Source organism: Vigna unguiculata, chromosome 1, assembly GCF_037176805.1.
Source record: "Vigna unguiculata cultivar grain cowpea cultivar isolate G323 ecotype 2 chromosome 1, ASM3717680v1, whole genome shotgun sequence".
In the NCBI taxonomy this organism is placed as follows: Eukaryota; Viridiplantae; Streptophyta; class Magnoliopsida; order Fabales; family Fabaceae; genus Vigna; species Vigna unguiculata.
The window spans coordinates 12,162,808-12,219,799 of record NC_140792.1 but is presented as its reverse complement, the minus strand read 5'-3'; the positions used below and the strand labels follow the sequence as shown (position 1 = coordinate 12,219,799).

General features: G+C 34.7%; 1 protein-coding gene across 7 annotated transcripts; it reads right to left on the bottom strand.

The window, feature by feature from the left end:
* Positions 1-2,025: 2,025 nt before the first annotated feature.
* Positions 2,026-33,763, bottom strand: LOC114178499 (S-adenosyl-L-methionine-dependent methyltransferases superfamily protein). Of its 7 annotated transcripts, none has more exons than XM_028064439.2 (13): positions 33,547-33,763; positions 33,367-33,462; positions 30,609-30,692; positions 25,398-25,472; positions 25,139-25,219; positions 24,490-24,629; positions 23,936-24,175; positions 23,475-23,649; positions 17,003-17,086; positions 15,990-16,167; positions 15,585-15,790; positions 2,712-2,924; positions 2,026-2,633 (listed from the first exon to the last, which is right to left on the bottom strand). In XM_028064439.2, the coding sequence occupies exons 1-12, from the start codon at positions 33,667-33,669 to the stop codon at positions 2,721-2,723; spliced, it is 1,686 nt and encodes a 561-aa protein (XP_027920240.1). In that variant the 5' UTR covers positions 33,670-33,763; the 3' UTR covers positions 2,026-2,633; positions 2,712-2,720. The 7 variants fall into 7 exon arrangements, with proteins under 7 accessions (XP_027920240.1, XP_027920248.1, XP_085526265.1 ...); XM_028064447.2 differs by having other exon boundaries at positions 15,585-15,727; XM_085670139.1 differs by having other exon boundaries at positions 33,367-33,457; positions 33,547-33,740.
* Positions 33,764-56,992: the final 23,229 nt, after the last annotated feature.

The following is a 56,992-nucleotide window of genomic DNA, read 5'->3' as shown; positions in this document are numbered from 1 at the left end:
GCATTCAAAGGGACATATATGGTGTATTTTTGAAAATGAACATATATTTTTTGTGATTTTTCAAAGTTAAACTAAAATGTAGAAACACAAAAAAGGACTAAACATGACTGTAGACAACATGAAATGATTTAAAAATAAAAATGATCCAAACATATGATATGACCGAATGAAAAATATTAAGAAAAGACTCAACAAAGGCTAAGCATGTGTAAACATGTTATCCAACACATTTAAGAGCATTTAGAAGCAACAAAACAATAGCCAAAACTACCAAAACAAAACCTAGAAAACATTGATGACAACATTATGGCAACTTTGACATTTGTTGACTATTTTGCTCATAACCTTCTTCATAGAACTCCAAATGAGTTGATTTTTTTTTTGTTGGAAACTAGACTCAAAGGGCTTTCATTCTAATACAAGCACGTAACTTTTGGATATTTGAGAGAGAGCAATTTTATTTTGAATGTTATAGATGTTTACTATCAATATTGTTTATGTGTAAGAGAGGTTGATTTTTATAATCTCAAGATAGGTACAACAAGACAAGGTTAGGAAAACACAAAAGGCAAACAAAATAACATAAGCTATGATTACCAAATGGCAGGATAAGCAAGCTCCTCCAAGCTATACGACCCAAGCCAAGGAAAGACTCCTAAATGCGTGGTAGTTTGTGAAAGCCTGATGGTGGTGGAAATATGGCACGCATGTGGTGATTTTGATGTGATGAGATGATGACTCCTCCTCCAAGCCATATGACTCAAGTAAGGGGGAGAGATTATGGTGGTGTTTAGGTGCTCTCAAGAGATGTTGGACCAACTCTTAAGGAAAGGTGGCTAAAGGAAACCTAGAAACAACACTCTAGCCTTGGGGACTTAAGTTGAGTTGTATGGCACAAAATTGACAACATAACTTTACTCAAATTCAAAGGTGAATTTACATGGGGGAAGACACCTTTATTTACAACACTAACCCTAGAGGTTTCTCATAAAAAAGGAGAAGCAAAACCAAAATTCTTTGAAAAATAAGGCAAAATCATCTCTATTAAAAGGATGACACATGACCACTACTAAAGAGAAATTCTCTCCATTAAGACATTACACATGACCACTACTAAGGAGAAATCCTCTTCATTAGTAGCATGCCGTGTGGCCACTACTCTTCTTAGCCCTTTACCTTGGAAGACAAGGCTTCTCATGTTAACTTAAGGTGAATTCTTCCAAAAACCCTATACTACATGGTCCATGATATAATATCCAAAAGAAAACTCTATACTACTAAATTCATAATGATAATAAGATTTTAAGCACACATTTCGCAGATAATTCCAATTGTTCTTGAATGTACTTGATTATCGCTAGAAGGTATGCTATCATATTTATCACTATTCAACCCCACTAAACTAGATTCCCTTGGGAAAAATGGTGTTTGTAGGAATAATAATCGATTATGCGTGAACGATCATCAATTATAAAATGGATTTTTAGTTTATACATATTTTTTAATTATTTTATTATTATTTTTAAACTAAGCATCTCTATTTCTATTTTTGTTTTTCATATGTTTCCATGCACCCTATAATTCCATTTCCGTTTTGAATCTATTTTATTTTCCACCAATATTTTTTACCTATAATAACATAGAAAAGGAATATAGTGTAAATACGCGCAGTTCCATCACTATTCGTGTTGCAGATATCTTGAAATAACTTTTTTATAATTGTGATATTTGAGTATACAATTTATGTTTAAAGAATATATCCCTTATTTTATTTGCGACATTCTTACATAATCAATCAGTACACAAGTTTATAGTGTGAAAAACAATCAAATAACTCGCACCAAACCGTATTTAAAAAAAAAAATAATAACATAAAATTATTTTAAAATCAGTTATGTAAAGTCCATATTTTACACATAGATACATTGAGCTCATAAGAAAACAATGTCATTATTTAGGGAACCAGAGATTGAATGTCATTATTAAACAGCAAATAATCACCATAAGAGATTGAAACAGAGAAAATAAAAAATCAGATGCTATATCCCTATTTTACATAGAATGTATCAGCTTCCATTACACATATTCAGTTCATACTAAATTACATCTAGCAATGTACATTGAAAACAGTCACTACGCAAGAAATTAGGTCAAAATCCCCATGCTCACACAGGAAAGACACCAGAAAGAACGAAAGCAAAAATATTTTGAAATCTTAATAATTAATACAAATAAAAAGGGCTTAAAATTTCTCCAAGCTTACATCATTTAAATGAATTACCCAGATAGCTACTCAGACCAGTAGCTATGATTAATGACAATCAAGTAACTTCTCAAGATGTTAGACACACAATAACAACCATGCTGTCCCAAATGACCTTGACCTTAACCTGAGAGGATATTCAGAATCAACAAAAAGCTCAAGAATGTCCGGCATGGAATGATTGCAGCATCATTGCCTTCTCTCATGTGAATTTTGAGTTTCTTCATCTGAATCGAACAAGTCTAGAATTGGAGTTGGGAGAAGCCATATCGGTACTTTACATGGTTCAACAGATTTAATAATATCAACATGTGGCAAAATCAACCAACCAAGCCATATTGAGTCATTCCTGCTTACACTGGGATGTTTCCTGCCACAGAAAGACAGTAATAAAATGAAAGGATATAAAAAGAGCTGTAATTGGGTAAATGAGAACACTACTAATTACCTTTCAGCATCAGGAAGATCTTAAATCTTTGTCAATCTTTTTTGCAATTACGGCCACATTTCTTGGCGATATGTTTGGATCAAATATAGGCAACAAGCAGGCTTCTAAAGTACTGCCTTGCTCTTGAAGAAACAATAATCTATCAAGTAGAATAAGAGTTTCCAAAAGAGGTCCTAAAGCGGCTCTCAGAGACCAATAAGGTCCTACAAGGTCCTGTACATAATTGGTAAATAAGTACTAGATATTTTTTACTTTAATTATATGTAACCAAAAAAAGATGTAAAATTGCTTTCATTAATAGCAAACATCTCTGTAAGTACAGTTCAAACAAATTATTTTAATTTTAAAGAAAACTTTACTTTTTAACCAAGATTATATGGATGATGGTACCAAGAAAACACAATCAATGAACACATTATAACTTAAAACAACATATTCTACAGTCTGTCTATTTATAGATTGTGTTTGAATTTCTCGTTTTTGAATCTTAGAATATTATATTATATTAGAAGATCTTGTGAATACTTTTTCGTATTTAATGATTTGTTTTCTTATTTGATTGAGATTAGTATGAACAGAAGTTAAGGCTTTGCATCTTGTATCACATCAGTATGCACAAGACAATATTCTTAGGCTTGATTATCTCTTTTCCTCCTCTTCGAAAGTTGACATACTTTCAACATGAAAATTTCTCATGCACGTGCCGATCCCTGTTAGTATATGTTAATATTAATTACACATGGACACGTGTCACGTACAGCTGTCCTTTCTCTTGTATTTCTGTAAATACAATCTCTTACAGAATGTTAAGTGGATTTTACAACACTTTGTTCAGTTTCTCTGTTCTCTCTCTTTCGTTTCTCTGTTCTCTCTCTCATGAATCTAATATGGTATCATGAGCTTTTTTTTGACGATCCTGACTGATTCCACTGCTTCTTCATTGTCTCCTTTGTTCGGTTCTCTCTCTTGCGTGGTTGATTTCGTGGCGCTCGTTCTTGGATCTTGTCTTGGTTCGACGGCTTCAATGAACTCTTTCCAGGTCTGTACTCTTTCTTGTTCTCGGATGTACTCACTCGTATGAAGTTTGGGAGCGTAATCATGATTATTGTAATCTCCAGACCAAATCTCATGCACGTCAGTTGAGGACTGCTATATGTGTCGTTAAACTTGACTCTCAGACTATGGAAGAGTATCTACGTCGAATCAAGAATTATGTTGATGAGCTAGCTGGTGTTGGTTTCTCTGTTCGTCATGACAAGCATGTGGATGTGCTTTTGGAAGGTCTTCCATCTGATTATGCTCCTTTTGTCTCACTTATAGAAAGCAAGAAGAGACCTCCTTCAATTGCTGAGATTGAAGCTCTTATGCATGGTCATGCAACCAGACTTCGTCGCTATGAACAAGAAAATCAAAAACCTCGTAACACCTCTCAATTTTACTCATGGATCCTATGCTCGTGATGCACAAAAAGGAAATTCTCGTGGTTCTGGTCGCAGTGGTAGTAGTCCAGCCCGAGGTCGTGGCAAGTTTGCCAAGTTTCAGTGCCAAATTTGTCTCAAATTTGATCATACCGCCAATGTTTGCCACTTCAAATCTGACGAGTCCTATCATCCTCGTGAGTCGTTGTTCTTTATTGATCCTGCCACTCAACAGTCTATTCCATATTCAACTGGCACATACAAGACCTCCAATACTGATGGAGGCATGACTAGAACCGTCAAAGGAATTTCGGAGTAATTGATAGAAGCGTGCCCATGACCTTCAGAGTGTTCTCGAATTAGCTTCGATTGATAGAATAAGAACTTTTTAGTTTGTAATTTTGTAATTTTTGTGTTTGGGTTTTATCGGGCTTTTAGTCGTACTGGACTTTTTGTGTTAAGGCTCATAATACATAAGTCTTTGTAAGACACATTTGAGTATATGAAAATTTGAGTTTTTTTCTTAAATCTCGAGGTTCTCCTTCGAACCACCGATCCTTATCTTTGAATCTTCAATTCAAAGTGGTGGACTTCCACACTTATATTGGAATCTCCATCAAGTGGCCATGACATTTACATTGAAACTTGCATCCTATCATATAAACTCATCTATGCCTTTACAATGTGCCCTTCAAAGTAGAGGTATTTAGGAGTTGGTTCTTCTTCCAACTAACAAATCAAATATTGGGTGTCAATGGTTGTACACTTTTAAGACAGGATCTATTGATCACTATAAATCTCATTTGATTTCCAAAGGATACACCATCTATGATCAAGATTATACATGTTGCCGAAATAACATTTATTTGACTTCTCTTTTCCGCTACCATTCACCACTAGAATTTGTTTCAACTTGACATCAAGAATGCATTTCTACATTATGACATTGATAAGGATGTTGATAGAACTATGACCACAAAAACAAATCAAAACAGCACAGCAAATGATAGTGTATGGAAACTGTATTATTGAATGTGTGAAAATGAGCAAAACGGTGGTATGACAATATAGAATATCTCCAGAGTCTATGACTCCTCCAGAGAGATCACTCTCCTTACCCTATTTCATAACAAACTTCCCGTATCCCCCCTCTCTCTTTCCTCCCTTCTCAAATACTTGTCTTCTTTTGCCACGTCATTACCCTCCTAACTAATTAATATTCCCTGGGCCTGTTTTCTTCCTCCTAAAGTAAACCTTCCATATCTTGGGCCTTCCACTAACATGGCCTTCTTCACCATCTTTCTCATGTTGTATCAGCCCCTCCTCAAGTGTTCTATCATTATTCCCTCCTCCAAAAATCGCCTTGTCCTCAAGGCGAAGATGAGGAAATTGGCTCTGTAGCAACACTGTATCTGTCCAAGTGGTTTCTTCTGCAGATCTACCCTTCCAACGCACCAGCCACTGCTCAATTAACTCCCCTTTTTTCATAATTTTTCGTGTTGCTAAAATCGACTCTGGTTCCTCCAAATCTCCTGGCTCCAATTCCAATTCTGTAGGCAATTCAGGTGTTGCAGAATAATCTCCAATTGCCCGTTTCAACTGTGATACATGAAATATTGAATGCACTCTAGCTGTCTCGGGTAATTTCAACTTGTATGAAACAGCTCCCACCTTAGCCAACACAAGAAATGGTCCATAATAACGAGCTGCCAACTTCGGATTAATGCGTCGTGCCACTGTTTGTTGCCTATGTGGTCGTAATTTTACAAATACCCATTCTCCTACTTCAAACACCACTTGTTTACGTTTCTTATCTGCATACTTCTTCATCTGCTGTTGAGCACACTGCAAATGATATTTTAATTGTCGCAGAGCTTCATCACGATCCACTAATTCTGTTGCCACAGCCTCCACATTTGTTTCTCCTTGTGTAAAGCGAACCAAAGGAGGAGGTGCTCTCCCATATACCACTTCAAAGGGTGTTTTTCCCGTAGTCACATGAAAAGTGGTGTTGTACCATAATTCAGCCCATGGTATCCAATCCACCCAATATTTAGGTTGTTCCAAAACAAAACACCGCAAGTAAGTCTCTAAACACCTATTCACCACTTCTGTTTGACCATCCGTCTCAGGATGATAAGATGAACTCATCTTTAGCACAGTGCCTTGTATAAGAAACAACTCTTGCCAAAATAAGCTCATAAACAAGGGGTCTCGATCACTTACAATTGAATTGGGTATCCCATGGAGACGCACAATTTCCTTAGCAAATATTTCAGCCACTTTTCTTGCCGTATATGGATGCTTGAGAGGTATAAAGTGCCCATACTTTGACAATCGGTCTACTACCACAAACACAACATCAAATCCCTTTGATTTGGACAACCCCGTTATAAAGTCAAGAGAAATATCCTCCCAAACACAATCAGGAATGGGTAATGGTTGTAAGAGCCCAGCTGGAGATGTTGCTGCATACTTTTGCCTTTGACATATATCACATTGCTTAACAAATTCTTGCACCCTTCTTTTCATGCCAACCCAATATAGATTCCCAGCAACCCGCTTATATGTCCTCAGAAAACCCGAATGTCCCCCTGTAGGAGATGCATGAAATTCTTCTAAGATGAGTGGAATCAAAGGAGACGATGCTGACAAAACTAATCGTCCCTTATGCAACAATATGCCCTGCTGCCAACTGAACCCTGCTTAGGATTAACATCTTGTTGAATGTTGTCCACCACTCTTTTAAGGAACGGATCAGATTGTTGCTCCCCCTGTACCTGCTGTCCTTGCAATCATATAGGAAAAGAAATAATATTTCTTAATTCGCCATCTTCAAAGACCCGTGACAAAGCATCAGCAGCTTTATTATCGGGGCCCGGTTTATAAACCACTTCGAACTGATATCCCAACAATTTAGCTATCCAATGCTGCCGTTCCGCTGTAGTTATTCGTTGCTGCAACAAATACCCCAAACTACGTTGATCAGAATAAACTTTGAAACTTCTGCCCAAAAGATATGGCCTCCAATGTTGTACAGCTAGCACTAAAGCCATTAATTCTTTCTCATAAGCGGATTTACTCAAATTATTTGGTGATAAAGCCTTGCTGAAGTAAGCAATAGGTCTACGATTTTGCATCAATACTGCACCAATTCCCGCTCCTGAAGCGTCACATTCAATCTCGAATGGTTGTGTAAAGTTTGGGAGAACTAAACCAGGAGCTTGTGTCGTGACTTTCTTTAATTCTTCAAATGTTGTTAAAGCCGTTGAGTCCCATTTAAACCCATCCTTCTTAGTTAGTTCTGTCAAAGGCTTGGCAATCCTTCCATACCCCGCAATAAATTTTCGATAATATCCCGTCAACCCAAGAAAACCCCTCACTCCCTTCACATTGCGAGGAATAGGCCATTCTACTACACTTCGAATTTTTTCAGGGTCAACTGCCACTCCCTGTTCTGAGATAACATGGCCTAAATATACCACTTGTCTACTGCCAAACACACACTTCTTTTGATTCACCACAAAAGCTAGTTGCTGAACAGTTGCAACACTAGAGATAAATTCTCTAAGTGGTCTTGCCACCTTCGACTATACACTAAAATATCGTCAAAGAATACTAAGACAAACTTCCTTAGATAGGGCTTGAAAACTTGATTCATTATTGATTTAAAAGTGGCTGGGGCGTTAGTTAACCCGAGGGGCATTACCAAGTACTCGTAATGGCCTTCATGAGTGCGAAAAGCTGTCTTGTGCACATCTTCCTCTCTCATTCTAATTTGGTGATACCCGGACTTCAAGTCTAGTTTTGAAAAGTAAGCAGCTCCATGCAACTCATCCAATAGCTCTTCCACCACAGGAATCGGGTATTTATCCGGCACTGTTACCTTGTTCAGTTCTCTATAATCCACACACATCCTCCATGAAGCATCCTTGTTCTTAACCAGAATGATTGGGCTTGAGAAAGCACTTGCGCTATGCCTAATAGTTCCTTGATGTAACAATTCACTCACCTGTTTTTCTATCTCTTCTTTGTGATGATACGGATATCTGTAAGGTCGCACACTCACAGGTCCGACCTCCTTATACAGTTCAATACCATGAGAAATCTTTCTAGCTGGAGGTAGTCCTTTCGGTTCCTTGAAAATTTCTTGAAAAGTGGACAACACTTGCTGCACTTCATTCAATTGTGTAATAGACAAGCCCCTGTCAATACCTAGATAATTTTTCTGTGTTCTTTGGGCCATTAAACTTTGCAAAGAAGCCACCATTTCTATTTGACATCTCCTTTCTGTTTTCTGCCCCTGTAATTCCACTGGGTATCCCATCCAGTTAAAACTGATAACTCTGTTTTTCCAATCGAAAGTCACCTTACCAAATTCTTGTAACCAGGCTACTCCCAATATCATATCCAGCCCTCCTAATTCCAACACATGCGGTATTACACTTGAAGAGGTTTAGAGAAGATGAAACAGTGAAAAACTATCACTGTTACTGTTTTACCATTGTTTATATAAGAAAAAATAGGCAGAATACAAAGAGTCATCAGTCCTAACCCTAACCCTAAAGAAGGGATCCCATACATAATAATAAAAGAACATTACATTTCAACACTCCCCCTCAAGATGGAGCATATAGATCATATGCTCCAAGCTTGGAACATATAAATTGAATTCTAGGCCCTCTTAAAGATTTAGTTAGAATGTCAGCAAGTTGTTCATTAGAGCCGACAAACTTAGTAACAAAATGACAATCAATTTCTATATGCTTTGTTCTCTCATGAAACACCGGATTGGAGGCAATGTGAAGGGCTGCTTGATTGTCACAACATAACTTCATCTGCTCATTTTCACAAAATTTCAACTCTTGAAGGAGTTGTTTAATCCACACTAGTTCACATGTAGCTAGAGCCATAGATCGATATTCTGCCTCTGCACTAGATCGAGCAACAACACTTTGTTTCTTACTTTTCCAAGAAACAAGGTTCCCTCCAAGGAATACACAATACCCTGTGGTAGATCTTCTATCAATTGGACAACCAGCCCAATCTGCATCACAATATGTACAACTTGAGTACTTCCCTTGTTCTCATACAACAATCCTTGTCCTGGGTTCCCTTTCACATATCTGAGAATGCGAATCACAGCATTCCAATGATCAATGTGGGGATTTTGCATAAATTGACTTACAACTCCCACTGGATAAGAAAGATCAGGTCTTAGTAAGGTAGATGAGTTTTCCAACCAACCTTCTATATCTCTCTGGATCTGAGAAAAGTTCACCTTGATCTCTTGTTAACTTTTGATTTGAGTCCATAGGGCTATCAATGGGCTTGCAATTTGTCAGGCCTGTTTCCTCCAAAATATCAAGAGCATATTTTCTCTGTGCAATAATGACACCTTCTTTTGATTGTGCCACTTCAATGCCAAGGAAATATTTAAGACGACCCAGGTCTTTGGTCTGAAAGTGGTTAAACAAATGGTTCTTCAATTGAGCAATTCTAGTGATATCATTTCCTATGATAACAATATCATCAACATAAACCATAAGATAAACACATTTGTCAGGAGAAGTATGACCATAAAATACTGAATGATCCGCTTCACAACGTTTCAATCCAAAATTCTGCACAACACGACTAAATTTACCAAACCAAGCTCGAGGAGATTGCTTCAAGCCATAGAGAGAACGATGTAACTTACAAACTAACCCAGACTCCCCCTGAGCAACAAACCCAGGAGGTTGCTCCATGTATATCTCCTCTTCCAGATCACCATGAAGAAAGGCATTTTTAATGTCCAACTGATACAGAGGCCATTGGCGAATGGCAGCCATAGCAAGGAAAAGACGAACAGAACTGGTTTTAGCCACAGGAGAAAAAGTATCACAGTAGTCAAGGCCATAAACCTGAGTATACCCCTTAGCTACGAGACGGGCTTTGAGTCGATCTACAGCACGATTAGGACCAACCTTAATAGCATAGACCCATCTACAGCCCACAGGCTTCTTACCAGGAGGAAGAGAGACAAGTTCCCAAGTCCCACTGTGTTCAAGTGTCTGCATTTCATCAATCATGGCTTGTCGTCATCCAGGATGACCAAGTGCCTCATCAACATTCTTAGGAACCTTAATGGTAGACAAGGAGGAAACAAAAGAGAAATATGGAGGAGACAAACGATGATAACTCAAAAAATTATAAATAGGATGTGGATTACGAGTAGAGCGAATACCTTTTCGAAGGGCAATAGGCCAAGGATGATCGGAGTCAAGAGAAGACGAAGAGGATGAAGGATCCATGATTCGAGAATCTGGTGGAGAAGGATTTGAGTCCAAGGGGTCTTCAAGCAAGGAAGGAGTCCTTGGAGTGCGACGCTGATATGTGAGAAGAGGTGGTTGAACAATGTCATTGTCATTCTGAGTGGGAGGTTGAGTTTCAGGAATGACCAAGGGATCACAGGATGGTAAAGGAAGGACCTATTGAACAGATGAACTCTCCTCCATGGAGGACAAGAAAAAAGGTGTGTCCTCAAAGAATGTAACATCAGCAGACATATAATACCTTTTGGTTGAGGGAGAATAACATTTATACCCTTTCTGAAGGCGAGAATATCCCAAAAAGACACACTTAATAGCCTTTGCAGAAAGTTTATCAAGACCTGGAGAGACATTATGAACAAAACAAGTACATCCAAACACACGTGGAGAGACACGATACAAAGGATCATTTGGAAAAATTATCGAGTGAGGAACTTTATTTTCAATAGAAGAAGAAGGCATCCTATTGATTAGAAAACAAGCAGTGAGGACTGCATCTCCCCAATGATGAACAGGAACATTAGTATTCAACATGAGAGAGCGTGCAGTTTCGATAAGGTGTCTATTCTTTCTTTCGGCTATGCCATTTTGTTGTGGAGTGTGAGGACATGTGGACTGATGTAAAATTCCATGGGAAGATAAAAATGAGGAAAACGCAGCAGAAAAATATTCCTTAGCATTATCACTTCTGAGAATTTTAATTGTCTTCCCAAATTGGTTCTTAATTTCATTAAAGAAGGACACAAATATGGATAAAAGTTCAGATCTTTCTTTCATTAGATAAACCCAAGTACAACGAGAGAATTCATCAATGAACGTTACAAAATAGTTAAAACCAAAAGAATTGACACGACTTGGTCCCCAAACATCAGAATGAATAGTAGAAAAAGCAAAATTACATCGTGTCTCAGACTTTCTAGGGAAGGAAGATCTAATATGCTTTCCTAACTGACACGATTCACAATCTAAGGCTTGAATGTGTTTGAGACTTGGAACCATCAACTTCAACTTGGACAAACTTGGGTGACCCAAACGATCATGCAAAAGTTTTGGGGATGAAGTTGCAAAACAAGATACCGAGGAGCTTGGTTTTAGGAAATAAAGTCCCCGTGACTCATGTCCTTCTCCAATCAGACGACCCGTACCATGTTCCTGTATAGCAAAGGAATTAGCAGTAAAGGTTACAGAACAATTTAAGGAACGAGTCAATTGACTCAAGGAGATTAAATTGTAAGGACAATGAGGAATGTACAAAACAGAATTTAAATTTAGTGAAGGAGATAAAGAAACTTTGCCAATTCCTTGAGATGCCACTTTGGATCCACTTGCAACAGTAATAAAATGAGGAATTTTGGGAGAGGATATGGAGGAAAATGAGGAAATGTTACCAGAGACATGATCAGAGGCACCTGAATCAAGAATCCATGGACTAAGACCTTCCACAGATTGAGAAATGCATGCAGTTGACATTCTATTACAATATGAGCATTGAGGACGCCCACTTCGACCACCACGTCCTCCACGGTTGCTCCGACCTCCTCCTCTTCCTCGTGGTGCTACCATTGCTGATGTTTCAAAAACATCAATTGAACTTTCATCTTTGACCAAGGTAGGTACACGAAGAAGTCTAGTAACTAAGTTGTCCATTGAAGGAATTTGATCACCAGCTAAAACTTGATCACGCACATGATCAAAACTCGAGTGCAGGCTCCTCAAAATTAAGACCATGTAAAACTTATCAAGTTTTTTATTGATATCGTCTAATGAATCAGCCACAAAAAAACTCTTCAATTCTTCTACCGCAGCCCTAGCCTTTCCTATATGAGAAACCATATCATGATTGATTTGCTTGAGTGAGGCTACTCTTTGAGTTGCATCAAAGAGGCGCTGAATGTCGTTAGCAAAAATGTCTTGTGCCCTTTTCCAGGGACGTGACTTGCGGGGATGGGTTGCGCTTCTCGAGGCGCACCTAACCCTGACTTCGCCGGAGTAGACACGCCGGCGGCGACGGCGGCGACGGCGGACGGCACGGCGGACGGTGGCGGAAGATGGCGACAGTCACTGTGACAAACAGTGAAGAGGAACCAGAGAAGATGTTCTGGCTCTTGATACCAACTTGAAGAGGTTTAGAGAAGATGAAATAGTGAAAAACTATCACTGTTACTGTTTTACCATTGTTTATATAAGAAAAAATAGGCAGAATACAAAGAGTCATCAGTCCTAACCCTAACCCTAAAGAAGGGATCCCATACATGATAATAAAAGAACATTACATTTCAACAATTACAACAGTATGAAAATTTCCAAATTGGATTTTCACGGGCTTGCATCTACCCAAAGTGGGTATCTTATGGCCATCACCCAACTGCACTCCAATAGGCTTTTCATTCTCCATTTCCAATCCCAAAGCTGCCACTACATGAGGAGATATAAAGTTGTGGCTCGCCCCACTGTCAACCAACACCACCACAAAAACTCCATTAATAGAGGCTTCCAAGCGTAAGGTCGAAGGAATAATCCTTTCATTTCCACCTATCTCCACTCCTCCAAACATTCCCATAGCTCCGCAGTCCAATGTGGACTCTTCCTTTTGCTCCATCTCCTTACTAGCGATAATCTCTCCTTCCTCATTCACGGTTTCATCATCACCCAACACAAGCAACCTCAACTGTCGTTCTGCACAATTGTGTAATGGATGATATTTTTCACCACATCTGAAACAGAGCCCTTGTGCCTTACGATTCATTAATTCGGAATAAGGGAGATGTTTAGTACCCCTATTTCGTTCTGATGGAGAAGATCGATCGCTATTAGCACGTTGTATGGGTGATCCAGCAGCTCTAGCCCCTCCTTGGGCCACACTTTCGTTTGAGAACCCTTTGGATTGGGCTCTAACACTTGGACCCACTCCTATACCCATCTTATTTGGGTTGTAACCCGACCCGATACCAGTTCTATCTGGGTTATTCGAAACCCATCCTTGATTTCCTCTTCCCATGCGTCCTTCGACTCCTCTACCACTTTGTTCCCCATATAACTCAATTTCTACGTTCCTCGCGATTCGCATAGCCTCTAAGCGGTTGATAGGATTGAAAGTGCGAACACGTCTTCGAATCTCCGGTCGAAGACCACCGATGAAATATCCCAAATATTGTTCTTCCGACAATCGTGATACCTGGGACGAAATGAATTCAAACTCCGACAGGTATTCCTCTATGCTTCCTGTTTGATTCAAGTCCTTAAGTTCCTCATAGGGATTGTCACTTCGACCACCTCCGTATCTCCCAATCAGCTCTCGTTTTAACTTCGTCCAAGTCAACCCCTCACCAGAGTCGCGGAGAAGATTGAACCAATGGATAGTGGCCCCCTCCATGCTTAACTTAGCCAATCGCACCTCCATTTCCTCCTTCGACCCCTGAACCACGAAATAAGTCTCTGCGCGCGTAATCCATCCCACCGGGTCAGTTCCGTCGAATAAAGGCAATTCTACCTTTTTCGCTGTCATCCTTTCCTCCGGTGACGCTTCCATTTCTGGAGACGATGAAACCCGCTCTTCACTTCTTGCAGTATGCAATCTAGCAAATTCCTCCAACATAGATTGACGAAATTCCACCAACGATTGTCGCATTGAAGCCTCCATTGCCGTCAAACGCTCCTCCAATACTTCCACTCTATCTGACATCTTCGGTGGCATGGAAAAAGGTTAACTCCGCTAGCTCTCCTCGCAGGTATCCGGCAGGTCGGACCAGTGATAGAACTATGACCACAAAAACAAATCAAAACAGCACAGCAAATGATAGTGTATGGAAACTGTATTATTGAATGTGTGAAAATGAGCAAAACGGTGGTATGACAATATAGAATATCTCCAGAGTCTATGACTCCTCCAAAGAGATCACTCTCCTTACCCTATTTCATAACAAACTTCCCGTATCCCCCCTCTCTCTTTCCTCCCTTCTCAAATACTTGTCTTCTTTTGCCACGTCATTACCCTCCTAACTAATTAAGATTCCCTGGGCCTGTTTTCTTCCTCCTAAAGTAAACCTTCCATATCTTGGGCCTTCCACTAACATGGCCTTCTTCACCATCTTTCTCATGTTGTATCAGCCCCTCCTCAAGTGTTCTATCAGATGTCTACATGGAAAACCACCCAGATTTATTTCTTAGGAGTCATCTGATATGGTATGTCGTCCACCTAGATTTATTTCTTAGGAGTCATCTAACATGGATGGTATGTCGTCTATGTAGGTCTCTCGATCAAAGTGATGTTGATCATTTATCATCATTCCACCTCAAGGATACATCTATTTCATTGTATATATAGACAACAATTTTATCACAAACAATGATAAGGAGAGCATTGTCCAATTAGAACAATATTTTACTCAAAAGTTTCAGACAAACATCTTGAATACTTGTGCTATTTCCATGGTACAAAAGTTGTATAGTTCAAGGGATGATTTGAGAATTTCTCAAAGAAAATATTGTGATACCATCTCAGAAAGTAGATTTTAAATTTAGATCAACTTGACTTGTAAGATAAGGTTTGCATCCACTTATATGTTGTAATTTTATAATATCTCTAGTCAATGAGATCTCCAACATGATCAATCAGAATAAGGAAATGGACAGAGTCACTCAACATATGTCTATCTTCTAACAATTCTCCACAATTGTAGATGTCTTCCTGCACTGAGCTTTATTCCTCCATTGGGGCTCCTGCTGCGAGTTGGGATTTTTACCAAAGTCGTCCCTAGCCACCACTACATACCATTCACCACTTGAAATATGAATTAAGTTTCAAAAAGACCAAATATTTGAAAGCTAACTAATCTAAGTAATATTGAAGTTAAAACAATTAACATATAGAAGTTCTTAACTATAAAATGCACTCAACATTTTTGCCTATCGATAAAAGTTTGGCATTCTCAACCGAGCAATTATTCATTTCATCATACAGCACCAAATTCAAATCCTATTGATTATAACAATATTTTAAAGTAGCAAAACAGAAAATCATATACAAGCAACTTCAAGAAAACTGCTATAAAGAAAATACAGTACTAGGCAGAGTAAAGAAACATTTACTATCTCTAAGATGACAATAGTTTGAATAACATAATAAATTGAAAGTGACATACAGCAAATGGTTCTGCTTCCTTCCATATGCCTTCAAGGTTTATATCATGTGAATGTTTAATTCCAAGATGAGACAATCCAGACTGACAGAAATTCTCAAAATGTAAAAATTTGTCATCAGATTTAATCCCTTCACCTCCAGCCCCTTCACTACAAGGAATTTCACTAGGTAAGTTCTGTATCTCTGATATCGAACCCAAAGTCCAGTCTGTAACACATTGAAAAAGCACAATACAAAGAACAAACTAAAGATATCCTCCTATAGGCGTATAAAAAAAATAAGAGAACTAAACAGCCAAGACAAACCAATGAGCTAAGTAAAGATGCAACTGCGATGCTTCTAAAGGAGTTCCCAATAATAACAGTCATAAATTGTAAAAAAGAATACGATTCAAAATTTCAAATACCAGTCTTTGATACAAAAGGAGCTTCGGAAGGGAACTTTTGTCTCGTGTGGGAAGTACTTCCTTTAAGATGCAGCTGGGATTCTGCAGATCTCCTCTGATGTCGCCGACGAAGAGCCTTCCCTTTACGCCCAATTGAAGGAGTACTCATCACAATTTCCGGATAATATTTAGAAAGAACCTTCAGGAACAATATATATTTATAATTAACAGGAGACGATGTGAATTAGGTGTAGATCCACTGTTAATAAAGAATCATTCAAAAAACAGGGGTTATATCCACCGATTGTAGCAGAATGAATATTATTCTCAAATGGTAGACTCAATCTAACTCAACCTCACAAAACATATTTGTAAGGTGAGTTCTTGACCAACTTATATGGTCATATCTCTGGTCATTGTGGTATTCCCCACATTCCCTCACATGATAGGTCTAATAACCCTAGCTACGATAGACTCTAATACCCTCTTAGAAAGTAAAGTTTAAGCTTAATTCAACTTTACAAAACTGACTTACGAAGTTTGCACCCATTTATATATTATAATTTAGTCATATCTCTAGTCAATGTGGACTCTCCAGCAAGTATACCATATATATAACTAGTCATATCTCTAGTCATATCTCTAGTCAATTTATATATATAACTACTTTCATGCATGTTTTCGTATGTTTATAAACGGGTATTCATGAGCCCTTAAGGATAAGCTTTAAAGCTTGGGTTCAACTCATTTAAATAATCCAAGCCTAATTGAAAGTTTGGGTTTGTTTATTTAACTAACAAATAAGCTTGAGCGAGATATTAACAAATCAAACCCAAATAGCTCAAGAATAGCTTTGCTTATTTGCATCTCTACGCAAGACATAATGAAAACTAGAATGAGGCATGATTCCATTAATGTATATTGACGAAGGTAGGTATCTACATTTTTTGCTAAAATTTTAAATTAATAAGATGAAGAGGATTGAAAAGGTAAGTTAAAATTTAACAATACAAAACAAAGTTATAATTTGGTACCATTTGAAAAGCAGCCCGAAAAGCATGCAACTCGAAGTTGTGAATGCCAGCATGCATGTCCAAGCTCCTCCACCTCTCTGCACTCTAATAGGATAAACATAGACAATGAAGTAAATTTCTCCCACATGACTTAATCAAGAAAACTTCAATGTCAGAAATACATATGGCTAAAAGTTGTGGCCAATTTACATGCAAGTTGCCTCTTTGTTTCTAAATTAGCTAAAATAGAGGGTTATATACATATAATTTTGCAAAGGATTGCAGTGATTTTTAAAAGGCCCCAGGATTCCTAATGGCATTATGTTACAAATATTTAATTGTTACATGTAACTTCTTTCCTGTAAATCATACTCTAGGATGTAATGATGGCATACCCCCTAACCATGGTCAAGCACATTCAAGAAGAGTTTGAGTCATATGTGGAAGGTGGGCCTAAACTCCTATCATCATGGGCCATTAGTGAGTACTTATTAGATTAGGTTTATTTTTTGCCTTGTATTATGGGCGTAGAAGTATAGGGTTTTACTTTTGACCTTATATAATAGGCCAAGTAGTCTAGGTTTTCTTTTGGGCCATGTATTTGGGCCTAGGGTTGTAGTTTAGGGTTTTGGGCCTAAAGGAATTGGCCCTAAGGAGACACATGGGTCTAGGGTAAAAACCCTAGCTTGGAGCACAAACCTTCTAGAAGCTTGTGGGTCGTTGGCTAGAGTGGTCTCCAAGTTGGTCTTTTTTGTAAGACACATGCTCTTGCCATGTGGCATATTCCTAATGGAGAGGATTTCTCTTTAGTAGTAGCCATGTGTCATGCTCCTAATGGAGAGGATTTTTCCTAGGTCTCCAAGTTAGAATATTAGGGTTTTGCTTCTACAATTTGGAGACACCTAAGCTTATAAATAGAGGTGTCGTGCCATACTACTCATTTTATGTCACCAAGGCTAGAGCACCCCTTCTAGGTTTCCTCTAGCCACCCTTATTTAAGAGTTCATTTAACCTCTCCTCCTTGTTTTAGTCATATAGTTTGGAGGAGGAGAAATCATCTCATCACATAAAAACCACCATATGGGCACCATATTTCCACCACCATCAAGGTTCTGCAAACCACCACCCTTTTGGAAGTCTCCCTTTGGCTTGAGTCATATAGCTTGGAGGAGCTTCTCCCATCAAGTAATTATTAAATGTAATTATTAAAGTGTGTTAAAGCAATGTGTGCTAGATTAATCATTAAGTTTAAGTACGGAGTAGTGGGTTGGAAACATGTATCAGTTGTACCTAGGTGTCTAGTACAAAACTTTGATCTTCCATGCTCTCTTTGTATCGGATTTTCCATTATAAATAGAAAGATCATAAGAGGGGTCTCTCATGCTCTCCAAAACATATTTTCTCTCTTTTTAATCTTAAGTTGGTATCAAAGTGGGTCAGTCTTGCTCTACTGGTTTCTGTCTCATTTTGTTCGCCACTAGCCGGCACTATCCACAGTTGTCTGTTGCTGTCCAGCACTGTTCACTGTTGTCCACCACTGTTTGCAGCTGTTGTTCGCCACTGTTCGCCACTAACTGCTTCCCTCCACCATCGTTCGCCGCTGTCTAGGTCGTCCACCATCATCTAGGTCATCCATCCTTTTTCAGTAATGCAAAGAGTGTTTATTCTTTTGATTTGGTTCATTCTGATGTTTGGGGACCTACATCAAACTCTAGTATATTTGGTACTAAATGGTTTGTCACTTTTATTGATGATTGTACCCATGTTACATGGATTTCTTCCAGATTGTACCCATGTACTAAGTTTTTACCTTATTTGTTAGATTCTTCCATATGAAAAAAACATAACTTGGAAAGTCAATGAAATGTTTGTGTTCCGATCTGGAAGGGAATATCTAATCATGACATGTTTGAATTCCTTTTTGAGAATGGTGTTGTTCATGAACCCACATGTCTTGACACACCACAACAAAATGGCAATGCTGAGAGAAAAAACAGGCATCTTCTTAAGGTGATACAGCATGGGCACTTCTTTTCCAAATGTATGTCCGTAAATCTCATTACTGTCTATCTTATTAGCCAATTACCCCCTCGGGTTCTAAATGGTTTGAGTCTCATTAAGTCCATGTCTTCCTTCTTTCCATCTATTCCTTTTCTCTCCAATCTTCATAAGTTCGAATGTGTTGTGTTTGTCCATATTCATTGGTTATGCATCTAATAAAAAGGAATATCGTTGTTATTATCCTCCAAGTCAAAAGTTTTTACCTCCATGGATGTTATTTTTTGTTAGGCATAATTCAACCCCACAAAACTGGCTTGTAAGGTGTGGTTTGCACCCACTTATGTACTATGAAATTGTCTTATCTCTAGTCAATGTGGGACTTCCAATACACCCCTCATGTCAAGATATATACATCTTGTGCGTGGGACTAGACATTAATGGGTGGTCCGGGAGTGGCCCAAGATAGCGAGTGGAACTATATGTCCAAGAAACAGAAATCTCTCTACGATAGGCTTTTTTAAACAATGGCTCTGATACCATGTTAAGAAGTGAACTTTAAGCCTAACCCAACCCCATAAAACCGGCTTGTAAGGTGAGGTTTGCACCCACTTATATACTATGAAATTGTCTTATCTCTAGTCGATGTGGACTTCCAACATTTTTTATGAAACAAAATCTTTTTACTAGGTCCTCGGCTTCAAGGGAAGAGTTCTTTTGAATTTGTTGAGTCATCTTTCATTTCTTTTCATACAGGAACCATCTCATGGCCATAGAGCAAGTACCAGGAGGTGACATACTGATATACTCCATGAGAGATTCTAAACGTTCAATTTTAGCACGTACGTAGTGCATATATTTCTGAAGTTAAAATATCAACATTGCTTAGTGGAGTTGCCTTGCTTAAATAAATGATAGGGATTCATTAGCCCCATTTTAAATAAAATAGAACAGTAACACTAACAACTCCATCAATGGCAATGGCGATGGCGGCAACAATTTTAGTGATGGCAATGGCAAAAGCCCTAGTGATAAGTCATTATTTTCCTCCATTCCACTAACCTTTGTGTACCCATTTGATAGTTGTTTAGTGCTTAATTGTCTTTTCTTAGTTCATTTTCCTCAATTGGGCTTCATTGGGCCATTATTCCGAATTTTGAGTAATTTGGCATTAATTGGTCTAATTATTGTCTGTAATTATTTATAGGTATTATATGGAGCAAATTTTGGAGCTTGGACATCTATCTTAAGGTCAAGAGAAGGTTGTCACGTGATTTCCACATCATTGCCACGTCTGCGCCATGTCAGTCAGCCCATCCATGTCATTGGGTCGGCATTTTTAGCCCATAGTGGCATTTTTGTAATTCTTAGTGGCAGAATGACATTTTTGTAATTATGTGAATCTGTGGTGATGTGACCACGTATAGGAAGGCTGAGTTTTCGTTTTCCAGCCACGATCATCTTCTCCACTCTCCATTTTTAGGTTTTTGAAGCTTTGAAGGTGACCCATGGAGACACATGTCTATTTTTCACGTTTTCCACTCATTTTTGACGTTTTATGAGTCATGGACAGCACCTATTGGTTGTATTCACGTTTTCTGCACCTTGGGTAACATTTACAATGAAGCATTTAACGTTTTGTTGGCTGTTTTCGTTCTTGCCCCTTTCTCTCCTTGCACATTTTCGTTTCCTGCACCAATTTAGGTTTCCTGCATCAATTTATACTCATTTGAATGGTTGAATCGCAATTTCTATTCAACCCTAATTCGGATTCCATGAGGAACTAACTTTTTGCATTGATTCCTTGACAAAATTGAAATGAAACCATGGGATTGTTGGTCGTTTCTGGGTTGTGTTCGAATTTGACTTTGTTTCAGGTTGTGTTTTCATGATAAAATGCATTTTTGATGCATGCTTAATCTCAAATTCGTATTTTGTGCACATTAATGGCTCGTATTCATGTTTAATGTTTATTGGTTTTGTCACAACTTGCTTTAATCTGTGGGTGTTAATTGCCTGAAATTTGTTGTGCTTAATGACATAATGAATCCATGGTAATTTTCGCTTAGTTGATTACTTAGGGTTCATGAGAGCAAATTGGAATTGAACAATTAATTTGGTAATCTGTGATTGGTGGACTTTCAATTGAATCAAGGAATCATTGTATTTTTATACAACTATTAAATTACTTTGCATTGCAAATTAAGTTTTGTGCGAATCTATCAAACCCCTCCTTGGTGTTGTGTGTAATTTTGGAAATTAAGTTGTGGACGAAAACATTGGTCGTTGGGAGACGACTTGGTTCAACTTTCATATACTACATTTAATCTGTTTTAATTTGGTGGGGTACGACCTCTATCACCTAGTAATGGCTCCACCATAAGGTCTGGTAGTATCTCCGGCACAAGGTCCAACAACAGTTTTGAAGAAGGTCTAGCGACAGCTACGACGAAAGGTCTAGCGACGGTTCCATCGAAGGTCTGACGACAACTCCAGTATTGGCTCCAATGACGGCAAACGAGGCGCAACAACAGTGACAAAACACAAGTTGGATGCACTTTAAGCAAAAGCTTTGACACCAACTTGAAAATATGAAAGAAGGAACATTCTTATTCAATTGATTCATTTGAAATAGTACATTAACCTCTATATAGAAAAGTCTAACCCTAAAGTAATAATTATAAAGAGATCTCTAGAACCTTCTAACAACTTCTAGCAACTTCTAGTAGAACACTTAATATCCTACTAACAACAATATTTATGTTGAAAGTTAAGAATCAATTCCAATTATGTTTATATTTTATTTTTTAGTTTTATAAACCTAATATTATATTTATTTAATAATAATAATAATATGATATTAAGTCAGATTTAACCACAATTAAACCTTGAATTTCGCCATTTCACCAATTGAAGTGAGATCTCTAACATGTCCCCTCACAACAATCAATTGTGCTTGGAAATAGAGGAGGACCAGATGGCAAGTGACACAACAAACCTTACTAGGATAGGCATAAGCTCTTTTATCATCTTAAAAAGTGAACTTTAAGCTTAACTCACTCGTAAAACAAACTTGGTATGGTGAGGTTTACACTATATATTATAATTTGGCCATAACTCCGGTTGATGAAGGATCTCCAATACAAATATACAATGAAACATCATATATCAAGCCTTAATTGTAGTGTACTATATCCAACTTTGCATTGCATGTTCAATGTAGTCAAAGGTGATAGGCACCATAGAGTTTTAACGCCTTAAAGCAAGAGGCACCAAAAAATGCTAGCCTCAATTAAGGAAATTGCTAACGTTGGGCACGGAATGTCAAGTAGGAATTTTCAGCACCAACTTTTATATATACTTATTGTTACATTTAATTAAGTAATATCAAAGGAATCCAAAATATTTAAATCTTATCTTTATTAACTTGGAAAAGGCATGCAATCAGGTGCCAAGAGAGGTTTGTGGAAGTCCGTAGAGAGACAAAAAGTTTTGTATTGCATAAATTCAAATAAAGCAAGGATGAGAACACAAAATGTCCTAAAAAATTTTCCTATCACCAGGATGCATGCCTTTTCCACACAATATACTTTTAGCCAGAGAATCAAGAGAGGAAATAAATGGGAAGTGGGAGATGTGAAAACGAGTTTTGGATGAGCATTGCTTTCACATAAGTTGAAAACAAGACAAAATGAAATGTACGTTTAGTAAGAGGTGACACATTCCTAGCACAAAGGAGAATAACCCTCACAAGTTATAGATTTTGGGTATCTAAAGTCCAAGGTACTGCAAGAGGAGAAATAAAGAGAGTAAACTGTAGGGTTTATGTGCGATGGACAAAATGGAGGTGTAACTTGAGTGTTAATAAAGAAAAAAGGTATGCTCAAAGGAAAAGTTTACTACGTAGTCATAAGGCCTTTTATATTGTGTTAATAAATAGAATTGAATGTTGGGCAGTAAAATGAACATGAGAATATACACAGTGTAGTATTAGATCAATTGTTTGTTAGATGAGCAGATAATTACACTTGACGAGATAGGATTAGAATCAAATATATTGGAAAAACGTTGGGGTAGCACCTATTGTAGAATAGATGGTAAAGTCTTGCCTTATGTTTTTCAGCCATGTGCAGAGAAGACTTGTGGAAGCCCAAATAAGGAAACTACAGTAAGTGGCATAATAGGCAAAGGCAGAGAAACGATTAAAGAAGATTTAGACAACAAATCAATAACTTGTCTATAGACATGATATATGACAATATCTGGTGTCATTTGATCTATGTAGCTCACCTCCCCTAATAAGGAAGCTCGGTTGTTTTGTATTTCTTATAAAAGGAAACATGCATTCTTAAAAGAAATAATAAAAGAAACAGTATGTTCAATTTACAGACCCTAAGGAGCTACTTGCCAATAGACTCGTTAAATTTTGACCATTTACCAGCCACCCCCCCAGCATAAATGGGACAGTCAAAGTGGGACCAATAAGATCAAGTACCTGGCAAGCCAGATCACGTGCACTTTTTCCAAGTGATAAGCTAGTGGATCTTGCAGCATGACTCATTGGAAATCCACACTGAGATTCACCATCCTCAATCCTTTCTTCAGATAATAAATTGTAACAGCAACCGAGACTAACAACAGCTTTAACATCTTTACACTCTAAGAAAGTCCTAATAGAAAAATGAATCCAAGAGTTACAAGTATACAGAATACGGATAATATAAAGTAACAGACACAGAAACACTGGCAATGCCATAAAACGTTAATCGTTAATTTTTTTATACTGGGTAATACCAATAATAAAGTTAACGAAGTAATTAAAGGCAAAAGATGTCAGTATGACATCCTATAACTATTTTGAGAACCAAAAAAAAAAAAAAATCCATTCTAACTAAAGAAACTATAAACAATTGAGTTAAAAGCCGTGGTTGAAAGAAAACACATTTTGAAACTCACTTTAGCATAGTCACTGAAAGGTCACCGCAGGCATGAAGGCCAGCAAGAACAATTGAAGACTTTTTGTTTGCATTGCTATGCCAATTTAGTTTCCCTAGATCTTCTTGATTTTCTGCCTTTATCCTGGATTGCTCAACATCATCTCCAGTCAAAGATATTTCAACCAAGGTTTTTAACGAGTCGATGGACAAAACATTACATGTGATTGTCTTTGGCACATTTAAACTCCGAAAGCCTGATCTAGAGCAAAACAAATAAACACAAATTCTCATAATGACAATAAATAACTGCTGGCGCTGAAATAAAAAACCCAATGAGGTCAACTTTAAAAAAATACAAAAGGCATATCTGAACTGCTATTGTCGTCCCCAACACATACTAACATCCCCATGTTGATTCTTTTATTTCAAATAATAAATTCACAATGTGAAAATTAAAACTTACAATAGAAAACTAACCTGCAAAATGTTCACTTCTTGTCTTATCATATAGTCAGACATTTACTCTCTATAAGGTCACATTACAGTCAATAAGAAGAAGATTGAAGAACATACCCAGATTTTATCATCTGTGATGTATAGTATTTTTTAATCCGTGCTGCCCGTGCATCAGTAACCCTCCCATGATGAGAACATGCATCAATTGCAATGACAGGATGTTGATATTGAAAGGCAAGTACTTGTGCAAGATAACCCTGAAAACGTGAAGTAATATGCATCACATAAATAAAGTTTAAAAAAAAAAGTTAAAATAAGTAAACAAAAAGAAGAAAATTCAGGCAACAAAATTATTGCTAGCGCAAGAAAAAATTACAACACTTCTCAATCAATATACAGAATTTCATCTCTGATATGGACAAAGCTGATAGAGACAATGGAGAAGACAAAAACTGTCACTAAATGAAGTCATAAATTGAGCTTGTGAGAAAATAGACTTCCATTTCAAAACTAGAGGATCTAATGCAGACCACCAAGCACTAAGTACATATGCCCAACGAATCACTTAATAAAGAGATAATTTATCGTCACTATTCAACCAATATTCCAACTTTAACTTCCGACACTGAGGCAACTATCACTGCATCTGTGGATTTTAAAACAAGAGGATTACTTCTAACCATGCAATGTCCCTTGATTTGTCAATCATACCTAGGGTTCATATCTTGTCTAACAGAACTGTAAGCAAAAGAAAATGAATCTACACCTGACCAGCACCAACATCAGCAACGGCATCAGCTCTCACACCTTTTGCAACTGTACTTATAACAGCTGAAAGAATTTCTACCTGCACACATGAAAATCTTCTTATCTGTTATATTGAAATGCAACAAATTCATTGATCAAAAGGAAAATGAAATCCACAACTCAAAATTCGTTTGCCAAAAATCTCATCCCAGAAAAAACCTTGACCATGGAAATTCTTTAAGAAGGCAATTGTAAAAATTTGATAGCCAGGGACTCACTTCATGTTTTTTCTTTACATTCATGCCCTGGGCAAGAACACTGTTAAGTGAAGTCATCTGCAGACCAGGTAATGCCTGCAAATATAGAACAAATTTATATAAATCAAGATTATGAGATACAAAACCTTCTTAAGCAGAAATCCCAGACTAATATAGCTTGATTACAAAATTATATAAGATCTTTAAAATGATTTTTGTTAGAATAAATGATCTTTAATAGGATTTATTCTTAGGTGCTATGGGCTTTATGCTGAACCTAGTTCCTACAAATGTCTTCTGGAATTCTCTTATGTTTAGTGTATCAGATGTATCTCAAGATATTATAAATATGAAACTCTTGAGAGGAGTTCAAAACACACACTCTCAAATTCACTCTAAATCTTCTTTACTTTAATCTCAAGTATTTTCCTACTTTGGAGTTCAAAAGAAGTAATCTTGATTATAGGTTTGGACCTAACTCAACCTCCACAAAACTGGTTTATAAGGTGAGGGTTGTCTAAGCTTTATAAGTTCAACTTAAAAACTATCCTTAATTGATGTAGGACTAAATCACCACACTTGATGTTGCAATTAAGGCAACCCCCAAAGAGACTGCAACTAAGGAGGGATAGGGAGACTAAAACTAAGATGGTTTTCCAACAATTAGTTGTCACCAAGTTTTCATTAGCTCAAATGGAAAGGGCATGAAAAAATTCAGTGTAAATAAGCCCAATCGACACTCTCATAGTACAAGTAGCACAAGATAAATGAATAATATGCATTGCCACATATAGAGCCCCAACAGTAAATCTGTAATCAATGGATTATGTTTCCCGTGATAATATAATAGTAAGAAACAAAACAACCAAATAGAATGTGTAAGCCCTTTTGTTAATGTACACTTATCCATTGACAAGTTAACTGGCCCTAATTATGTCACATGGTCATCAGATGTCTGATTATGGCTTAAGAGTCAAAGGTATGTTGATCATCTTGCCCCGAAAGCACCTACTCCCACTCATGTTGAGGCCAACCGTTGGGAAACCATTGATGCTCAATTGTGTGTGGTTCTCAAGGGTACTCTTGATCCTTTGTTAAAGCAACTTTTTCGTTCCTACGAAACATGTGCTCAAATCTGGGAGCATGCCAAGTTATTATACACCAATGATACTCAACGTCTCTATGGTGTATGTTCTAGATTTGCGGATCTTATTTCCTCTAAACATCAAACCTCTATGACTGATATGGGCAAAATTCATGCTCTTTTTCATGAGTTCAATGAGTTATTGCCTCCCTCTCCCGACCCTGCCACGGAGATCGAGCAACACCCAAAGTTCTTCATGCTCGACGCATTACACGAGCTTGCTGATAAATATTCACATATTCATGATCAAATTTTGGGTTCCCCGGTTGTCCCCACCTTGAATTCAACCTGCTCTACTCTTTTGCGTGTACCAGAACAACCCAACACTGATACACCTGCTTTTGTTGATGATTCTTCTGCGTTGGCATCTCACTGTGATGATCGAACTCGCCCTCAGTAACAGGGAAAAGGGTGTCCTAAGTGTGAATATTGTGGCAAGCTCGATTACAAGATTGACAACTGTTATGCATTACATGAGTGTGAACATTGTGGAAAGCAAGGTCACAACATTGACAGGTGTTATGCATTGCATGGTCGTCCTCCTCGCTCTGCTGCAACTGTTCAGACCAACCTTTCCCCACCTTCGTCTACTAGGGATCCTCCTTCTTCTGTTTCATCCGATACACCTGCTATGTTCAACAAATTTTTCAAATGGTATAAGGATCAACAGTCTTTTAATTCCACTGCATTTATCGCTCACACAGGTACATCTTTTGATGGTCTGACTCAATCTTCTCCTGGTCCTTGGGTTTTTGATTCAGGAGCCACTGATCATATTACTGGTAACAAATCTTTGTTCTCTTCTTTATCCTTTCCTAATCCTTTACCTTCTGTTATACTGGCTGATGGTTCTAGAGTCTCATCTCATGGTGTTGGCACTGTTAAAATTTTTCCTTCTATAACCATTGATAATGTTTTTTATGTCCCTGGGTCTCCTTTTAACTTCTTGTCCATCAGTCGTCTAACTCGTTCTCTTGATTGTGTTATTTCTTTTACCAACAATTTTGTGTGTTTACAGGACCGGAGTTCAAAACAGGTGATTGGCACAAAATGTGAGTCTCATGGTCTTTATCATCTTCGTCCTTCTACACACGTTAGTGCAGTTATGGAGTCTCCCCCTTTTCTTCATGCTCAGTTAGGTCATCTAACCCTTGCAAAGTTACAGTAGTTTGTCCTGCCTTGTTCAAGTTATCCCGTATGGTATGTGAGTCGTGTCAAGTAGGTAAGCATAGTCGTACTTCCTTTCCTCGTAGTGTCACACGTGATGCTTCGTCCTCTTTTGCCTTGGTTCACAACATTTGGGGTCCTAGCCGCTTTAAGTCTACTTTAGGTTTTCAATACTTTGTTACTTTCATTGATGATTATTCCAAATGTACTTGGTTATTTTTAATGAAACATCGTTCGGAATTATTTCATATCTTTCAATCTTTTTTTAATGAAATTAAAACTGAGTTCGGTGTTCTTATTAGAGTTTTGCGTAGTGATAATGGTTGTGAATATTTTTCTCATTATTTTAAACAATTTATGGCTTCTCACAGTATTCTGCATCAAACTTCTTGTGATTATACCCCTCATCAAAATGGTGTAGTTGAACGTAGAAATAGACATCTTATTGAAACAACTCGCACTTTTTTAATTTATGGAGAGATTCCTGAACATTTTTGGGGTGATGCTATTCTTACTACCTGTTATCTCATTAATCACATGCCTTCTTCGGTTTTAAAGAATACCATACATCATTCCATTATATTCCCTCATGAACCTTTTCATCCCTTACCTCTAAGAGTTTTCGGGTCTACATGTTTTGTTCATAATTTCAATCCTGGTCTTGACAAGCTTTCACCTAGATCACATAAGTGTGTTTTCTTAGGGTTTACAAGATCACAAAAAGGATACAAAAGTTTTTCTCTTTTTCTTAACCGTTATTTTGTGTCTGCAGATGTCACCTTTGATGAGTTCTCCCTTTATTTTAAGAGTCAATCTCCACCTCTTACTCCATCCAGTCCTGACAACTCTCCTAGTACCTTTAATGTTCCTATTGTTTGTGACCCTCTTACTGTGTCTTCTTCACCATCGGTTCCTGCTCCACAATCAGCTTCTCCTCCACCACCTTTTCAGGTTTATAGTCATCGAAATCGATCACAACCACCACCATGTGACTCCACTCAAGTGCCAACTACTCTGTCTCCTCCGACTTTGACACCTGAGTCTGACATTCCCATTGCCCTCCGAAAAGGTATGCGTTCTACCCATAATCCCTCTCCCCATTATATTGCTTTGAGTTATCATCGCTTGTCATTACCTTTTTATACATGTCTTTTCTCTCTTTCTTCTGTGACCATTCCAAAAACTGTCCGTGAAGCTTTAGCCCATCCTGGTTGGTGTCAGGCCATGACAGATGAACTAAGTGCTCTTCATAACAGTGGAACTTGGGAACTGGTCTCGTTATCGTCTGGGAAATCTATTGTTGGTTGCAGGTGGGAGTTTGTTGTCAAAGTTGGACCTAATGGTACTATTGATCTCCTCAAAGCTCGTCTTGTGGCCAAAGGTTATACTCAAATTTTTGGGTTGGATTATAGAGATACCTTTTCCCCGTGGCAAAGATGGCTTCTGTTCGTTTATTTATCGTCATGGCTGCTCTTCAACAATGGCTTCTTTATCAATTGGATGTTAAAAATGCTTTCCTCAATGGTGATTTGCAAGAAGAAATCTATATGGAGCAACCTCCTGGGTTTGTTGCTCAGGGGAGTCTTCTGGAATGGTATGTCGTCTTCGCAAATCCCTATATGGCCTAAAACAATCTCCTAGAGCCTGGTTTGGAAAGTTTAGCAATGTTGTTTAGCAATTTGGTATGACTCGATGTGAAGCATATCATTTTGTCTTTTATCAACACTTGAGTGTTGGATGTGTTTACTTGATAGTATATGTTGATGACATCCTTCTTACAGGGAGTAACAACCATGGCATCTCTCAGTTGAAACAACATCTCTGTCACCATTTTCAGACCAAAGATCTTGGCAAACTCAGATATTTCTTGGATATTGAGGTGGCACAATCCAATGATGGTATTGTTATATCTCAGAGAAAGTATGCCATGGATATTCTGGAGGAAACTGGGTTTGTGAGTTCAAAGTCTGTTGATACACCCATGAATCTCAATACTAAACTTCAACCAAATCAAGGGGAGCCTATATCTGATCCTGAGCAGTATAGAAGATTGGTTGAAAAATTGAATTATCTTATTGTTACTCATCCTGACATTTCCTTTGCAGTCAGTGTGGTAAGCCAATTTCTTAATTCCCCATGTGAAGATCATTGGAATGCAGTCATTCGTATCTTGAAGTATATTAAAAGATCTCCTGGAAAAGGATTGTTATAGGGTTCTAATAACCATACAAGAGTTGTTTGCTATTCAGATGCTGATTGGGCAGGATCTTCTGATAGAAGATCTACATCTGGGTATTGTGTCTCCATTGGTGATAACTTGATCTTGTGGAAAAGTAAGAAACAAAGTGTTGTAGCAAGATCCAGTACAGAAGCAGAATATAGAGCTATGGCATCAACTACATGTGAACTTGTTTGGTTCAAGCAATTGCTTAGAGAATTACAATTTGGAGATGTTACTCAAATGACACTTGTGTGTGACAATCAGGTTACTCTTCATATTAGCTCTAATCCTGCCTTTCATGAGAGGACCAAACACATTGAGATTGATTGTCATTTCATTCGGGAAAAGATCATGTCTGGAGACATCAAGACTGAGTTTGTTAACTTAAGTGATCAGTTAGCAGATATTTTTACAAAATCTATACGAGGCCTAGAATTGATTATATTTGTAACAAGCTTGGCACATACGATTTGTATGCTCCAGCTTGAGGGGGAGTTTTAGATATTGTTTAGATATTGTTTGATATTATTAAGATATTGTTAGATATTGTTAATCCCAATATCAATCCCTATGTGTGGTTTATATACAAGGGAGATTAATCTCAAACCCTATTTTCTTTCTTCTCAACAATTTGCAATCAACCAGATATAGCCCAGATTTTACCATGGTAAAGGTGAGTAACAAGGAAGAGATTACATACCATGTTCATATCTGCTTGATCTTGACAAAATACCATAGACCTTAATTTAAGGATGAACTCCTTCAGAGAAGTTGGCCATTCATACTGCCACCAAATTTTTATTACATGCACAGAGAAAATATATCATTATTAACAAAGGAGAACATGTCCAAAGTCAGAAAGATGCAAACATGAGACATACGACAAGCATAAGAAGAAAAAAACATAAATGCAAAAAATACATCCAATCCTGTAGCATATCAGTCTAAGAAAACCCTTAAAAATATTGTTCACTAAATAAATACCATTAAATCCAAATAAATTATTTTGTCCCAAATAAGCAAATAACTTCAGCAAAAGATTAGTAGCCACTTGAGATAAAAATAAGGAAAAGAAAATTTATCACATAGCATAATTCCCCTCTCTGAAGTTTTCATATTTATAATGAAAATAGTAGTTCAGATACAACAAATGAGAGGGAAGACAAAAGAATAAGAAAGGTCATATCTATAGTCCTAGGTACAGCACACAGCGACTTTTCAATAAAACCAATTTAAGACCTATTCTAACACTCCCCCTCAAGCTAGAGTAGACAAATTGTATGTACCAAGCTTGGAACAAATCAATTTAGTCCATGGTCTTCTCAAGGATTTTGTTAACAGTTTACAAGTTCATCAAATTCGACAAACTCAATACAAGTTTCAGTAGACAAATTGTATGGACCTCATTGTTCTCATTTCTTTCCTTTCCAAAAAATCCTCATTTTATCACCTTAGCCAATGGCTCTAAAATCTCCTCCTAAGGATTTGGTCAGGTTTCACTTTCTCCTTCCTTAAATATAAAATTGGTTCTTTTTGTTCTTTCTTGTCATTCAATCTTGTTTCTTTGAGTCAACTAACCAAGTCTTTAAACTGTTCAAAACCTTTAATGTCAATTCCTTTGTTATACAAAAATGTAATACAGAGCGATTCATTGGAGAAAGATATGAATCTAGAGGTTTGTACTATTTTAGAACTAGTCCAGGTGTGTCTTGTTTTGCTTCTCCATCTACTAAACTTTTGCATGATCGTATGTGACATTCACACTTGTCAAAATTAAGAAAAAAAATGGTCCCTGAACTTTGTAGTCTTCAACTATTAGAATGTGAGTCATGCCAGTTAGGTAAACACGTTAGATCTTCTATCCAAAAAGATTTGAACCAAGGTTTAATTCTATTTTTTCCATTATTCATCATGATATTTGGGGACCAAGTCGTGTCTCATCTTTTAGTTTTAGGTGTTTTGTTATTTTCATTGATGAATATTCTAGGTGCACGTGGATTTGTCTTATGAAAGATCGTCTTGAATTATTGTCTATCTTTACATCTTTTATGAACGAAATTAAAAATCAATTTGGAGAAGTAATTAAAAGTTATTGAGTGACAATGCCAAAGAATAGTTCTCTAATTTTTCTAGAGTTTTAAGTTCACATGGCATTTTACATCAATCTATTTGTGTCCTCACACTCCTTGACAAAATGGTATTGTAGAGAGAAAAAAATAGGCACTTTTGAGACTGCTTGTACCTTATTGCTTGGTGCTAATGTATTTGTCCATCATGGGGGCAATGTTATCTTAATTGCTTGTTTTCTTATTACTAGAATGTCGTCCTCTCCTCTCAACATTAAGGTTCCTTATTCCATTAGTTATCCAAATGATACTCTCTTTCATGTTCCTCTCGTGTGTTTGGTTGTATATGTTTTGTTCATGATTGGATAAACTCTCTACTCAGGCTATTAAATGTGTCTTGTTAGGATATTCTCGGCTACAAAAGGGGTATCATTGTTACTCTCCTTTTGAGAGAAGATCTACTTCTGGATATTGTGTTTCTATTGGAGGTAACTTGATTTCTTGGAAGAGCAAGAAACAAAGTGTTGTGGCAAGATCTAGTGCAGAAGCAGAATATAGAGTTATGACCTAAGCCACTTATGAACTTGTTTAGCTTAAACAATTACTTAGAGAGTTGTAATTTGGAGATATCACTCAAATGACACTTATATGTGATAATCAGGTTGTTCTTAATATTAGCTCTAATCTTGTCTTTCATGAAAAGATCAAGCACATTGAGATTGACTGTCATTTTATTAAAGCAAAGATTGTATCTAGAGACATCGGGACTAAGTTTGTTAACTCAAGTGATAATTTAGCAGATATTTTCACTACGTATTTAGGATGACCTAGAATTGATTTTATTGTAACAAGCTTGGTACATACGATTTTTATGCACCAGATTAAGGAGTGTTAAATATTGTTAGTTAGAATATCATATGTTAGTTACAATATTATATGTATTTAGGCATAGCCCATACTTTCTTATATTATTCTTCATTATAAATATATTACCTTATGTATATTTTCTACATAGGAGGAAAATAACCCTATACCTAGTTTTGACTATTTTCACAATATACGTTAGTTATAGTTTATACCGAAGTTCCTTTCCTTAAGTGATTTTGAAGAAGTGAAACCAAACATAGCCAAATCACTTCGGAGCTATAAAACACAGAATGCAAAAATAACAAGTAGTCATAATCAAATTAAGCAAAGCACCCCAAATCAAATACTAAATTTAAACCCGAGCTCTTAAAACGGGATTAAAAATAATCTATATCAACAAGGCAAGCAAGCATAAAGTAATTCAAACAACAAAGAATGCATTTCAGCAAATATTGCTAAACAGTAAACCTAAATCAGAGAAATACAAATAAATAAATAAGAAAAAATAATATTGGAAAAAGCAACCTGAACTGCACCAGAAGGTATGAGCAGAAGATTTTGAACAGGTTCACGGCGCAGGCACTCGATCCATTCGGCGTCAACATTCTCCCATAGCCTATCCTGAAATTCAATCATCACCATTTCCTTATACTTAATTAAATTACAAATTAAAAAAAAATAGTGAAAAATGGAATTCAGATGAACCTTGAAGAAATTGACAACATGAGCATCGATTAAGGAAGAATAAGGCGCAAGGAAGTGGATAATGTCGTTGATCCATGCCAGGGTCTCGACAGCGCTCTTGCATGAATACCTGCACTCACCCATCGGACCCAGCTTGTGTGACACTGTGTCACTGTCACCCTTTCTCCGTTCCGCTGTTTAGGGCACACTCGGATGAACGTTATTTGAAAGCAGTAACTTTATTCTTCTGTAATTCACCGGTTATTTTTTTAACTATCTTTAAAAAAAACTAATTATTTTTTTAGATTTGATCTTCGTTTTTAAAAAAAAAAATTACCGCACATAATTTTTTTTATCAAAATAAATAGATTAATTAAATAAAAGAGTGTACTGTTTTAATCCTTTTACAAACATAAACATGGTATTGTCATGCATCACCTATATATTTTTTGTACTAACACCACCAGCATTTGTGATAAAAGTTCACATACATATATTTGGGAGAGAATCTAAATACAAATAGTTATATCAGCATCAAGATCAGATTTATTGTTTGAAAACAATGCTCCAATATAATAAGATCACTAGCATATATTACACATACTTTAAACTAAGTGATATCTTATGTTTTTAATTGCTTTGTTGTTGTGCATGAGGTTACTTGAGTTGATACAAAGCTGCATAAGAGTCAAAAGCTAACATAGATAGACCGTATACAAATTCACTTCAGGACTGATAATTTAATGAAGGCTTTCTTCTCCTTTGTTGCTCCATGTGTGTATCCCTGGTTGCGCCACTACAGTAGCGTATGTGACCTTGGTTATCCTTACTTGATGTCATGGTCTCCCACTCTCATTGGAACAATCAAAATTTGTGTTCCCCCTTCTGTCTTTTCGTTATTGAAAGAAGAGTTGTATTCCCCTGCATCAGTCCCTGCACGTAAACAATTTTTCCCCAACAAAGAGATTCTACATACCCCATACGTGGCCTAGTATACATTTGTAACGGTAAGCAGTTCTTCAACTAAATTCACTTAAGACTTTAAACATTGAATTGGACATAGGCACTAATCGTTATAAGATAAAGTTGTCTTAAAATTTTTATGTTTCGACCAGGACCATACACTTGTGTCGTAGAAAATAATTTCTTCTCAGTCAACTTTCTTTTGTTTAGAAATCACCATGTTTTTATGCTTTTAAGTTTTCCAAATAGAAGCTACCTACGTTTCTTTTCATACTCTATTTTGTTTTTTATTTATTTGTATAAAAAAAACGATTGTTTGACAAAGTAAATGTTACAAAGTTTTTGACAAACTGACGTGGCATATATTAAATGATTTTTTTTGAGTTAAAAAATGGGAAACTGCACGTGTGAGAGAGAAATTGAAGAAAAGGGACGTGGTTCAAAAAATGGGATTGTCTCTCACAGAACTGCTCCCGCGCTGGAGTTCATTTTTGGTCCGCTCTTAAAGTTTTTCTTGTCCACGCTAAGAGAACCATTCTTCTGCAAATTTCCATTGATTAAACTTTCCGCTGCATTTGCCCAAACCCATTATCGTTGTCAATGTCTACCACTGTAATCTCCAACTAAAATTTGAATTTTTTTTTTCCAAAATGTGTAAAGGACATACCCAGGAACATAAATTATGCACTAATATTTGGATAAGAAAGTTAGGCATGTATCCCTGGTTAAATTTTGTTCCAAATCAAATGGGCACCTATCTGAGGACAATTTGTGCAAAACCCTTTACAGCGTTTGCCATTTAAGTATTTTGTCATTGCCATTTAAAGTTGCAGCCTTAGTCTTCGCAATATAATTTTTGAACTTTATGTGCTTCCCATATGTTCGTTACACAAAAAAAGTTGTACTGTTTTTTTAATAAAAAAGTTTAGTGAAAAGAAAATACAAATGAAGTTGCCACATGTCCATGAAAACTTGTTGTGCAAAAAGCTTTAAAGTGTTCGCCATATAGGTAGTTAGTCATTGCCATTTAAAGTTGTAGCCTTAGTTAAACCAAATTATTTTTGAACTTCATGTGCTTCCCATATTTTGCTTACACAAAATTAGTTGTAATTATTTTTTAATAATATAGATTGGTGAAAAGAAAATGCAAATAAAGTTCCCACCTGTCGGTGAAAACCTGTTGTGCAAAACATTTAAGGGTGTTTGCCATTTAAGTAGTTCCTGACTGCCATTTAAAGTTGCATCCTTTATGAAACCAAATTATTTTGGAACTTTATGTGCTTTCCATTTATATAGGTCACACCAAAAAAGTTTTACTGATTTTTAATTAATAAAGTTTAGTGAAAAGAAAATGCAAATGAAGTTGTCAACTGTCCGTAAAAACTTGTTGTGCAAAAATCTTTAAAGTGTTCGCCATATAGGTAGTTAGTCATTGCCATTTAAAGTTGCAGCCTTAGTCAAACCAAATTATTTTTGAACTTTATGTGCTTCCCATACTTTGCTTACACAAAATTAGTTGTAATTATTTTTTAATAATATAGATTGGTGAAAAGAAAATGCAAATAAAGTTCCCACCTGTCGGTGAAAACCTGTTGTGCAAAACATTTAAGGGCGTTTGCCATTTAAGTAGTTCCTGATTGCCATTTAAATTTGCATCCTTTATGAAACCAAATTATTTTGGAACTTTATGTGCTTTCCATTTATATAGGTCACACCAAAAAAGTTTTACTGATTTTTTATTAATAGAGTTTAGTGAAAAGAAAATGCAAATGAAGTTGCCACATGTCCGTGAAAACTTGTTGTGCAAAAATCTTTAAAGTGTTCGCCATATAGGTAGTTAGTCATTGCCATTTAAAGTTGCAGCCTTAGTCAAACCAAATTATTTTTGAACTTCATGTGCTTCCCATATCTTTCCTACACAAAATAAGTTCTACTGATTTTTTAATAATAAAGATTGGTGAAAAGAAAATGCCAATGAAGTTGCAACCTGTCCGTGAGAACCTGTTGTGCAAAACATTGTACAACATTTGCCATTCAAGTAGTTTCGGATTGCCATTTAAACATGCATCCTTTATGAAACCAAATAATTTTTTAAATTTACGTGCTTCCCAAATCTTTCCTACGCCAAGAAAGTTGTACTGATTTTTTAATAAAAAATTTTAGTGAAAAGAAAATGCAAATGAAGTTCCCACCTGTCCGTCAAAACCTGTTGTGCAAAATATTTCATCGCGTTTGCCATATATGAAATTTGTGATTGACATTTAAACTTGCATCCTTGTTTTCATTGTTAGGCATTCAAACATCCTTCCATTTTTTTGAGGAACTTATTTCTGAACATTATGAGCATGCCACAACGTCATAAGACAAAACAAAATCTAGTGATTTATTTGCAGCCCACAACATGCATAGACCCAATAATGCACTGAAATAACGAAAACATGTTGTTCAATATGACTAACTGAGTTTGCCATATAAGTACTTAGTGTTTGCCACTTAATTAAAAGTTGAAATCCTAAACATTTATACATTAAACAAACATGGTACTACGTCAAAACATTCAGACATGAAAACAAACATAAGTTATCAATTGTCATCATTCGATGATGTTGCATTTGATGTTTGCCCAAGATCAGTTGAAGGTACTTCATGTAATGGAGGTTTTAGTTGAAGGCACGAAGTTGTCACAGATATCACAAGGAGCACGTCAGTTTCCAATGAAAACCCTAAACCCCAAAAATACATTCAACTCCAAGAAGCCATGATTTCCAATCAAAACCCTAAACCCCAAATTGATTTATAATCGAAAATCCTAACCTGCAACTTCAATGCTTTCCGTCAACCACCGTCGGGAACGTTCCGCTGTGATTTCGTCTACCACCGTCGGGACGAACTGCTTTCTTGTAGGTGGAATTTGATGTGCAACGATAAATGCAACGGAAAGTTTAATCAATGGAAATTTGCAGAAGAATGGTTCTCTCACCGTGGACAAGAAAAGCTTTAAGAGCGGGCCAAAAATGAACTCCAACGCGGGAGCAGTTCTGTGAGAGACAATCCCATTTTTTGAACCACGTCCCTTTTCTTCAATTTCTCTCTCACACGTGCAGTTTCTCATTTTTTAACTCAAAAAAATCATTTAATATATGCCACGTCAGTTTGTCAAAAACTTTGTAACATTTACTTTGTCAAACAATCGTTTTCCTTTGTATAAGATGAAAATGCTGGAAATTAACAAGAAGGTTTATTGTTATGCAATCTACTCACACCTATACACCTATCCCACATATCCCACACAGCTTTGGTCATTTTACAAATAAAGAAAAGATGATTTATGCTCTCCTCAATTTTTTCACACAACTCGCATGAGATATTCTCTAAATGTCTTCCTTTGTTTGCAAGCTTTGTCTTTGTTGTCACCTTATTATTTGTGCCTTCAGAATCAAGTTTAAACTCTACAAGGTTTTAAAAACTCTATTATCTCCTCGTTTATATTACCTCCTCGTTTATATTACTTCATAGAGTATTGTATCCGGACCTTACTATGTATGCAATGGCAATCTTAGTTAGTGTATGAGGGGCCTTGTCCCCTAAACTTTTTTTGCATTAATATATGTTAATATATAATAATATTTTATTGTTTTAAAACATGTAATATATAATAACATTTTTTATTGTTTAAATATAATATATATATATATATATATATATGTATATAATATACTTTTATTGTTTTAATATATATTATTCATTAATATATAGGCCGTGTCAAGGATAAAATCACTAAAGTCATTCGTTTTAGGCCTAAAATAAAAGTTCTCAAAAAAAAATTACTACTAATATTTTCCTATTAATAATTAATTATAAAATTGTTTTTAAGAAAAAAGCCTCAACAAAATATTTTTATATTAATATACCTCTATTAAATTAATTATAAATTTATGTTTGAGATAAAAAAGGAAAAATAATATTTTATTACTAATATAATTCTATTACATTAATTATAAGTTTATGTTTGAGAATAAAATTTAATTAAATTATTATTAGTGTATGTTAATTTTTATTGGTATTAAAAATAATAATAATGAATTAAAACATTTATTTAGTAAATTATAATTTTGTTTACAAAGAAGATAATGATTAACTATTTTTATTCGCTTATAATATTATTTTCTTCTTTTATCTTTTTATCTCCTTGTCACTTCTCTTATCTTTCTTTACTTACTTCTCTTCTAGGGTCTTGGCATATTACATTCCTTAAATCTCATATTGTCCGTGTGTACCAATTTTTCACCCTCATTTTTTGTTAGTGTGTTTTTCCTTTCTATTTGTGTTGTTATAGTTTTTATTCTGTTTTGGATTTGTACTAAAATTAGAAATATGTTTCTTTTGTCTAGTTTAGTTTTTTGGTATTTTTCGATTTACGAGTTTCAAGAGTTTTTTTACATATATTTTGACGAGGAATTGAAATTTTTCTACAAAATTATTAATTAGATTAGGGTTAGTCTTTTGGTAGATAATAGATTAATTGGAGTGTAATTCAAAGTTGATTTTTCTGTAGATAGATAATTTAAGTTTAGGGAAAAAAAACTTACTATCAGGTTGAAAAGAACCTAAGTTTATTGAAAAAACATATTAGATGCAAAAAAAAACAATTTGATGAAAACATTGAGAATAGAATTGTAAAATCTTTTCAAGAATCGTTTAGAATTGATTTATTTTTTGTATAGTTAGATAAAGAAATTACCACACTTTAGAGTATATTTGAACAATTTAAAATATATGAAGATATTTTTTGTTTTTTATGTAGTGTTAAAAATTAAAGTTACTAGATGGTACATTTTTGCAAGAAAACTGCTTAAACTTTAAATAATCTTTAAAACATGATAATTTGTTGGATAATAATGGATTTGATTTATTTTCATAATTAAATATCTTAAGAGAAATTATAGATTTGAAAAATGATAAACCAATTGATATTCTTAATTATATAAAAAAATAGATTCTTTCCCAAAAGCATATGTAACTTATAGAATAATATTAACAATTTCAGTGTCAGCAATATCTCAAGAAAGATTAAATGGATTACCCTATTGTCTATTGAAGAATAAATGTTAAATAAAATTAATTATGATAATTTAATAAATAATTTTGTATCAAAAAAAGCTCAAAAATAAATTTTAAATAAAAGGTCTCCATTTTTAAGTTTGTTTTAGGTCTCTCAAACTCTTGATCGCTCTTGTTTATGTTTTATTATATTTAAATATGAATACTCAAAAAATTATTTTTCTTATAGATAAAATTCAAACAACTATTAAATTTGAAAATATAAAAATATTTATCATGATTTTTTTACTTATTTTCTGTCGTCATTATTTAATAAATTTTTTACTAATTTACTAATATCAAGAGAAAACTAATTTAAAATTTTAACTTCACAATTCAACTTCACTATTTTATTGTGGGTGTACTTAAAATGAATTTTTTATTTTTTCCGTTATGATTTATCAAAAACATGATTTTAAAATGAAATGAGAGATAAATTTCATGCACACAATATGATTATTTATATTAAAAATGAAATAGCTAAAAATTTTAGTTTTAATTTACTTAATAAGGAATTCAAATAATTTATAGTTATAATTATATTAAAATACATATTCATTTTTGTTGTAACTAATAATGATTAAATATATAAATTTTGAATATATTATTTTGACTCTCCCAAAATTATTAGTCAACTTCTGTCAGTGTGTGTATGATCCATCTTATGCGTTGTCCCATACCTAAGAATCCTCATAATTACTTTTAGGAGTTTGGCAATTTATGAGTTCCAATAATTCTTGTTCTTAGGTTGTTTCTTAGACTAGTCTAGCTCTTCTCCAAGTTAAATTTCATACTCACATGTTATCTTTAAAATTTGGAATTGCATACAACCTATAAAACCTACAAGAGAGTGTTATTCCCCCTACCCATTTGTCCTATCAAAACTTAATTTTGTTCACTTCCCCCACTCTTCACACAACTTTGTTTTCAAACCAATTATGTTGTTGGTAGTATCTACAAATAGAACATGGGTCTTTCTATAAGACCAATGGAATTAATTAATAAATGAGGGTAGTGGAAGCCTTTATGACATTAAATTCTAAATTGGATGATGTGGAAAAGTACTAGCTTAAGTGGTTGAGAGTACTTTATTATGTGAAAGGATTTGGGTTCAAGTCCTATGTATGTCAATTGTGTATTATTTATTTGCTATTATTTTTAAATTACATTGATCATGATTGAGAATAATATAATCTTTTGATTATATTAGTTATCATAAAATGTGAAGTGGTTGAATAGTTGAGCCTTGATTTGGCTTTGGTGTGGTTGTGGGTTCAAGCCTTTGAGAACTCGAATTAAACTTTATTTTTGCTAAACTTAGTTTTGGCATGGATATGAAAGGGTAGATGAAACCCTAGTAGGGGGATGGAAAATAGTATCTTAAGTGTGCGACTCATGCTTGGAGATGGGTTTCTAGGTTCTTGAGAGAGGAACCACCTGGCAGCTGGGGATGTGCTGTCAGGCGACACATGTTCCTGAGGATTTCTGGGTTTTCAGTTGAATTACTTGGCGGTGACGAACACCCGCCAGGCATAGCAAATCAATTTTTGGGTCGATTATGGTGATTTTGGGGTTCCGGATTATCTTTGCTTGGTGGGAAATGTGTTGAAACCATAAATTGATTAAAAAGAGATGAGAATTTGTGGAATTACACTGCAAAGCGAAAGATTGAGTGAAATTGGTTAGGTATGACGATTAAGGTTAACAGAATTGAGTTTTTTATGATTAGGAAGTAATTATCGTGAAACTGAACCGGAATCCATGATGGAAGTAGTTAGGGTTGATTATAGTACCACTGTTGTTGCGTTCGCGAGTGAATCGAAGGAGATTGGACAGGGAACGTGAAAGGGGAATGAAAGAAGTTGTTAGGTGGTGAAACAGAACCTAGAATTTTCTAGGACTAACGCACCGCCTACGGGTTATAGCGTACTACTAGGCGACATCGCGACACCAGGAGCATTTCTGGGGATTTTGAGTGTGCTGGGTTGGGTTTGGTGTTGTGGTGATTTTGGGTGTGAAATGGTATTAATTAATGAGAGGAAAAATCCCTTTGGACTATTTCGAGAGTCGGAAAGGAAAATTATATAATGAAAGAATATGGGAACTAAAGAGGGGACTGGAGCCATGTGATTTTAAGTGTACTGTGGCTACGGGATATTAAGTGTTCCTCATAAGCCTAGCTAGTAGTGTGGAGGGTTGACTTAGAGAATTTGACAATTTGAGCATAGGGAACAAATAGCATTTTAAATGATAAAACATGATATATGGTTGTGATGTAGGTATGAATGGACTATTCCCATGACTGTTAGGAACAGGTTGGAAAGATGGAAACATAAGTGTTGATATGCTAATGAAAGTAGGTCTTTAAATAAGAATTGGATTGTTAATGAAAATGAGTAAAAATGGTAAGTATTTAGATAATGAAGGTGTATGACAAGAAGTATGCTAACTGGAATTGACTCATACAGTATGTGACTAAGATATGATTGCAGAATGAATAAGTAATGTGAAAGGTTGTGTGAGTTAGTGAGCTTGAACCTAAACTAAAACCAGTACTGTGCAAGTATTGGTGTGGTGCCTAGCGGTGGGGATTGACCCGCCAGGCGAAAGCATAAAAATAGTGGGTTTTGAATCACGATGGCGCTTGGCGGTAAGGAGGGGTGCGTCAGGCGGGGTTTGCGGTCCAGTGAGTCCTAAGGTGTGTGGCGCCTAGCGGTAAAGGAAGTCCCGCCAAGCGATAGTTACAAAGGCAGTGAAGTTCTGAGATGCTACGCGCTTGGCGGTACGTGTCCCTCACCAGGCAGTCTAGAAACCTTGGGCACCTGGCGCCTAGTGTGTAGCGCCAGGCGGTATCGAGAAGCACGCGGCTTTGCTTGCTTGGATGTTACGTGATCTACAAGGCTTTTGCTGATGCTTCAAAGGTGGATTGCTGGTGTTCCTTGAGTTGAGCTCGGAACGTATCCCTTGAGTTGAGCTCGGTATAGGGGTTAAGCACGTGGCATTCCTCGAGTTGAGCTCGGAATGGCATCCCTCGAGTTGAGCTCAAGATGGCGGATGAACAGGAGGAACCCTTGAGTTGACCTCGGGTTGGCGAGTGTTGCCGGTGTGAGTGTACTGGTTATGGCCAGGATGGATGGGTCCATATAGATTGCCCTCCTTAGAAGTTAGATGACGAGTTTGGTAGTCTTGGGACGTTGCGAACTATTTCGCAATTGGGAACTCCACCTGGCGTTACGGTGTATGATCCATAGCAATGGTTTCTCGTGTAACGTCCTAGCCGGAAATTACTTATTAAAATAAATAAGAAAATAAATAAAATAACCACCTCATTTATCTATCATCAATTTCCCAAAAAAATGCGGGAAAATTTAAATATTAAAGTCCAACGCGCCAATACAGATAAAATAAGTCGCATCAGTAAGTGTTACAATTAAAATCGTTTATAAAATTGTTACATATAAAATCATATCTGCTCCCATGTAACAAGTTACATGTCACAGGTTTGTCGCCTATAAAATTATTACATATAAAATCATATATGCTCCCATGTAACAAGTTACATGTCACAGGTTTGTGTTCCGTCCGCCTGACGGCTCTCACACGCCGCCAGGCGCTATACTAGTAGCGCACATCATACAAGGATCAACTACTAAATATAAAGTTAAATTTAAGTTTTTCCCAAGGCTAGAACTCATAACCATGCAATGCCAAGTTAATACCAAACCATCATGCCAATCCATTTTTCATGCCAACTAGTATAACCCAATTGCTATCTTCTTACTTACATGCACATACATATTAGTAAATAAATAAAAAAATAAAATTTAAATCTTATACAAATGGCATACATAGGACTTAAACCCAAGTCCTCTCACACAAACCAAGTACTTTTAACCATTTGAGCTAGTACTTTTCCACGTCATGAAGATTAGCATTCAATGTCATAAAGGCTTCTCTTACTCGCATTAATTAAATAATTAATTATTTAATTATTTAAATTTAGCAGGACTTACATCCCGCACGTGCTATATCGGTTGTGGCCAATAGGTTTGGCAGCAAGTCATCTTGAGGTACTCACTAGAAGATGTATAACACGAATAACCTGGTTGTGACCAGGTGATATGGAATCGAAGGAAGGGTTTCATTTGGTGTGATTGCATGATATATATATATATATATATATATATATATATATATATATATATATATATATATATATATAAGTGTATTATATATGTATATAAATATAGTTATATGTTTATTCTGTTAAGCTCACCCTATCTGCGTGTGTTTGGCGATGGTCGTGTACGTGGTACACGTGAGCAGATGATGTTGATGCAGGTGGTTCTGGTGAGGCTTAGCTTCGGAGCGGGGGATAGCTCGGGAGTTTTATATATTTTATGTTTTTGGAAATAAATTGTAATCCTTTACTACGCAAACTTTGGATATTATAATATGGTTTATAATTATGGTTTGGATTATTTTGATTATAATAAAAGATTTCAAATTTTCCGCGCTTTTGGGAAATGATGTTTTATTAAATGGAGCGTATTTATTATTTTCTCTATTTTTATTATTTAAATCTGTAATATCCTGACGGGATGTTACACTTTCCATCATCCAGATTCTTACACATAATTATTTATTATTACTATTATTTGAAATTATTCTTTTGTTAATATTTTATTTTACAAACTTAATTATTTATAAGTAAGTTGTTATAATTGATGAGCCAATATTTTACAACCAAGAGGAGATGAATTGGTTTCGTAACTTTTTTTGCAGTTATTTAAACTTTAAAACAGTTTGTAAGAAATCCTTAATCAATTTGCGCTATGTGTTTAAGAATGCATTATTTTAGCCTTTATACTTAGCAGGATGTAAAAAGATGATGAAAGAAAAGCACAAGAATCACAAATTTTTATATTGGTTCGATTTCACTAAATCTACATCTAGTCTCTTGTTATCCACACCAGAAATTCTACTAAAACATCAAGAGTTAGGAATACAAGATTCACCTATGTAAAACATACACTCTTAGATACACACTCTTGAAAAACCTTTAAAGAAATGCAACCAGGTAATGCTACATGCAATTACCAAAACCTATCACAGACATAGTGATAAAATCACAAAGTTTCAGTAACAAGATACCAGAAATTTAGTAACCAGAAAACAGAAATACAATGAAAGAAAGTAATGAAATGAATACACCTTAGGCTTATGCAAAATTTGACATCACATCCATTCAATCTTCTTGGAGTCTTGATGAACAACTTGAAAGTATGAAGAACAATGCAGAATTTCTCCAAGAACTCTCTAGAAATCTTTCTTTGAACTTTGTCTCATAAACGTAACTCAAAACTGATGTAATGATATGATTTTAGAGTACGACAGTTTTATGGTGTAATTAATTGATTAGGATATCTATCTAATCAATTAGATTATTTACAATGTTAAAGTTCATATTCCAGACACAATCTAATTGACTAGATTAATATTCTAATCAATTAGCATGACAACAAAATTAAACATCACACTCCAAACATAGCCTAATAGATTATATTAACATTATAATCAGTTAATGTGAAAGTTTTGACACATTTAGCTTGACTCACATATTGTTCATACGCACATCTACATCTTGTGTAAATTCTACCTATTTTAAGTTATCACTCTCCTATGACCATCATAAAAATTGACATTGATTTTCTTTGAAAACAATATAACCGAGTTTAAAAAGAATAGTTTAAATAAGTTGCACTCAAATTGTAGTAAGTGGTTAAATTTTGAAATTACTCACCAAATTACACATTTACATTGTGTTTATATAAAAAAATAGAAATTAATTTATTTTTATCACAATTTTGAAATGTTTTGTGGTAAAATTCTTAACATTGATATTGTATGGATATTTGTATCCACGCAGTATCTTTTTCTAATTATATTTAATGATAAATAAAAATTTATAAAATGGTTTAACTAGTTGATGAGGTAATAGCTTACCAAGGCGATGATTAGTAATTGGTATGAGAGAATGATCAACCACACTGGGATTGAGACACGACCCAGACTTGTATAGGAGGCAATAGTAGGGAATTTTCCGCAATGGGCGAAAGCCTAACGGAGTAATGCCACGTGAAGGTAGAAGGCATATGGGTCATGAACTTCTTTTCCTATAGAAGAAGCAATGATGATATTCAGGGAATAAGCATTGACTAACTTTGTGCCAACAATCGCGGTAAGACAGAAGATGCAAGCGTTATCCGGAATGATTGGACATAAAGTGTTAGTTGGTGGCTTTTTAAGTTGGTTGTCAAATCCCAAGGCTCAACCATAGACACGCTGTGGAAACTACCAAGTTGGAGTACGGTAGGGGCAAATGGAATTTCTGGTGGAGCGGAGAAATGCGTAGAGATCGGACAAAACACCAACGACGAAAGCACTATGTTGGATTGGCATTAACACTAAGAGATGAAATCTAAGGGATTAAATGAGATTAGATACCCCAGTAGTCCTAGCCGTAAATGAGGGATACTAGGTGTTGTGCATAGACTCGTGTAATGTTGTAGCTAAAACATTAAGTATCTCGCTTGGGAGTATGTTCACAAGAATGAAACTTAGAAGAATTGGTGGGGGCCCGCATAAGTGGTAGAGTATGTGGTTTTATTCAATGCAAAGCGAAGAACATTATCAAAACTTGATATGCCACAAATCCTCTTGAAAGAGAGGGGTGCCTTCGGGAACGCGGACACAGGATGTGCATGACTGTGTCAGCTTATGTCGTAAGGTGTTGGGTTAAGTCCCGCAACGAGCGCAACCCTCGTGTTTAGTTGCCAAGATTAAGTTTGGAACCCTAAGCAAACTTTTAGTGATAAATCGTTGGAAGGTGAGGATGACGTCAAGTCATTATCCCTTTATGCCCTAGGCAACACATGTGCTACAATGGACATAACAAAGGATCGCAATCCCGCAAGGGTGAGCTAACTCCAAAAACTCGTCCTTGGTTTGGATTGTGGGCTGCAACTCGTCTGTGTGAAACCAAAATTTCGGTATCTTTCTTAACCTAATTTCGAAATTCGGTAATTGGATTTCGAAATTCGATAATTTCCTTAATCGAATCTCAAATTTTAGTAATTTCCTTAACCAAATTTTGAAATCCAGTTTACCAATTTTTGAAATTCGTACTTCTCTAAACATGTTTTGTTCCCTAAATCGTGAGGAAAGTGTGAGGAGGTGAGTGCTTGTGGGTGGTAAATATAAAGAGTGAGAAAAATTATTTTTTACCTCGTTAAAAAGTGAGGGGTCATAGGGGACTTTGGAAAAATTTAGAGGTGTAAATCTCCAATCTTAATCTAACCCTAAACAGATCAAGTCCTTGCATATAAACTCAAAATATTACTCGACTCAAATACATGGTTACAAGCAAGTAAGTACTTTTCTTCCTTTACTTTTTTCTTTCGTGTCATAAAATATGTAATCTACAAATTATGACATTAGAATTATAATAAAAATCCATGTGCCTCCTTTTTTTTAAGAATTTTCGGACTAGGTGTTTCGAAATATATTTTTGGATTTGAAAATAATTTTCGGAACACTCAATCTAAAATGTGTAAGGAAATATATTCTGGATTGAATATTACATAAGATATTTTTGGATATGAAAATAATTTTTGAAACATTCACTTTAGAGTATACAAATATGGATTGACTCTTTCAGAAGATATTTCCGAATCTAGAAACCCATCACTTTAAAATGTATAAAAATTATATATATTATGGATCGGGTATTTTAAAATATATTTTTGAATCTAAAAATACCATTCAAAATACTCAATCCATAATATAAAAATATTTTTTAAATTGAGTATTTCAAAAATATTTCTAAATTTGGAAACACCTTTTAAAATGTCTATTATGAAATATTTAAAACAAAATTCTTTTTAGAATCGTGAATTTGGAATGCATAATTCTCCCCTTTCAAAATAATCCCAAACAACTTCGTCCACAACGGTGCTTCTTCCACTTTCACACTCCTTCCTTCCTACCCCTTCAGCCCCCAATTCCACAGTTTTACGGGACTGCAGGAATAAAAAAAGGAGGTGCAAGAAGAAGTGCCAAAAACCTATACTACTTGGTCCAATTTTCGTGATCATAGTCCTCGTGATTGTTGTCTTCCATCACATACATAACTGAAAATTCAATAAACTGAATTTTGAACTTAGATAACAAAATCTATGGATGAATAAAGTGAAAATGAGTCTATTCGGTCTTTTTTTAGCAATTAATTCTAAAAGAAATTCAACAAAAAGCCAACATAAATCACTAATATTTTATAGTTAAAAAATGCATAATAAAAACAAAATGCCTACACACATACAAATGAAAAAAAAAGTGAAATTAAAAGTTTAACCAAAATACTGAAGTCTATAAAATCTAGAATTAAGACCACAAAAGATGATAATAATAATAATAAAAACCAAAATTAGAATTTAAGTTTTAAATTTGAAAGAGTATTCTTAAAGTTAGTTTTGCTCACCAACAGGATGATGTAGTAGATTGACATAACCAAGCTTAGGTGTATCTCTCACCTTTCATTGCATGTTTCTCAATCACTTTCTTCATGTGCAAATTCTTTAATGAACACTACTGAAGCCTATCTTCAAAGTTTTTCCCAACTCAATCTTTTTGCTTCAAGCAAATCCTTTTATTAAGTACAAAAGTTCCTTTTTATTTTTTATTTCCAAGTACAAAAGTAACACTTGACTGGTCAACAAAAAGGTTTGATCTTGAGAATGAAGCTTTTGTGTTATGCAGAAATGGTGGCTAGCTCTTTCCATCAAACTAAACATAATCATGGTTTCACTCATGCTATATCTTTTTGTTTCGGTACACCCAATAAGTCCCACATCGCTTAGAAGTCGAGGTCAAACGAAGTTTAAATACTCTTACCTCTTTCCATCCTTTGAGGTGTCTTTTAAGGACAAAACCGTGACGGAGCTAAAATATTCCAAAACATATCTCGGGAATGCAGTGATTGTTCCTAAATGATGACTATCGGACGAACTTGGGTTAGAAAAATAGTCAATGTTTTATTGAATTGAGTGAATTTTTTCAAACTCATTGAAAAGAAAAATAGAATTTAATATTGTTGTATTTTTCTCTGCCACTTATTGTGAGTGTGGAAACATCTTTTTCTTCATTATCCTAAACAAGTAGCATCTTTTACAATAAGTCCAAGTATTACAACAGAAGACAAAATAATGCAAAGTCACAAATGCTACATCGAAAAGACCTAAGAGACTCCAAAAGCAACGCATTTTAAAGTCATTCAATTAACGAATTGCTTACCACTTTCAAAACTAGTCACGTTCTTCTGTTCTCCACTCTCTAATCATCAATCAATGCTAGCTCTCTATTTTCCTTTCGCATTTTAAATCTCTCTAAGACAACCACAATCAACTTTTCTTCCATCATAACTAGTTCCTTAGCTTTTATATCATTTTAATATTTTCTTGGATAAGTTGTTTAGAAGCTTTTGTATCATCGTAATAAAAGTAAGTTTATCTCTAATTCAATTTTATAAAATTAGATTTATGAGATAAAATTGTACTTTTTTATATATAATAATAATAATAATAATAATAATAATAATAATAATAATTTGATCATATTTCTAAACTATATAGATTTTGAAACATATCTTCTCATATTGAGAACATTAAGAGTTAAAATGATATTAAAATAAAAAATAAAATGTGTTGAAATATAAGACAATCTAATAGGTCTAATAAATATTGACTATGACAGATTTTAAATGACTTTGATATCATCTTACAGTAGTAAAATTTTAAATCTAAATTAACTTTAAAAACCAGCTTAATAAAATGAATTTTAACTCACCTACATGTAATTATTTAGTCTTATATATAGTTGATGAGGAAGGTTTAACATATGCCTCATATATAGAAGAGATTAAACAAGAGAATAGCAAAACCCCGTACTAAATAATATGATAAATCTCAAAGGGGTCATGGATTGGATTTTTAATGATCCAATTCACATCCATTTTAGATCCAAATAATTAGATCAAATTTTCGATCCAAATCCATTTTTTCAGTAAAACTAGTTTGGATAACTTTAAAATCCATATTCGAATATTTGGATCAAAATTTAAATCCAGTCTAAATAGTCAGATCAAGTTCAAAATCCAGAATCTATTTTTTAAAAAAGAAATTTAAATTGAATTTTCTAAAACTTGTGTCCTTAAGGCCGACACGGTACAATTTGGCTAGAGCTGTTAATTTAGCCCAACCCACATGGCAAAAAAAACCACGTCCATGTCTAGGACCCGTCTAGGTCATCAGGTCGGCCTAGTCTGTCTGACTCATCGTGCCGGCCCTACATGGTTAAGTTGTTGTGTCGGCCTGACCTCACACGACCTGGTCGTCAGGCCCGCATAGCTTGTTAAGGTCGTCGGGTCTGCCCAGTTCGTACGGGTCATCTAGCACGATCCGTCTGAGCTGTCGGGCCGACTCAGCCTGTTCGAGTCGTCGAGCCTGCTCAACCCATCAGGGTCGTCAGGCTTGCCCAATCGTACAAGTCGTCGAGCACGACCCGTCCGTGTCGTCGGGCCAACCCAGTTTATTCAGGTCTTCGGGCTCGCCTGACCCATTCGGGTCATTGGGCCTGCTCGACTTTTTCGGATCGCCGACCCCAACCGACTTGTTTGGTTCGTCCCTAGCCTATTCGTGTCTTTGGGCCCGCCCAACGAGTCATCAGGCCCGCCCGACACTTCAAGATCGTTGGCCCTGCTCGGTCCGTACAAGTCATTGAGTAAAGTCTATCTGAGTCTGAATTTAGCCTTGTCCATCTCAACCTTTAGCCTAACATAACTAAAAATTTAAATCAAAAATTTTGATTGGATTTTTTGGATTATCCATATTTGAAAATCTTGATTTAGAGAATAGATATTCAATCCATAAAATATATAAAGTGTATATTAGATTGAAATCCATATCCATTAAAATGGATTTTAAATAGATTGAATTTTTAATAAAATTAATTTTAAATGGATTGGATTGGAGCAAAAGTGGATCGGATCAAGAAAATTAGATTTTTTGTCCGCCCTAAATAAATCCTTCATTTATTTTTGTCAAAATATTATTTGGTCTACTCAATTAAAAATCAAAGTCCCAAACTCTTAAATTCTAATTTCATTCTCGCTATATGTTTAAGGAGTTTTGACATATAAAATGTAAATAATCGCATAATTATTGTCTAAATATAGAATTCTATAAAAATGGTTGAACAGCATGTAAATAATCGGTGCATTCTTGTAATCTGCCATTATATTTTATACTACAGTGATCATGGGGTTATTCAGGATGATTTATTTTGCTGGAATAATTAATATAAGACTAGTATCAAAATTTTAATGAAAATTTTTTTAATATTTTTAAAAAATTTAATAAAAATAATCAAATTGTATTAATTTTTCAAAAACTAATATCAAATTGAGATTAAAAGAATCAAATGACCAACTTGACGAGAACAAAACCAAAAAAGTAATTAATCAAAAAATAAATTATAAAGTTATGTAAAACAATGACTCACTCTTTAAAAACGATTGAATTGCTATTTTAGTTTAAATTTTAAAAACTTAATTGTTTCTAAATCAATTCATTTAAACTAAATCGAATTTACGGCGTATAAAATTAAAAAATACACATTTGAAATAATATGTGCAATATCAATAACATAGTTTAAACCATTAATAATCATTCAAATTATAATATAATTTAATCCATTCCATTATCTAGAAGGCTATATAAAACTTTTAAAGTTAATTCTAATTTTATAATAGTCTACTTCAATTCGTGACTTAATCATTATTTCTTTTTTATTTCAATTAACCGAGTCAAGAGACTGATTCAACTCATTACTTAGAAAATTTTCACATAAAATAAAAATCGATTGCAAATTTTCCTAAACCATCGAATAGAAAAGTTGCTTCTTGTTGTTAAAACAAACAATCGAAGAATTATAAAATGAAAAAATGTGTAAAGAAAAACGAAACAAAAAGAAGGAGCTTTAGGTATCCATAAATGTCGGAATATTGTCTTGTAAAAGTTGATTAAAAGACATCACTATTTTTTCATTATTACTGTTTCCTTTGTCGGGTTCACTTTTGCATCATTATTTTCACTTATTGTCTCTCAAAACCACATTCAGATGTTATGCAATGTATTATATTGTGTGGGATCATTTTCATTTTCATCACAACTTTGTTAACTCTTCAATTTATGCTCTCTGAATTGTCACTTCGTAAAAAAAAAAAAAAAAAAAAAACTGTTTTCTATTTTTGGAGGCTGTTTTCTATTTTTGGAGGGTGGTGGTTTATGATTTAACGTCTCCAGGTATTAATTATGCTAAAGTATATAATATATATAATCTTTATAAATATACTCATTTAAATGTTAAAATCACGTAAAACTTTATGCAACACAACTCATTAAATTCTAAAAGATTAAATAACTAAAAGTTAAGTGTTAATTAAGAATTTGCTCAACAAAATTAAAAATTGTTTGACTAAGGAAAATATTATGTTTCAAAAAGTTTTACGTAATTTAGGATAAGTAAGACAGTGGGTGATAGTTATGACTGTTTCAAGGGTAAAGCGAGTAAAGCACTCACTTTAAACTCCAAAGATAAGATAAGAAAGCCTAAAAAAAAATTTTACTATTAATATTTTTAATTTAAACTAATTATAAAATTATGTTTGAGAAAAAAAGGTCTCAAAATTTTTTAGTACTAATGAATATACCTCTATTAAACTAATTATAAAATTATGTTTAAGATAAAAAAGACCTCAAAAAAAATATTTTATTACTAATATAACTCTATTAAATTAATTATAAGTTTATGTTTGGAATAAAATTTAAGTAGATTATTATTAGTGTATGTTAATTTTTATTGGTAGTAAGAATGATAATTAATGAGTTAAAACAATTTTTTAGTAAATTATAATTTTTTACAAGAAAGAGATAGAATGATTAACTATCTTTATTCTCTTATAATCGATATTTATTATAATTTCTTCTTTTATCTATGTATGACTTCTCTAACTTCTCCTTACTTCTCCTTACTTTATTTTCTTCTAATAATTTTTTTTTCTAGGGTTTTGGCAAATTACATCCCTTAGATCTCTTGAATCTCAGGTTGTCCGTGTCTACCAATTTTTTCATCCTCATTTCTGGTTAGTATGTTTTTTCTTTCCATTTGTGTTGTTGATAATTTTTTTTTTTCTATTTTGAATTTTGTATTAGAATTAGAAATGTGTTTCTTTTGTTTAGTTTTGTTTTTTAGTACTATTAGATTTACGGGTTTTGAGAATTTTTTTTTTTGCATATATCTTGAGGAGAAATTGAATTTTTTTACAAAATTGTTAATTAAATTATGGTTTAATCTTTTGGTGGATAATAGATTAATTGGAGCATAATTCAAAGTTGAGTTTTTTGTAGAAAGATAGTTCAAGTTTAGGTAAAAAAAAGACTTATTATCGAGTTTAGAAGAGCAATATTTTTTAAAATATTTTTATTAATGATTAATCTTAAAATAAACAATTTTGCAAGTTTGTGAAAAAATTGAGACTTAAGAAGAAAAAAGAGACTTGAGACTTTAAGATACTGCAAGTCTACTATAGAGTTTATTTTCTTCACAACCAGAACCATGTTTTATTGTTCTAATTCATTCGTTTTATATATTTATCTTTAGTACTATTTTATATATTATCATTTTTTATTTCATATAAAAATATATAGATATGTAAACAAGAAAATTTTGAATCAGGCTATTCAAAAATTCAAAAGAAAAGAAGAATTGAGACTTTAATTGCATAACAAAAAGGAACTATGAACAAAAAAAGGGCAAATGTCTTGTGTATTACAGTGTGTAGATATTTTATTTTTGAAAGATAAATGCTTAAACCTTGAAAAATTTTAAAACATGATAATTTGTTGGATATTGATGGATTTGATTTAATTTCATAATTAAATATCTTAAAGAAAATTAAAGCTTTGAAAAATGATAAACCATTTGACATTCTCAATCGTATAAAAAGAATAAATTCTTTTCCAAATGTATATATAACTTATAGAATAATGTTAACAATTATAATGTTAGTTGTTTCCACCAAAAGGAGTTTCTCATAACTAAAAATAATAAAAACTTATTTAAGATCAACAATGTCTCAAGAAAGATTAGATGAATTAGTCCTATTATCTATTGAGAAAGAAATGTTAAATGAAATTAATTATGACAATTTAATAAATAGTTTTACATCAAAAAAAGCTTGAAAATTAAATTTAAATAAAAAGCCTCATTTTTTAAGTTTGCTTTAGACCTCCCAAACCGTTGAGCCGCCCCTGGTGATAGTAGCTACATAATGTACTTTATATCTATGGTGTTTCTTGTTCCAAGTCAAAGATACCTTAAACATGTATTTGACTTTTTCTACGTTTGGAGAATATGAGTGTATTTGAGGTCAAAGGATGATAGGATTATCTATATGTTGTGCAAATTTTTATATAGTATTATTATCTAGTTGTCATTAGACAACGAATATGATTTTTCTCGAATTTTGAAATTTTCACCTTATATTCTTGTGATCTTTGTGTTGATGTTATTTCCTTGTTAGAAGAGTGATTATCGGTGATAAAGACGATGATGTTCTTCACTAACGATGCATTTTTTCCAACAAAAATAGCTAAACAAAAATTTCTCTATTATGTAATCTATTGAGTTAATTTCCATTCACAATACATTATCTTATTTACATCAAATTTTCATATTCATCCCATTTCAACAATCTAAAGTCATTCCTTTTTTCATAATCTAATATGAAGTTTTCTGGCAAAGTTAGTTTTCCTTGTAAAATGCATCACTTTTCAAGGAATTGTAATTTTTGAAAAGAGAATGAGTTGACGATGTTTAGATATATTTTCTATGTTAATTTTAAACCAAGACTATGAATAACAATATTGTTACGGTGTTAGAGAAATACAAATTTATTATTTTTTGGCTGATCATATATAGTGGGAATTTTTAAACCACGTGAATCAACCGAAAGAGAAAACAATATTTGAAATCTACAGTGAACATAAAACATACCCGAATCAAAATTTTGATTTTGCTATGTCAGAATTTATCTCAATTTGTTTAATATATTGTGCTTTACAAAGATAAGAGGACAAAGAATCATAGGAAGAAGTTATAAAAAATGTAAAAAAAAAGAATTAGAAATTTTAAATTTTAAAAAGATAGCAATTTAAATAAATAAAAAAATAAATTTAATTAAATTTAAAGTTCTTTAAATAAATTTGGGTATTTTCAATTGAGTTTCTATTGAATCTTTTTGTTTATTGAATATATTTAAATTTTGGTTAAAATACCTTTTTGGTCCCAATGTTCGTCAAGTTTTGTCAAATAAGTCCTAATTTTGGTGTTGTGTTCAAATAGGTCCCAATTTTCGTCAATTTTGTTCAATTGGGTCTTTTTTTTTTGCTAACACCATTTAAATCATTAACGGTCATGAACAATGACTACCACGTGTCACTTCGTGGTCTTTTTGATTTTTTTAATTTTTTTAAATTTGTTTTAAATGTCCACGTGTTAACCCAACAACGTGCCACATGTCAAAGTCAATTTTCCATATTCAATTTGGTCCCTATATTTGTTATTTTTGTTCAATTTAGTCTCAATTTTGATTAACACGAACCAATTTGGTCCCTTTCCAAATTGAAACCAAATTTAATTTTTATATTAAAATTCAATTTATTTATTAAATATTTTTATATAATATATTAAAATTCACATCATTATAACTTTGATATAAAAATTAAATTTGGTCACATCTTCAATAGGGAAATATTGGTCAATTTTAAACAAAATTGGGACTAAATTGAACAAAAATAACAAATATAGGGACCAAATTGAATATAGAACAATGACTTTGACATGTGGCACGCTACTGAGTTGACATGTGGACATTTAAAAAAAATTTAAAAAAATCAAAAAAATTAATAAAAAAAAATAAAAAAAACCACGAAGTGACACGTGACAGTCATTGTTCATGGTCGTTAATGATTTAAACGGTGTTAGCAAAAAAGGACTTAATTGAACAAAATTGACGAAAATTGGGACCTATTTGAACACAAAACCAAAATTAGGACTTACTTGACAAAACTTGAAGAAAATTGGGACTAAAAAGGTATTTTAACCTTAAATTTTTTGTACTTTCCAATTGAGATATGTCATTTGTTTCAGGTGTAAGGACCCAACGTCTACTTAAACAATTTTGTCCTATTTTGTAGATCTTCACTCAAGTTGTTCGTTTGATACTCTTGTCGCTCGTTCGGTTCTCCTATCAATCGGTGTACCTGTTAAAGATAATTCAATGCTTAAGTCAGCGATGGTTTGATCAGTATTAACAATAAATGCGAGAGAAAACTCCAAACAACCATACCTTTGACTTCTATTTATAGTTTTTTACATGGCCCGTAATTAGGCCTAGTCTAATCATGACCCAATTGCCTTTTAAACTTGATTACCAACCTGTTTTAAAATAATTATGACGAGGTTAATTTCTTGCTTCGATTGTCGCTCAACATGGGTCCTACGCGGTGTCGCTACACAAGCCAAACCAACGATTGGTTGATGATGTCACACATATTTTCATAATCTCTTGAGTGATATCCAAACGACTAACGGAAGGCCACTCAATGTTGCATGTATCTTCATAATCTTTGGAGTGATCGTCACACAACCGACGAAAGGTCGCTCGATGTTGAATGTATCTTTATGATCTCTAGAGTGATCCCACATGATTAGTGGAAGGCCACTCGATGTTGCATGTATCTTCATAATCTCCGGAGTGATCGCCAAACAATCGGCAGAAGACCGCTCGATGCACTACGAACAAGATTTGTTCTATAGGTTCGTACCTTTGCAACGTTGGTCATTTCAATGATGATGATGTAAGCCTAGTCCTCTTCGATTGATGACACGTGTTCGCACATGCATAGACTTAAACTACTTATGCAAGTGTGTTTTAGAGTAATCCCAATCGATCGATGTTTGGCTAGTCGAACGGTCCATACAATACATCATTTAACTTTTTCTTATTAATTGAGTAACTTTATTGTTATTAATATTGTTTTATATTAATCACACAACTTCACAATTTTTAACATATGGAGAGAAAGAAGAAAGACAACAAACAAAATAACCGTTAGCAACGACTAGTTGCGTATGAATTCTTCTTCATTTTCTATCGCAATAGAGATGACACCAACCATTTTCTTCACAAACTGCTTTGACTTATATTCTGAGATTCTTGATTTTT

Excerpts from the sequence above, each read along its gene's own strand:
- LOC114178499 (XM_028064439.2), bottom strand. The coding sequence starts at position 33,669 with ATGGGTGAGTGCAGGTATTCATGCAAGAGCGCTGTCGAGACCCTGGCA. Across the intron at positions 25,473-30,608 it reads ATCAAGCAGATATGAACATG|GCATTACCTGGTCTGCAGAT; the intron begins GTATGTAATCTC and ends CTATATTTGCAG. Across the intron at positions 16,168-17,002 it reads TTCGGGCTGCTTTTCAAATG|GTTCTTTCTAAATATTATCC; the intron begins GTACCAAATTAT and ends TTGTTCCTGAAG.